We start from the raw sequence: 72,089 nt of genomic DNA, 5'->3' as shown, positions 1-72,089 counted from the left end.
CCACATTTTGCGTGTTTTTCACAGATGGTATCTCCTAAGGCGCCCCTTTATTCGCAGTTTTATCTCCACGAAATTCGTCAGGACTTCCTTCGTAGGTGGACTCTATCTCCTAGAGATAAAATATCCATGGATGATTCATGTCAAGACTGTATAAAGAGTTTATGTAATGTGGCCCACATGTATATGATCTTACGGCATGTGATCTGCTCGACTTCCTTTCTTTAGTTTCTCGAACTCTGCTTGACTAATTTTCTTTACACTTTTCTGCTGTTAGAAAGGGGTGTTATTTCGAAACAGTATAAGAGTCGTTGGAATCAACATCCTCTAAGTAAGGGTCCCATAAGTACAAACTATAGATACAGTTTATACACATTTGCGTGTTTTTCATACCCGGTACCCCCTAAGGCACCCCTTATTTTGCAGGACTTCCTTTGTAGGTGGACTCTATTTCCACGAGATAAAATTACAGCATAAGTTGGTATATATATATATATATATATATATATATATATATATATATATATATATATATATATATATATATACGGCACAAAAAGAGCGCTCTAACACTTAAAATTAAACGTAAACGTTAATGAAACAAAAATTAGCTTATATGAAACGAAAATTACTTTGTGAATTGCCTCTGCCACCTATATAAAACATGTCAAAGAAGAATAAATGTCAGAATTCGTTAGGAGGGTACGTAATATCCAAACTTTACTTGTAAGATATGATATCATTACGGCATGTGTGATACCGAACTTCTTTTTCTAGCCGAGAAAATCTCAAAATCGGCTGTACGAATTTTCTTTAAACGTTTCCTCATGTTGGAAACGATACTGGGTTAGATATAGTTGAAGATGCGTTGAAATCAAATACCTTTTAGAAGGTGTTTAAATATTACAAATATTTAACGAATCGGTCCACATTGTGCGTGAGTTTTCATACCCAATAACCATAGGAACCCGCTAATTTCGCTGATTCTTGTCGACGAAATTCGTCAGGACGTCCTTCTTAGGTCGCCTCTATCCATCAGAAATAAAGTCGTAAGGAAGGGTCCCTTTAAAAACTCTTCAAAGAGTAAACGTAATGTCCCAACTGTATATATAAAATATAATCTTCTTACGGCAGCCAGTGTAGCCAAATCCGTTATACAGCCAATCGTTTCTCGGAATCGGCTCGACTAGTTTTCTTTAACATTTTTCCGCTCTTTTAGCACTGTTGTTTATATTTGACTTAATTTATGTCTTATTTAGTTATTTGTCAGCTTTAAAATTTTTTTATTTTTTAATGTCATTATATATCAAAATAATGTTGTTTCGTTTACTAGGAACTAGTATTTTGTCCAGAAAATAGTTTGACCTTGACTCTTCATTTTTGTAAACATAAAGCTGACCTGGTTCTCGACCTTAATTCAAAATTAGTAACAGTCACGCTAACAAGTTCTTTTTTTATTTATTTTTATTGTGGGAATAATAAACAACTTTTATTCTCGGAGTAATAAGGATCCAGAGGCTACGTAATATTATACATATAAACATGATCACGTGATCATCTATTTTGCAATTAGACATTTCCAAAATTGCGCATTACTTAGATTTAAAAGTGATGCTTAGAGTTCAGTCTCACAGTCTGGACTTTAAAACGCTTGATGTCAAGTCGTTTCCTTTCTGTTGTAGCCAGTTTGTGAATTATATGTGAATTTTTCTTCAGATTATTTGAATTCTAAAAGATTAATTCGTTTCTCTGGAAATATTTGTTGTGCTCATACAGAATTCTTGAAATAAAACATTTTGTAAAAATATTTTTGGGATTTCAAAAACCGGAGGATTATTTCTTGTGTTTCTACAAGGAAATGTAGACAACAACATTGAACAGAATACAGCATACGTCATCGCCTTCCATCTTGGATTTTTCGTCGGGACTCGACTTGAAATCATTAGAACATTTTATTATTAGGACTTCTAAACTTTTATTCGTGGATTATTCTTGGAGTTTGTTTTTTGGCTTTGATTCTTAAAACCGTAAGTTCTTATTCTTTTATTTTTACAGCATTTTCCCAGGGAAATAAATTATTTGTTCAATTTTTCAAAGCTTGTTGTTTTCACTTTATCTTGCGATGCTGTTTATTCGAGCCTATATGTGTAACATAAGAATTGGGGGCTCATCCGGGATTTTGAATTTTGGCTAAGATATTTTAGAAAACTTCGTTGTCTTTTTTATTTGAATTCCTTATGTTTTTGAAGTCTTGTGTGGAATTGACAAACATTTTCTACAACGTGAACAAAAGTGGAAATTCTTTTTTTCAAATCCTACCCAGGAACAATAACATCTTTAAATAAAGATGAATTGATTCAACTTTCCAGAAAATACGATATTTCTGAGGTAAAGGCTTCCTTAACGAAACAAGAAATAAGAAATATTTTGGTTCAGCATTTGGCAGAAAAGAATTTTTTGGATAAAAATGCTTTGGTTTCAATCAGTAAGTCTGTATCAGACTCTGACATAAAAGTGAAGGAACTAGAATTAAAGTACAATATGGAATTGGAGTTGAGGAAGCTGGAGCTTCAGAAAGAAGAAAGAGAAAAACAAACGCAAGTAGAAGCGGGAAAAAGAGAAAGAAAGACAAATGCAGTTACAAGAAAGAACAAATGCAGTTACAATATAAGAGAGACCGAAAACATGGAAGCATTGTGCACAGCCAACCCGATCTATGAACTTACGATTGGCAATGTACAAGGATCTAGGTTCCCGACCTGTCAGACTTCCGATTCCCGATCATCCAAGCAGTGCAAACTAGGGCTCAGGTAAAGGAAGATAACAAACCTTTACACAAATTAAAATTACCGGAAGCCATTACAGATATCTCCCACGAAGAATTTCAGAATGAGCAGAAATACGACGCGTCTCTACGTGCAAACGCGAAGAAAACATTATCGGGTGCCGTGAGGAAGAGTAAGAACGGGGGTTCCTCTAAATTCCTTACTCGAAAAGGTTTAATGTATAGGCAATACTCTATACTTGATATGAAGTTCTTGCAACTAGTGATCCCCCATAAATCCAGGTCGCATGTACTCGAGGTCGCGCAGGAGTCGAGTATGGCGGGTCCTTTAGGTATGAAGAAAACAACAGAGATGGTATTAAGAGAATTGTATTGGCCTGGTGTCAATAGCGACGTAGCGCGGATCTGTCGCTCGTGCGAAGTTTGCCAGAAAACTGTATCTAAGGGCAGGGTAACTAGAGTACCGTTAGGTCAAATGCCATTGATAGATACTCCGTTTAAAAGAGTGGCCTTTGACATTGTGGGACCTATATTTCCACATACAGATCGGAAAAACCGACACATCTTGACGCTGATAGATTGCGCTACCAGATACCCCGAAGGCATAGCTTTGCCATGGATTGAAACCTAACGTGTATCCCAAGCGCTCGAGGACATGTTCAGCAGGGTCGGAGTGCCCGAAGAGGTTCTTACGGATTGTGGAGCGCAATTCACCTCAGATCTCATGGCAGAAATTAGAAGGTTGTTGTCCCTTAAACAGTTGCGCACGACACCCTACCACCCTATGTGCAATGGGTTGGTCGAGAAATTCAACGGGACGTTGAAGCAAATGTTGCGACGGAACAAACTTAAAGACTAATAATGTTTCCTACCTTAAATAAACTCAGCATGTTTTTGTTTCTTCTATGTTTCCTAATTTCATGGTGTTTGTGTTCGTAATCTTATCATTATATATGTTTCTTTTTTTATCTTGTAGGTGTTGTCTAATGTTGTAAAGCGCTTAGTAAAGATTAGGCGCTATACAAAGTCCTCATTTTTATTATTAGTATGCGTGCGGAAAGACCTAAGGATTGTGATAGGTATCTGAACGCAATTCTCTTCGCGTATCGTGAGGTTCCTAGTGAAACCTTAGGCTTCTCCGCGTTAGAACTATTGTACTGTAGGACACTTCGTGACGCAAGACAAACTCGCGAAATCTAGTTGTAGGAACGTGAAGTACTACAACCGAGGAACGCGAAGTAAAACGTTTGATGTAGGCAATCAAGTGTTCGTGCTTCTCCCAACGAATAAAAATAAGCTGCTATTCCAATGGATAGGACCATACGAAGTCAAACAGGTGAAAGGCGAAATGGACTATATCATTGACGTGAAGGGTACGTCCAAGATATTTCACGTCAATATGCTTAAACTCTATCTAGAAAGACCTAGACAAACAATGGATAAAGGGGTCTTGAATGTAGTATGCGTAGCGGTGATAAAGGATAAGTCGTGTGACGAATCGGAATCGTCTCCAGGACAGAAATGCCCCTTGAATACCCCATTGACGTAGGGAAAAAAGGTCTTGACCAGATCAATGTATGCCCGGATTTATCAGTGGGTCAGCGTACACAAATATTGGAGGTTTTGTCCCAATACCCTGACGTGTTTACTTACAAACCGGGCTGTACTGGATTGATTCAACACGAGATCAAGTTGAATACCTCTGAGCCGATCAGGATTAAAGAATATCCAATACCCTTTAATACGCGAGAGACAGTCAACGAAGAAGTGGGAAAAATGTTAGACAAGGAAGTGATCGAACCTTCCAGTTCCCCGTATTCGTCCCCTGTTGTGTTAGTCAGAAAGAAAGACGGGAAGAACCGTTTTTGCATTGATTTTCGGCAATAGAACAAAATCACCGTGTTCGACGCAGAACCAATGCCAGAGATGGAAAGTTTGTTTTCGAACTTGGCAGGTCATAAATACATTCCCAAATTAGACTTTACCAACGGATATTGGCAGATACCAATCGCTGTAATGCCCGGGAGTTAACGGCATTCGCGATTTCGAAAAGTCTTTATCAATTTAAAGTTATGCCTTTCGGTTTAGTCAACGCCGGTGCGTCATGCGTTCGTCTCATGTGCAAACTATTAAACGGTATGGAAAACGTCGACAGTTTGTAGATGATATCTTTGTTTATACACATACATGGGATGAACATGTTAAGGTATTACGGGATCTGTTCGAAAGACTTCACAATGCAAATCTTACAGCTAAGCCCACCCAAATAAAGTACAGGGTATTTTAGCCTAGAGTGTTTGGAACATCTCGTGAGTGGATTAGGTCAGTTGAAACCTCACCCAGAGAAAATAGGAGCAATCAAAGATACACCTAGACCAGAAACTAAAAAACAAGTACGATCTTTCCTAGGTTTGATTGGGTTTTACAGGAAATTTGTCCCCAATTATGTGGCTATTGCCAGCCCATTAACAGCCTTGACTAGGAAAGAGCAACCGAATAAAGTTCCCTGAGTTATGTGCCAGGAAAAAAGCATTTAATGCTTTAAAACAGAAACTGGCAAGTACACCAATGTTAAAGTTGCCAGAATTGAACAAAACGTTTGTGCTGAGGACTGATGCGTCCGATACGGGTCTTGGGGCTGTTTGCTACAGGAGCAAGAGGGGATGAAATTGCCCATTGCTTATGCAAGTAGGAAATTGCTCCCTAGGGAGAAAAACTACTTCGTAATTGAGAAGGAGTGCCTAGCCTTAGTATAAGGGATAGGAAAATTCCATACGTACCTTTTCGGGAGGGAGTTTACTTTCCAAACGGACCATCAGCCGCTCTTATACTTGAACAAAGCAAAGGTCGCCAATGCAAGATTGGTGCGTTGGGCGTTGTCTTTGCAACCGCATAGTTTCCTGATCGAGGCAATTCTAGGATCGGAAAATGTGGGTGCTGATTTTTTAAGTAGGGTGTAGTTATCAGATCATTTTCGTTCACTATTCAAATTGGAAGTTTTAACAATTTTTTATGTTCACATTCCGTGATTTGTTCTAAAGGTGTTACCACTTTTTAGGATGGATGTTCTGTCACGGAATTAAATTCTTTTATTTATTGAATACATGTACTCCGGTTTCGTTTTTTGTTACAACGATACCCGAGGATGATTTATGTATATTGTGTCGTATTTCGAAATATTGAGTTCGGTTCATCCCATGCCGCATGTGCGAAGTGCTCTCGATGGGACGAACCAATGCATATAATGCACAGACTATGTTTGTGTATAAATACTTCACCGTACGTAATATTCTTTACAATACGGAATAGTCTTGTCAGCAGTCAGTCTGCTTCAAAAACGTGGCCAGAGTGTCTGTGTCTGGAGTGACCAGTGTGTCTCTGTCTGGAGAGACCGGAGTGTCTGTGTCTCTGTCTGTGACCAGAGTGTCTGTGTCTGGAGTGACCGGAGTGTTTGTGTCTGGAGTGACCGGAGTGCTTGTGTCTGGAGTGACCGGAGTGTTTGTGCCTGGAGTGACCGGAGTGTCTACTGTCCGGGGTGTCCGGAGTATCTAACGTCCGGGTGTCCGGAGGGTCTAATGTTCGGAGTGTTCCGAGTGTTTCGCAGTGTTCCGAGTGTCCAGAGTCTGCAGCAGCTGTGTAGCTGAACTGTAGCAGCCGTGGAGCTGAAACAAAGGGTGCTGATGACGGAGTGTGTCTCCGTACATGTAATTTGTTAGCCGTGGGCTAATTTTGGATTTCGTAAAACCAAGTGTATCTATCGGGACTGTAAAGATAAGTTGTATATCTGTCCCTCCTTTTTATCACCATAATTTCGCTACCTGAGTGAATGCATTTTACTACTTGAGTAAAATTTTACATCGTTTACTACCTAAGTAAACTATATCCATCGTTTCATTGCCAAATCGTTGTGAACCATTCACCCCTTGTCTTTGTATTTGCTAAATTATTTTTTTTGTTGTATTTCTCATCAAGTCTGTGCGTTCTTATGTTAATTAAATCCAATATTCGGATTATATATACACGCACATATTCATAATTAATTGCTCATGAAAGTCATTCATTATTAAACCTTGTAGCTATATCATCGTCAAAAGTGTTCTGTTGTGAATCCGAAAAGTCCACCCGATTATCTTGTTACACCATGATGCGCCCTTATTTCGCTGTTTTCTCTCGACGAAATGTCAGGACGTCCTTGGTTAGTGGACTTTATACCCTAGGATTAAAATATCAAAGATGGATCCATGTAAAAACCTAATAAAGAGGGGACGTAATGACTCAAATGGAAACGTAAGATATAATCTTACAGCATCTGTAGAGTTCTGATTGCTTTATCTAGTCGCGATGTTCTAGAAATAGGCTGGAAAATAGTTCTTTTTCTTCTAATTTTCTTACTGTTAGAACGGATCACTACTTTCGTACTGTTCAGCAGGCGTTGAAATCAAAATCCTCTAATCAGAAGTTCAGTTAGTACAAACTCTTTGATTCAGTCTATTAATCTGTGCCTGTTTTTCATACCTGGTACCCGTCGGGCGCACCTTATATTGCGGTTGCTATCGACGAAATTCGTCAGGACTTCGTTCGAGAGTTGACTATCCCCATGAGATAAAATATAAAAGAAGGTTCCATGTCAATACGGTATAAATATCTAATGTTTTCACGGCACGTGTCTTAATTGACTTTCATCCAGCAGTAGATTTCTCGAAATCGCCTCGACGAATTTTTTATATAAAAAAAGACTTTTAGAACGTGTACCTAGTTAGATAATATGAAGGAAACGTTGAAATCAAAATCCTCTTAGCAGGTGTTCAATTAGTACAAACTATCGGGGGTGGGGATGGGGTAATACCAGATTCCCATAGGGCGTCCCTTATTATGCTGTTTCTTCTCGACGAAATTCGTCAGGACATTTTTCGTAGACGGATCTCTATCCCCTAGAGATAAAATGTCAAAGAAGGGTCTGTGTTATAATCTTACGGTATGTGTCGTACGACACCTCCGTCATCTAGCTGATTTCTCAAAATCGGCTCAACGAAATTTCTCAAGACTTCTTTCGTTACTACACTGATCTTCTAGAGATAACATCTCAAGAAGGGTCCTTGTCAAGTCTCTTTAAAGATGATACTTAACGACCAAACTGTATAAGTAAGATATCATCTTCTTGCGTCATGTGCTTTACCTGCCCTCCACTCCCCTTATAACCCCAATTTCTGGAAATCGGTTACAAGTATGCTAAGTTCCCCAGTTCCAAGGACTTCAAGAAAATATTCAAGTCAACTGAAGGCTTCTTAAACTCGTAAATACTCCACATAATTCTCCTCTAAGGACATGACGACCACACACGAGAAATCTCCAAGTTCAAACTTGTATGGTTTTTAGTGGTTTCCCTTTTACTTGAGTCATTAGTAAGCTTTTCGAACCCGAATACTAATACTTATCGCTATGCAACACAAGACACGACCCAAATGCCTAAAACAACTCATTAATCCTATATCAAATTACAAAACACATTACAAAACACGTATTCCTATCAATATCCTAAACGATTCCTACATATAGTCCGTGATCTGTCTATATTTAGCTTCATATAGCACTCTCCAATACGGTTAGAATTACACCACTGCATGCCCTAAAAAGCTTTCATCTGCATTAGCTAAGTGGTAACCAATTACACACTGAATTGGGAATAATGAATAAATAAATTTTAAAAAACCTGTGTAAATAAGGAATAAGTATTAAAATGTATGTGAAAATATTTGAATTGGGAATAAGTAACTGGTTACTTGTACCTTATTCAATCGGTAACTGGTTACTTATTCCTTATTGAATCGGGAATAAGGAATAAGGAATAAGTAACCAACCTGATTTCGCTTCATCAGCAAATACAAAGACAAGGGGTGAATGGTTCACAACGATTTGGCAATGAAACGATGGATAGAGTTTACTCAGGTAGTAAACGATGTAAAATTTTACTCAAGTAGTAAAATGCATTCACTCAGGTAGCGAGATTATGGTGATTAAAAAGAGGGACAGATATACAACTTTTCTTTACAGTCCCGAAAGATAAACTGGGTTTTACGAACCCGAAAATTAGCCCACGGCTAACAAATTACATATACGGAGACACACTCCGTCATCAGTACACTTTGTTTCAGCTCCACGGCTGCTACAGTTCAGCTTCACAGCTGCTACAGACTCTGGAAACTCGGAACACATCGAGACACTCGGAACACTCCGAAGATTAGACCCTCCAAACATTAGACACTCCGGAAAACTCGGACATTAGACACTCCGGAAACCCCGGACAGTAGATACTCCAGACACCCCTGACAGTAGACACTTAGGACACCCCGGACGGTAGACACTCTGGTCACTCCAGACACAAACACTTCGGTCACTCCAGACACAGACATTCTAGTCACTCCAGATACAGACACTCCGGTCACAGACAGACACAGACACTGCAGTCACTCCAGACACAGACACTCCGGTCACTCCAGACACAGACACTCTGGTCACTCCAGACACAGACACTCTGGTCACAGAGAGAGACACAGACACTCCGGTCACAGACACAGACAGCTGAAAACATATCCAATACCGTGTACTATACAGGACACGGACATAATAACGCAATGACGTTATACACGGTAAGTTATATAGATTACATTATTAGCACAATAATTACAAAATGACAGGTTCAAAAATAAACCAAATCTTGCTCAATAAGAATCCTACTATATTAAACAGTTTTTTGAAAAAAAAATGTAGCTTGTCATTGCTAATATAAATCCCTTGCTAAGTAGAAAACGAGAATAGAAATATGTGCATTATACTGCGTAAACCAAAGCTTCATAGCAAAGATTGAAAGCTAAACGTGGTAATACAGTATTTATAGCTCATAAACTAGAAATTAATAAACTTACGTACCTCGACAGCTGAAGATGTGCACGTTTTTGAAGCAGAATGAATGATGACAAGATTATTTGGTTAATGTTAAGAAACTTACGTACGGTAAGGTATTTATACACAAACATAGTCTGTGCATTATATGCATTGGTTCGTCCCATCGAGAGCACTTCGCACGTGCGGTATGGGATGAACCGAACTTACTATTTTGATATACGACACAATATACATAAATCATCCTCTGGTATCGTTGTAACAAAAAACGAAACCGGAGTACATGTATTCAATAAATAAAAGAATTTAATTCCGTGACAGAACCTCCCCCGCTAAAAAAGTGGTAACACTTTTAGAAAAATCACGGAATGTGAACATAAACAATTGTTAAAACTTCCAATTTGAATAGTGAACGAAAATGATCTGATAACTACACCCTACTTTAAAACTCAGTACCCACATTTTCCGATCCTCGAATCGCCTCGATCCGAAAACTATGCGGTTGCAAAGACTACGCCCAACGCACCAATCTTGCATTGCGACCTTTGCTTTGTTCAAGTATAAGAGCGGCTGATGGTCCGTTTGTAAGGTAAGCTCCCCCCCCCCCGAAAAGGTACGTATGGAATTTTCCTATCCCCTATACTAAGGATAGGCACTCCTCAATTACGAAGTAGTTTCGCTCCCTAGGGAGCAATTTCCTACTTGCATAAGCAATGGGCATTTTCATTCCCTCTTGCTCCTGTATCAAAACAGCCCCAAAACCCGTATCGGACGCATAAGTGCTCAGCACAGAAGTTTTGTTTAGTTCTGGCAACTTTAAGATTGGTGCACTTACAGTTTCTGTTTTAAAGCATTAAATGATTTTTCATGACACACACCCCAGGGAACTTTATTTGGTTGCCCTTTCCTAGTCAAGTCTGTTAATGGGCTGGCAATAGCCGCAAAATTGGGGACACATTTCCTGTAAAACCCACTCAAACCTAGCAAAGATCGTACTTGTTTTTTTAGTTTCTATTCTTGGTGCATCTTTGATTGCTCCTATTTTCTCTGGGTGAGGTTTCAACTGACCTAATCCACTCACAAGATGTTCCAAACACTCTAGGCTAAAATACCCTATACTACATTTGGGTGGGCTTAGCTGTAATATTTGCAGTGTGAAGTCTATCGAACAGATCCCATAATACCTTAACATGTTCATCCCATGTATGTGTATAAACAAAGATATCATCTACAAAACTGTCGACGTTTTCCATACCAATTAATATCTTGCGCATGAGACGAACAAATGACGAAACGGCGTTGACTAAACCGAAAGGCAAACTTTAAATTGATAAAGACCTTTCGGATTCGCGAATGCCGTTAACTCCCGGGCATTACAGCGATTGGTATCTGCCAGTATCCTTTGGTAAGGTCTAATTTGGGAATGTATTTATGACCTGCCAAGTTCGAAAATAAACTTTCCATCTCTGGCATTGGTTCTGCGTCGAACACGGTGATTTTGTTCTATTGTCGAAAATCAATGCAAAAACGGTTCTTCCCGTCTTTCTTTCTGACTAACACGACAGGGGACGAGTACGGGGAACTGTAAGGTTCGATCACTTCCTTGTCTAACATTTTCCCCACTTCTTCGTTGATTGTCTCCCGCGCATTAAAGGGTCTTGGATATCATTTAGTCCTGATCGGCTCTGAGGTATTCAACTTGATCTCGTGTTGAATCAATCCAGTACAGCCCGGTTTGTAAGTAAACACGTCAGGGTATTGGGACAAAACCTCCAACATCTGTGTACGCTGACCCACTGATACATCCGGGGATACATTGATCTGGTCAATACCTTCTTTTCCTACGTCAATGGGGTATTTAAGGGGCATTTCTGTCCTGGTGACGATTCCGATTCGTCACACGACTTATCCTTTATTACCGCTACGCATTCTACATTCAAGACCCCTTTATCTATTGTTTGTCTAGGTCTTTCTAGGTAGAGTTTAAGCATATTGACGTGAAATATCTTGGACTTACCCTACGTCAATGATATAGTCCATTTCGCCTTTCACCTGTTTGACTTTGTATGGCCATTTCCATTGGAATAGCAGCTTAATTTTATTCGTTAGCAGAAGCACGAACACTTGATTGCCTACATCAAACGTTTTACTCCGCGTTCCTCGGTTGTAGTACTTTGCGTACCTACGACCAAACTTCGCGAGTTTGTCTTGGGTCATTCGACATGTACTCTCTAATCGTTCGCGCAGGTCTACTGCGTAATGGTAAGTAGTCTTGACTTCTTCGTCCGCGACTTCGTCTGACCACAGTTCGCGTAAAATGCGCATAGGACCACGAACATTCCTACTGTACAATAGTTGAAACGCGGAGAAGCCTCAGCTTTTATGAGGAACCTCACAATACGCGAACAGAATTGCGTTCAGATACCTATCCCAATCCTTAGGTCTTTCCGCACACATGCTAATAATAAAAATGAGGACTTTGTATAGCGCCTAATCTTTACTAAGCGCTTTACAACATTAGACAACAACTACAAGACAAAAACATGTATAATGATAGATTACGAACACAAACACCATGAAATTAGAAAACATAAAAGAAATAAAAAGCATGCTGATTTTATTTAAGGTAGGAAACATTATTAGGTCTTTAAGTTTGTTCCGTCGCAACATTTGCTTCAGCGTCCCGTTTAATTTCTCCACCAACCCATTACACATAGGGTGGTAGGGTGTCGTGCGCAACTGTTTAAGGGACAACAACCTTCTAATTTCTGCCATGAGATCTGAGGTGAATTGCGCTCCACAATCCGTAAGAACCTCTTCGGGCACTCCGACCCTGCTGAACATGTCCTCGAGCGCTTCGGATACACGTTCGGTTTCAATCCATGGCAAAGCTATGGCTTCGGGGTATCTGGTAGTGCAATCTACCGGTTTATCTGATCTGTATGTAGAAATATAGGTCCCACAATGTCAACGGCCACTCTTCTAAACGGATTATCTATCAATGGCATTTGACCTAACGGTACTCTAGTTATCCTGCCCTTAGGGACAATTTTCTGGCAAACTTTGCACAAGCGACAGAATCGCGCTACGTGGCTAATGACACCAGGCCAATAAAATTCTCTTAATACCCTCTCTGTTGTTTTCTTCATGCCTAAATGACCCGCCATACTCGACTCCTGCGCGACCTCGAGTACATGCGACCTGGATTTATGGGGGACCACTAGTTGCAAGAACTTCCTATCAAGTTTAGAGTATTCCCTATACATTAAACCTTTTCGAGTAAGGAATTTAGAGGAACCCCTATTCTTACACTTACTCACGCCTAACTGCAACTGTAACTGCATTTGTTCTTTCTTGTAACTGCATTTGTCTTTCTTTCTCTTTTTCCCGCTTGTAATTGCGTTTGTTTTTCTCTTTCTTCTTTCTGAAGCTCCAGCTTCCTCATCTCAAATTCCATATTGTACTTTAATTTTAATTCCTTCACTTTTATGTCAGAGTCTGATACAGACATACTGATTGAAACCAAAGCATTTTTATCCAAAAAATTCTTTTCTGCCAAATGCTGGACGAAAATATTTCTTATTTCTTGTTTCGTTAAGGAAGCCTTTACCTCAGAATTGTCGTATTTTCTGGAAAGTTGAATCAATTCATCTTTTTTAAAGATCTTATTGTTCCTGGGTAGGATTTAAAAAAAAGATTTCCACTTTTGTTGACGTTGTAGAAACTGCTTGTCAATATCACATAAGACTTCGAAAACATAGGGAATTCAAATTAAAAAGACAACAAAGTTTTCTAAAATATCTTAGCCAAAATTCAAGGTACCGGATGCACGTCGTCTGCACGAAATTCGTCAGGACTGTCTTCGTAGGTGGACTCTATCTCCTAGAGATAAAATATCCATGGAGGATTCATGTCAAGACTTAAAAAGAGGGGACTAATGGCTCACATGTATATAATCTTACGGCTTGGGATCTTTTCGACTTCCTTTATTTAGTCTCAAGTTTCTCGAAATCGGCTCGACCAATTTTCTTTAAATTTTCTCTGCTGTTAGAAAGTTATCTTATTTCAAAACAATATCAGCGGCATCGAAATCAAGATTCTCTAAGTAAGGTTTACATGAGTGCAAACTATCGATACCGTTATTAACATTTTCGTGTTTTTCATGGCCGGTAGCCCCTAAGGCGTCCATTATTTTGCTGTTTCATCTGCACGAAATTCGTCAGGACTTTCTTCGCAGGTGGACTCTATGTCCTAGAGATAAAATATCCATGGAGGATTCATGTCAAGACTTATAAAGAGGGGACTAATGGCTCACATTTAGTCTCGAGTTTCTCGAAATCGGCTCGACGAATTTTCTTCAAATTTTCTCTGCTGTTAGAAATGGGTCATATTTCAAAACTTCATAAGTGGCATCGAAATCAAAATTATCTAAGTAAGGTTTCCATGAGTACAAACTATTGATACCGTTTATTAACATTTGCGTGTTTTTCATGGCCGGTAACCCCTAAGGATCCCCTTAATTTGCTGTTTTCGCCACTACTTCACAGCTGCACTCTTTATCCTGCTTCCATTTCCGCAAGGTATCTGTAGTATTTTACACCTTGAAAATATACAACTCACTCACCTAAACAGGGAACTATTTTACCTGCGCATCCTCAGGCCAGTGAAATTATCCTTTTAGGCCACATTTCACCTATAACCTTCCACAATGTCTACCATTATAACAACAACACAAGACGTCTCCAGACAACGGAACCGTCCGTTTTGAATTACTCTGTTGCACAATTTACATGTCATCCGTCACGAATAATGCACATGCACACACATAATCGTTACATATGATTAGGTTTTAATACGGCCTACTCATCTCCAAGGACATTTATGGTACTCTGACCTGCACTCACTTTAAAATTAAAACATCCATCCTGGAATCTCATCAACAATGCAGTCTGTGATGTTTTGCCCTAGCAATTGGCTAATTAGTCGGGATGAGGACACCGACTTCCCAAAATCAACCATGTGATCAAAATTCTATTAGTAGAGGTTCAGTTAGCGCAAAAGTTTGATACAATCTATGAACATCTTAGTGGGGTATTTTGTATACCCGGTACACATCGTTGTTTCCTATCGACGTTATTCGTCACGACTTCCTTCGTGGGTGGACTCTGTCGCACAGATATAAAATATCAAGGAAGGTCCATTGTCAGAACTCTCTAACGAGGAGACGTAGAGGCCCGCCCAACTGTATACGTAAGGTATAATATTCTGATCGCATGTGGTGTCCTCGACTTCTTTTATTTAACCACGAATTCGTTGAAATCTTCTCCACTAATTTTCTTCTAAGGTTTCCTACTGCTGTGATTGGTTACTCTTTACCGACTGTCAGACAGGGGTTGAAATCATAATTCTCAAGTATCGCAAAGTTTGTTTCCAATCGGTTCATAGATTATAACGGTTTTAATAACTGCTTTTATTCGTAAAGACCCTCTTTATATCTATATATCTATATATGTATGTATGTATGTATGTATGTATGTGTATATATATATATATATATATATATATATATATATATATATATATATATATATATATATATATATATATATATATATATATATATATATATATATATCTATCTATATATATATCTATATATATATATATCTATATCTATATATATATATATATATATATATATATATATATATATATATATATATATATATATATATATATATATATATATATATATATCTATCTATATATAGATACATATATATATATCTATATCTATATATATATATATATATATATATATATATATATATATATATATACATATATATCTGTGTGTGTATGTGTGTGTGTGAGTGTGTGTGTGTGTGTTAAAGTGTGTGTCAAAGACGGGTCCATGTCAAAGAGGGGACGTAAAATAAAACATTCTAACGGCATGTGCTGTACCGGCCACATTTCTCTAGCCGAGAATTTCTTGACAGCGGCGCGACAAATTATTTTTATGTTTTCCAACTGATGGAACAGATCCCGAGATAGATACTGTCCAAGAGGCATTGAAATCAAAATCCCCTAAGCAGTCGTCACATTACTACAAATTATTGATATATTAGATCAAGGTTGTCAAACACACGACCCGCAATCCGTATCCTGTGCCCCGCAAAATGATTGGTGTCACAAGGTGTCATGAGAGAGAGCCCTTGGGCCATCAAAAATCCCCTAATGCGGCCATCAGGGTGGTTAGAGTTTGAAATCCCTGTATTAGATGTACATTGAGCGTGTTTTTCAAACCAGGTACTCACAGGGTGCCCCTTAATTCGCTGATTCCTCTCGAACAAATTCGTCGTTGGTCGACGCTGACCCATAGACATTAAGTGTCAAAGAAGTGTCTATGTAAAAAAAATGGTCAAAAAAATCTTCTTACTGCATGCATTGTATCCAACCCGTTGGTCTAGCGGACAATTTCGTGAAATCGGTTCAATAAATAGTCATCAGACTTTTCCTACAGTTGGAACACATACATGAAATAAATAGTTTATAAGGAGAAGTTCAGTTAGCAAACATATATTGATACAATTGTTGCGTGTTTCTTATACTTGCACCCGCAAGACGATCCTAATTTCACCAATTCCACTTCATGAAATTTATTAGGACTTCCTTGGTAGGTAGACTTCCTCCCTTAGAGATAAGTATAAATAAGGATCCATGTCAAATATTGTAAATAAGGGACGTAATGTCTCAACTGTATACATCGAATACAATCTTCCAACGGTATGTGTTGTATGCGATAAAATTCTCAACAAACTTTTCCTACTGTGGGAACTGATTCCAAACTAGATGAAATCAAAGTCCTCTAAGTCATTTTATAATAGATCAAGTTATAGCTCAATTTGATCCACATTTTGCGTGTTTTTCACAGATGGTACCTCCTAAGGCGCCCCTTCATTCGCAGTTTTATCTCCATGAAATTCGTCAGGACTTCTTTCGTAGGTGGACTCTATCTAAAAGAGATAAAATATCCATGGAGGGTTCTTGTCAAGACTGTATAAAGAGTGGATGTAATATGGCCCACATGTATATAATCTTACGGCATCTGATGTGCTGGACTTAATTTCTTTAGTTTCTCGAAATCTGCTTGACTAATTTTTTTTACACTTTTTCTGCTGTTAGAAAGGGGTCTTATTTCGAAACAGTATAAGAGGCGTTGAAATCAACATCCTGTAAGTAAGGGTCCCATAAGTACAAAATATAGATACAATTTATACACATTTGCGTGTTTTCATACCCGGTACCCCCTAAGGCGCCCCTTATTTTCCAGGACTTCCTTTGTAGGTGGACTCTATTTCCTAGAGATAAAATATCAGTGAAGGGTCCATGTCAGAACTCTATAATGGGGGTACCTAATTTCTCTATCTATATCTATATATCTCTATCTATCTATATATATATATATATATATATATATATATATATATATATATATATATATATATATATATATATATATATATATATATATATATATATATATATATAACAAAGCGCTCTAACACTTAAAATTAAATGTAAACGTTAATTAAACGAAAATTGCTTCGTGGATTGCCTCTACCACCTATATGTAACATGTCAAAGAAGGGTAAATGTCAGAATTCTTTAGGAGGGTACGTAATATCTACACTTTACATGTAAGATATGATATCCTTACGGCATGTGTGATACCGAACTTCTTTTTCTGTTCGAATTTTCTTTAAACTTTTCCTCATGTTGGAAACGATATCGGATTAGATATAGCTGAAGATGCCTTGAAATCAAATACCGTTTAGAAGGTGTTGAAATATTTAATATGTAATATTTAAACAATCGGTCCACATTGTGCGTGAGATTTCATACCCAATAACCATAGGAACCCGCTAATTTCGCTGATTCTTGTCGACGAAATTCGTCAGGACGTCCTTCTTAGGTCGCCTCTTTCCAACAGAGATAAAATCGTAAGGAAGGGTCCCTTTAAAAACTCTTCAAAGAGTGAAGGTAATGTCAAAACTGTATACGTGAAATATAATCTTCTTACGCCAGGCAGTGTACCCAAATCCGTTATACAGCCAAACGTTTCTCGGAATCGGCTCGACTAGTTTTCTTTAACATTTTCCCACTGTTGGAGCACCGTTGTTTATATTTGACTTAATTTATATCTTATTTAATTATTTGTCAGCTTTAAAATCTTTTAATTTTTTAATGTCATTATATGTCAAAATAATATTCTTTCCTTTACTAGGAAATAGTATTTTTTCCAGAAAATAGTTTGACCTTGACTCTTCATTTTCGTAAACATAAAGCTGACCTGGTTGTCGGTCTTAGTTTAAAATTAGTAACAGTCACGCGAACAAGTTATTTTTTTATTTATTTTTATTGTGGGAATAATAAGGTTGAGATCGTGGCTGTTTTGGATATATGACCCGCGACTTGTAAATAGCTTTTAGTGAAGTAAACAACTTTTATTCTCGGAGTAATAAGGATACAGGGGCTACGTGATATTTTATATATAAACATGATCACGTGATCCTCTATTTTGCAATTAGACATTTCCAAAATTGCGCATTACTTAGATTTAATAGTGATGCTTAGAGATCGATCTCACAGTCTGGGCATAAAAACGCTTGATGTCAAGTCGTTTCCTTCTGTTGTAGCCAGTTTTTGAATTATATGTTAATTTTTCTTCAGATTATTTGGATTCTAAAAGATTAATTCGTTTCTCTGAAAATAGATGTTGTGCTCATACATAATTCTTGAAATAAGACATTTCGTAAAAATATTTTTGGGATTTCTTGCGTTTCTACAAGGAGCTATAGACAACAACATTGAACAGGATACAGCATACGTCATCGCCTTCCATCTTGGATTCTTCATCGGGACTCGAACTTGAAATCATTAGAACATTTTATTATTAGGACTTCTAAACTTTTATTCGTGGATTATTCTTGGAGTTTGTTTTTTGGCTTTGATTCTTAAAACCGTAAATTCTTATTCTTTTATTTTTACAGCATATTCCCGATCATCCAAGCAGTGCAAACTAGGGCTCAGGAAAGGAAGATAACAAACCTTTACGCAAATTAAAATTACTGGAAGCCATTACAGATATCTCCCACGAAGAATTTCAGAATGAGCAAAAATGTGACGCGTCTCTACGTGCAAACGCGAAGAAAGCATTATCGGGTACCGTGAGTAAGAGTAAGAACGGGGGTTCTTCTAAATTCCTTACTCGGAAAGGTTTAATGTATAGAGAATACTCTACACTTGATAGGAAGTTCTTGCAACTAGTGATCCCCCATAAATCCAGGTCGCATGTACTCGAGGTCGCGCAGGAGTCGAGTATGGCGGGTCCTTTAGGCATGAAGAAAACAACAGAGATGGTATTAAGAGAATTGTATTGGCCTGGTGTCAATAGCGACGTAGCGCGGTTCTGTCGCTTGTGCGAAGTTTGCCAGAAAACTGTCTCTAAGGGCAGGATAACTAGAGTACCGTTAGGTCAAATGCCATTGATAGATACTCCGTTTAAAAGAGTGGCCTTTGACAATGTGGGACCTATATTTCCACATACAGATCGGTAAAACCGATTGATCTTGACGCTGGTAGATTGCGCTAACAGATACCCCGAAGCCATAGCTTTGCCATGGATTGAAACCGAACGTGTATCCGAAGCGCTCGAGGACATGTTCAGCAGGGTCGGAGTGCCCGAAGAGGTTCTTACGGATTGTGGAGCGCAATTCACCTCAGATCTCATGGCAGAAATTAGAAGGTTGTTGTCCCTTAAACAGTTGCGCACGACACCCTACCACCCTATGTGCAATGGGTTGGTCGAGAAATTCAACGCGACGTTGAAGCAAATGTTGCGACGGAACAAACTTAAAGACCTAATAATGTTTCCTACCTTAAATAAACTCAGCATGTTTTTTTTCTTCTATGTTTTCTAATTTCATGGTGTTTGTGTTCGTAATCGTATCATTATATATGTTTTTTTTATTTTGTAGGTGTTGTCTAATGTTGTAAAACGCTTAGTAAAGATTAGGCGCTATACAAAGTCCTTATTTTTATTATTAGTATGTGTGCGGAAAGACCTAAGGATTGGGATAGGTATCTGAACGCAATTCTGTTCGCGTATCGTGAGGTTCCTCATGAAAGGTTAGGCTTCTCCGCGTTTCAACTATTGTACTGTAGGACAGTTCGTGGTCCTATGCGCATTTTACGCGAACTGTGGTCAGACGAAGTCGCGGACGAAGAAGTCAAGACTACTTACCAATACGCAGTAGATCTGCGCGAACGATTAGAGCGTACATGTCGAATGACGCAAGGCAAACTCGCGAAATCTAGTTGTAGGTACGTGAAGTACTACAACAGAGGAACGCGAAGTAAAACGTTTGATGTTCGTGCTTCTCCCAACGAATACAAATTAGCTGCTATTCCAATGGAAAGGGCCATACGAAGTCAAACAGGTGAAAGGCGAAATGGGCTATATCATTGACGTGGAGGGTAAGTCCAAGATATTTCACGTCAATATGCTTAAACTCTATCTAGAAAGACCTAGACAAACAATGGATAAAGGGGTCTTGAATGTAGTATGCGTAGCGGTGATAAAGGATAAGTCGTGTGACGAATCGGAATCGTCTCCAGGACAGAAATGCCCCTTGAATACCCCAATTACGTAGGGAAAGAAGGTATTGACCAGATCAACGTATGCCCGGGTTTATCAGTGGGTCAGCGTGCACAAATATTGTAGGTTTTGTCCCAATACCCTGACGTGTTTACTTACAAACCGGGCTGTACTGGATTGATTCAACACGAGATCAAGTTGAATACCTCAGAGCCGATCAGGATTAAATGATATCCAATACCCTTTAATGTGCGAGAGACAATCAACGAAGAAGTGGGGAAAATGTTAGACAAGGAAGTGATCGAACCTTCCAGTTCCCCGTACTCGTCCCCTGTTGTGTTAGTCAGAAAGAAAGACGGGAAGAACCGTTTTTGCATTGATTTTCGGCAATTGAACAAAATCACCGTGTTCGACGCAGAACCAATGCCAGATATGGAAAGTTTATTTTCGAACTTGGCAGGTCATAAATGCATCCCCAAATTAGACTTTACCAAGGGATATTGGCAGATACCAATCGCTATAATGCCCGGGAGTTAACGGCATTCGCGAATCCGAAAAGTCTTTATCAATTTAAAGTTATGCCTTTCGCTTTAGTCAACGCCGGTGCGTCATGCGTTCGTCTCATGCGCAAACTATTAAACGGTATGGAAAACGTCGACAGTTTGTAAATGATATCTTTGTTTATATACATACATGGGATGAACATGTTAAAGTATTACGGGATCTGTTCGATAGACTTCACACTGCAAATATTACAGCTAAGCCCACCCAAATGTAGTATAGGGTATTTTAGCCTAGAGTGTTTGGAACATCTCGTGAGTGGATTAGGTCAGTTGAAACCTCACCCAGATAAAATAGGAGCAATCAAAGATGCACCTAGACCAGAAAATAAAAAACAAGTACGATCTTTCTTTGGTTTGATTGGGTTTTATAGGAAATGTGTCCCCAATTTTGCGGCTATTGCCAGCCCATTAACAGCCTTGACTAGGAAAGGGCAACTGAATAAATTCCTTGGGGTGTGTGCCAGGAAAAAAGCATTTAATGCTTTAAAACAGAAACTGTAAGTGCACCAATGTTAAAGTTGCCAGAATTGAACAAAACGTTTGTGCTGAGGACTGATGCGTCCGATACGGGTTTTGGGGCTGTTTTGATACAGGAGCAAGAGGGAATGAAATTGCCCATTGCTTATACAAGTAGGAAATTGCTCCCTAGGAGCGAAACTACTTAGTAATTAAAAAGGAGTGCCTAGCCTTAGTATAGGGGATAGGAAAATTATATACGTACCTTTTCGGGAGGGAGTTTACTTTCCAAACGGACCATCAGCCGCTCTTATACTTGAACAAAGCAAAGGTCGCAATGCAAGATTGGTGCGTTGGGCGTTGTCTTTGCAACCGCATAGTTTCCGGATCGAGGCGATTCGAGGATCGGAAAATGTGGGTGCTGAGTTTTAAAGTAGGGTGTAGTTATCAGATCATTTTCGTTCACTATTCAAATTGGAAGTTTTAACAATTGTTTATGTTCACATTCCGTGATTTTTCTAAAAGTGTTACCACTTTTTTTGGGGGGGAGGTTCTGTCACGGAATTAAATTCTTTTATTTATTGAATACATGTACTCCGGTTTCGTTTTTTGTTACAACGATACCAGAGGATGATTTATGTATATTGTGTCGTGTTTCGAAATAGTAAGTTCGGTTTATCCCATGCCGCACGTGCGAAGTGCTCTCGATGGGACGAACCAATGCATATAATGCACAGACTATGTTTGTGTATAAATACTTTACCGTACGTAAGTTTCTTAACAATACCAAATAGTCTTGTCAGCAGTCAGTCTGCTTCAAAAACGTGCACATATCCAGCTGTCGAGGTATGTAAGTTTATTAATTTCTAGTTTATAAGCTATAAGTACTGTATTACCACGTTTATCTTTTAATCTTTGCTATATAGCTTTGGTTTACGCAGCATAATACACATATTTCTATTCTCGTTTTCTACTTAGCAAGGGATTTATATTAGCAATGACAAGCTACATTTTTAAAAAAGACTGTTTAATATAGTAGGATTCTTATCGAGCAAGATTAGGTTTATTTTTGAACCTGTCATTTTGTAATTATTGTGCTGATAATGTAATCTATATAATTTACCGTGTATAACGTCATTGTGTTATTATGCCCGTGTCCTGTATGATACACGGTATTGGATATATTTTCAGCTGTCTGTCTGTGACCGGAGTGTCTGTGTCTCTCTCTGTCACCAGAGTGTCTGTGTCTGGAGTGACTAGAGTGTCTGTGTCTCTGTATGTTACTGGAGTGTATGTGTCTGGAGTGACCGGAGTGTTTGTGTCTGGAGTGACCAGAGTGTCTACTGTCCGGTGTGTTCGGAGTGTCTACTGTCCGGGGTGTCCGGAGTGATCTACTGTCCGAGGTGTCCGGAGTGTTTACTGTCCGGGGTGTCCGAAGTGTCTACAGTGCGGGGTGTCCGGAGGGTCTACTGTCCGGGGTGTCTGGAGTGTCTAACGTTCGGGTGTCCGGAGGGTCTAATGTTCAGAGTGTTCCGAGTGTTTCGCAGTCTTCTGAGTGTCCAGAGTCTGTAGCAGCTGTGAAGCTGAACTGTAGCAGCCGTGGAGCTGAAAAAACGTGTACTGATGACGGAGTGTGTCTCCGTATATGTAATTTATTAGCCGTGGGCTAATTTTAGGGTTCGTAAAACCCAGTGTATCTTTCAGGACTGATAAGTTGTATATCTGTCCCTCTTTCTTGTCACCATAATTTCGCTACCTGAGTGAATGCATTTTACTACTTGAGTAAAATTTTACATCTTTTACTACCTGAGTAAACTATATCCAACGTTTCATTACCAAATCGTTGTGAAATATTCACCCCTTGTCTCTGTATTTGCAAAATTATTTTTTTTTTTTGTATTTTTCATCAAGTCTGTGCGTTCTTATGTTAATTCAATCCAATATTCGGATTGTATATACACACACATATTCATAATCAATTGCTCATGCAAGTCATCCATTTTTAAACCTTGTAGTTATATCTTCGCCAAAAGTGTTCTGTTGTGAATCCGAAAAGTCCACCCGGTTAGCTTGTTACACCATGATGCGCCCTTATTTCGCTGTTTTCTCTCGACGAAATGTCAGGACGTCCTTGGTTAGTGGACTTTATACCCTAGGATTAAAATATCAAAGATGGATCCATGTAAAAACCTAATAAAGAGGGGACGAATTGGCTCAAATGGAAACGTAAGATATAATCTTACAGCATCTGTAGAGTTCTGATTGCTTTATCTAGCCGCAATGTTCTAGAAATAGGCTGAAAAGTTTTTTTTTTCTCAAATTTTCCTACTGTTAGAACGGATCACTACTTTCGTACTGTTCAACAGGCGTTGAAATCAAAATCCTGTAATCAGAAGTTCAGTTAGTACAAACTCTTTCATTCAGTCTATTAATATGTGCGTGTTTTTCGTACCTGGTACCCGTCGAACGCACCTTATATCGCAGTTTGCTATCGACGAAATTCGTCAGGACTTCGTTCGAGAGTTGACTATCCCCAAGAGAGAAAATATAAAAGAAGGTTCCATGTCGAAACGGTTTAAAGATATAATGTTTTCACGGCACGTGTCTTAATCGACTTTCATCTAGCAGTAGATTTCTCGAAATCGCCTCGACGAATTTTTTTTATTAAAAAAATTTTTTAGAACGTGTATCTAGTCAGATAATTGGCAGTAAACTAAAACATCTGACGCAAATGTTTTTGTGTGTGGGACATGTTATTGTCCATATTTTGTTTCGGATAAATTGTGACCCACGTGTGAACCAAAATACATTTAACCCGCTAAGAGAGTAAACATTGCGTTCGCTGATGCGTGAAAATAGTATCGTTTAAACTTGCAATTTCAATAAATCATTGTTTATCTCACAAAGTAGCCTAAAGGCTTCGGTGACTCCAGGTAGATCGCTTAGTTCCCAAGGATTATATGACAATCTTATAGGTCACAAACTCATAGACCCATTTTTCTACTGATAAATGTTAAGCCCTTGTCACCAGTAGTAATCCCAGGCATTGTGTTATTGAGAATTGTAAGGACAATATTTATTTTGAACTGGTATATAGCAAGAACTTAAACAAATGAAACGTAACTACTCAAGTTTTAAGAGCAAATGGACAATATATTTAGTCAACCATTTACTTTTGGTGCCTCGGGGTGAGAATAGACGTTACTGGATGGATAGTCGTCAAACAATGAGACATAGTGTGTCGATGACGTTAAAATACTAGATTTTAATATTTTGCCTTTTAAATTATTACTACCACTTGGTTTTGAGAAATCGCACCTGTTAACTAACTTTACGCAAATATTTAAGCCACTATTCGGGACACAGTTAATCTAGTTCACAATAAAACTGTCCCAAACCGTTTTATTGTCTGACTCACAAACGACTGCTTTAATATATACTACTTGATGAAGAAAGTGCATATTTGATGCAGAAATTGATATCAAACACCCAAGAGTATATGATCATAAACAGCTTCTCCTGTCGTGATAATCACAGCCTGAACTTGCGCGTGGAAGCGAATACATGGATATTTATCCCATTTCACGTGGTAACAGAGGAACTTGGATGAAGAAGGATGATATTTAGCTATTGGTTAGAAACAGCAAGCTGGAAACATCACAAACAAATTAAAAAATAGGAACGCCCCCAAGACCCTCACGTGGAAAATATGTACACAAAATACACGTTTGTGTTTGAAATATAGACCTTGTGATTAAATATAAATTTGAAAATAACCGACAGACGCTTTGCGCAAGAGTTTATATATGTGCTTTTGTGAACCTTTTTCTATTTATTACGTTAATGCCACAGTTTTATAGGACAATATTTTATCATTTGCAAAATAAAAAAGGAAGAAAAGTCAGTTGGTTCGCGGATGTTTAAGGTGTATGCCTGTTTTGTCCTTATCTCTAGCAGACGTAACTAATGTGAAAAGAATCCGTTTAGAGTTGTAATGCTTTCCTTATCTAGGTGATTTCTAAGATAGTGATATGACTAATTTTATGTTAGGACGAAAACGCGTATTCTTACTCAAATGAATTTCACTTGGACAGTAAATGGAAGAGTATGCTTGTAACACATTTGTTATCTTGCTACTATTCATAATATATTCTATATACATCATATATTGCAGAATGAATCCATATCGGCTGAGTTATTTCACGTATATTTCAAATGGTGATGCTAGTGTAACAAATTATATGATTTCCTCAATCGGTCTATTTAAATAATGTTTTGATTGTATGAATGAATATGTGAATTTCCCGATCATATATGAGTTCACTTTTCCAATTTGTCAACATTATAGCTCCTGTATACTCTTAGTAATGTATACCGATCAAATCATTACCATATTCAGCTAAAAGGAAAATTAGAAGAACGACTGAATGAATGAATTCTAAAGTGAGACAGTCTAATTTCCTAATTAAGCATACTCGTTGTTTCTGTATCTGCTTGCACTGATGAAGCTGTCCAATTTGTCTCTGATATGTACCGAAAGCCATCGTGTTTTATGTTAGAGCAGTATTATAAAGCACAATATTTTCAGGATGGTTTCTATTTTCTGTAGACACACGGAATTATTATATGCTCATTTTCTCCCCCATTAACTTTACATTGTCAGAATCGTGCAGTATTACCCGATATTGAACCCGCGCGACAATACACATATAGCATTCATATGCATAAAGGAACTGCTTTCTATTGTAAACAAACAATGGATGCATACGCCAGCACTTCTGATTTGTGTATAAATCATGTACACTCGCGTAAGGGGCTCTTTACGTTGTGGTTGTTTAAATTTGTTTCTGAATGAACTAAAACAGATGTTTCGTGGACTGCCACATACCAGCTGCTTTGGCACATTCCGCGTTGATACAATGTTTCGGATTTAGGCTAGCTACAGTATACAACAGACGCAAGAATTGGTCCTTACAAATAACATACAAGTGACAAGTCATATACTCTCTTCTTTAGCTGGTGATAAGAATGGCAAAATAAAATTTACTTACAGTTTTGTATCCTGAATTTCCTCAAAATGTATTTTCTTAATTCTGCAAATCCAAATTACATGAGCCATGTCATAGGTTCTCAATCTTGATTACGTATTTCGAAATTGTACTGTAATTTCGATGATAATTGCAATTACATCCTCCTTACTGCACTCAAAATGAAAAAAACATTAAATTCCATAGCGTCCTTTTGATAATTGCAAATGAAAGACTTCAAATATTTTCCACATTATGATTTCAAACATTCAATGACAGAAACAGAAACACATTTGCAGATGTCAACAGGCTTCTCCTTAGCGTCCTCAATCTCATGTATTTCATGTGGAATTGTCGCATACAAATCCAGTCCATAATCACGAAATTTCCTAGAATCGAGAATAATACCAAAGTCTATTCACTCGAGATCAAATCGAAAAGTTCTTGCAATGCACATTCATGCACAATATGACTCCAAATTTCAATTTTAACTAGACGCACCATTTTCTTTCCAAAGTTATGTCGAGCGTGCGGCTAAGTTCAAATTTATCTGGGCGGAGTTATGTGCGCAGTAATAATGATAATTTGTGCAATGATGAATATGAGCTTGTGTATTTAGCTTGGAATACGGCATACATTCATTTACGTTGTTTCTTGTAGAATAAAAAATGAGCATATAATAAAAAGGTTAATGCATTTGTATGTGAAAATATGAACTCGTTTTGTCAGAAGGTCGTACATTATTCCATCCAAATAGCTCGTTCATATTTTCCCATACAAATGCAGGAACCTATAAATATTGCACAAGTGATAGTTTCGTCATGAGTGGTCCATAATTTAATTACACAGAAATTTCCGCATAATGATATCCTTGATAATCAATGAACATGTTATGAGACAACAGTCATATAGAAGACAAATATCATTTCATTTTACAGATATTAGAAATATATTAGTACCAGTGATTTTAGCCGAGCCCATATATGTGACGACATCTTTAATCCCTTGGATAAAACCTATTTTATTGGGTTGTTGTTTAAAAGGGACCAATTATATTTTTAACTATAATATTAACATCATTGAAAACGATACATTTATAACACCATGTTTTGTCTACCCATATGTAGTACGAGAGATATCAGACAGTATTCTTATCTCATCTTGCTTCATATTATATAGTATGACTGAATGGTGTTTGCTCTTATTTTCATATATAAGTATTATACTGTGTTCAGTGTGTGATATGACGTTAGGCATGGTCCTTTTCTGATTTTTCAAAAATAGCATTTATACGATCAAGTATGAGAAAGTCAAGAAACCGTTTTGAGCATATTAGGGTTCATGTCACTGCAATCAAATCAAAACATGCTGCAGTAACATTACTGTCACAGCTTCTACTTCTAACCAAGTTACTGAGTTTAACTTTCTCTGACTTTTGCCACACAACAATTTAGGAGGGTACCGACATAATGCAATGAATTGCAAACGAATAATTTCTGTGTTATACACAACATTAGAAGGAGGAAGAATCAACTTCAGTCGAACAACAACATAAGACGATGACGCAAGAAACGAAAACGATGACTCTCAGCAGTCAATAATGTGTAATTAGTGTAACAGTGGATCTCTTACATCAGTTTCGGACCGAACATAAAGAAATAAGAGCGTTATATCGAACCTACCTGTGAAAACCAAAGAACAAGAGACATATACTTTCTACAATATCTATAACATCAAAAGCAACAACAGCAAGAACAGCAGCAAGGACAATGATGCCAAGATTGTTTGACTCGTACTAAGACATTCAAAGAAATCACTTCGAGCTATTAATAGAAAATCTTTTGACGTTGTTAAACTGGCAATTTCATGACAACCAAAATTGCTCATAAAATTGATGTTATCCTTGTATTGCCCAATCAAACCAAACAAAGAAAGTACGTGTGCGTCTGAAGAAAATCTAACATTATTTTAATACAAATAGTATGCTTGCATATAAACTCTTTTCGAGGGAAGTGATTTATAACCGAAACATGCTATTGACTTCCAAAGGAGGCCCTATTGTCATCCGCAATGTTCCGTTCCCACGGTGAAACATCTTTTCATGACTAGTTTTAATTTTCCATTTGGGTTATAATGGTACAGTAACCTGTAATAATGTTTTTCCAAACTATTTTCATAACATGTAATCCATAAGGCGTCTATGCCGCTCTTTTTAGCTACTCCTGGAGTGCTCTCTCTCTCTCTCTCTCTCTCTCTCTCTCTCTCTCTCTCTCTCTCTCTCTGAATGCAACAAGAAGAAAAGTCCTGAAATATCAGAGTGAATTTTTGAGGCCAGTTTTCATGATATCAACAAAATTTACTATCTTCTCACAAACCACACTAGCGGCACAAAACCATAAAATATCGTACACACCCTAATCGGTATAAGACACTAATAAAATCGCTATTGTACGCCCCTGAAACCCTCCTCACTGATTGCTAGAACAACAAATGTTTATCAGGGAAATGTATGAAGCATCAGCCAGACGAAACTTGACCTAGTAGTCGTATGTCACGTATCTAGGCTAACTTATTTAGCCCATAACGCTTTCTTGTTAAGTATAATTAAACTAAATTGAACGAATCGCCCGAGGTGATTACGTCTGATACACGTGTGCATCAGAACGGTACATCAGTACCCGGACCCAATATTTGTATGACATTGTTATTAGCTGAGTATGAAAGAAAGCGAAACATGATGTCATCAGACACGTGGCAAAGCACACAAATAGCGATCGGAAACTTCAGTATAAATACAAGCACCTTAACCTTATCTAGCAAAATACTACCGAACGCTGATGATGGCATTATGTCGTATCTCGTTCCATATATTGGCGTTGTTCCTGCTATTAGTAGCACATGAACAAACGGCCGCTGTAGCCACTTGTCCACATGAAGATGCATCTCTTAAATTATGGTCAGATCCGACAACGTGGTCTTCAGGAAAGGTAATGTTGTCTTTTCTATTTTTCTTTTTGTTATTTGATTGCATTTTTAACATCGTTTAATCCAAATGCCTTTAAACGGTGTAAATAAAGTCTTAAAACATCAAAATATGTGTTTTATTGGACAATTAATTATCAGAAACATTTTATTCCTATGATCATTTACAATTCCAAACATGTCTGCGTTCACAGTATTACATTTAATCGACTATGGTGGTTGTATTGTTGTTTCAATTTGGTTATATATGCAGCGAGCATAGGTGTTATCTAACAAAATGCGGTAGCTATCGACCCCGAAGTTGAGGCAGATTTAGAATCCATTTTGTTTGGTTTGGTTGGTTATTGGTTTACATATTTTAAATATGAAGAAGAGAATTTATAATTTTTGTGCAAAGAGCAGGGATACCACTACCACCACCACCACTAGTATGTCTTCAACACCATTATTCTTCAATGACCGTACCACTTTTATTGGCTACAAACAGTTATGTTCGCTATAATGCATACATACATTCAATAAAGGCAGTTTGGTAAGGAGATTTCAGATAGGTATTCAAACGTAATAAGTGGCGAACCCGTTTACATCTATAAGAGATGGCAAGATTGATAAAATCGACGGGAAATGGAAAACAAAAATAAAACAAAATCAGAAACCTTACTCACAAGAGGCTTCAGATATTAAGAAATAGATGTGAACATCATTGCAACATCTGAACATAGATGGTATACGTTATTACGAAAAGAACACGATATTATGAATGAGATGATGATGACGACGACGACGATGAGAATAATGATGATGGTTGTAGCAATGTGTGAAAACTATCAGAAATCTACCTGAAAACAAGATCAATAGAAACAAGTTTTTTTTTCACATTTTCACATTTACCAGTCTGCAATTAATTTTAAAATAAGACAGATAGATTGAAGGATCTGACTAACTATTCGCAAACCGAATGATTATTAACATTTACGTACTTTGCCAATTTCTTTATACCATATAACAATTGTATTCAAGTTATTTTTATGTGCTAACTTTGTAGTAAGATACCTGACTCGATATAACGTTTGATAGCGGGATCCTATTTTGTAGTCTGAAGTCACATCTGTGTATAAATCTGTATTAGACGTATGAAATATTTCGGTTGTGTCTTTTCTCGCATGCTAAGGGAAATCTGTAACACTTAGGGTGGCTGCCCTACATTATTAATACTAGGCGTTAGTTTTCATTGCAGCTAAAGGTAATTATTAGGTGTTGCCAGGAGATATTTTCTTAGCGTATTGCAAAATGGAAATTGTATATGCTTAGCACCCATCAGAGCTGCCGAGCAAGTGAGACTAAGCCTGTTATTTAATCACTTGATATTGTGACCTCGCCATTGTGAAATATTTCAATGTTCATGCAGACTTTCCTTTCTGAAGAGATCGTGACTATTTAGTCTTGAACACTAATAACAAGAGAGGTAAGTAGTAATACCCTTCGAACAAGTGGACTTCTATGTTAAATTTGGGTGGGGTTGTACCCTACGGACAATGGGAATTTAACATTCTTGCCACCGTGACGTCATCATTCCTATTGTCCCTATACAAACCCACTATTTTTGATGCCAGACAGTCCCAACATTTTTGACCCTAGACAGTCCCAATCCATTGTCCCTATACATCCAATGTTAAAATTCCTCATGTTAAATTCCCATTGTAGGTAGGGTACAACCACGTAAATTTAACATAGAAGTCCCTTTGTCCGTAGGGTATCACCTATTACTACTTATGTAGAAAATAAAGAAACAAGAATGCCATGAGCAAATGAAATTTACAAAACGGATCGATATATTTCTATCCTTCGTGAGCCTGGGGTATATCAAGCGAACATCGGACATATTGTGATAATTTTCCATTGTTGACCGGTGTAATCATCTCATCAATGTATAATATCGTTTTTAATTATCTAGGTATTGTGGATCTGCTACTGATGTCATCCAATATATATATATATATCTGTCTCCTATAGCATATATGCTTTCCAACATATTATTATTATTATTATTATTATTATTATTATTATTATTATTATTATTATCATTATTATTATTATTATTATTATTATTATTATTATTATTATTATTATTCAGCCAGCTGTTGGCGCCAATGTGACAATCGACACGGGCATACTCCTAGATGAATCAACCCTTACCCTGACAGGCATTGTAGTGATCTCTAGTGGGAAGCTCGTATTCAGTCCTAACGTGGATATCACGCTAACAGTAAACTTTATAGAGATATCAGGAGAGGTCATCATTGGAAGTGAATCTTGTCTTCATCAAGGAAACGTTCATGTAACACTTGCCGGTAAGAACTGAATTTCCCAACATGTCATCGATTCATTTAATTGTTCTGCGTGTTATTCATATCTAAGATATTACTGCATATTACGTCTAAATAATAAATACTAGATTAGATGCAAAAGAGTTGAAGAAGCATGGCGAAATAAATTGATGAGATAGACAAAATAGAATAGTGTGATCTAATCTTTGACGCAAACGTATAGAAACTTTCAAATGCTAATTATGTACGTAATAGGTTCAAGCGTCAAAGTCTCATCGTATATTACTTTTACGACTAACAGACTAATGGCTGTTTATGAAAATAAGTTAATGGCAATATATCTACCATAGTTTTTGTATGATAGGTTGCATTTCACGTAACTGCGTATTAGTGTGATGTTAGAAGAGATGTTGGGGGAGAATAAACAGGAAATAATGCAAGTGCAAGAGATGAGTAGATGAACTTATATCGGACAGGATATAGAGGACCGATAACAACAATGACGAATAACAATGACGAATATCGATTCATTTACCCATTTACCCATTTTTCTGTGTTTTTTGACAGGAAAGCGCGGTGATTTCCCAGAAATCGGAAAGTCAATTTTAGTGAAGAGCGGTGGTACACTGGAGGTTCATGGCAAGAGAAAGTTGTCCTGGACTAAACTGGATGGAACTCTACAGAAGCTCTCCAAATCAAACGGAATTCTTTATGATCATAGCGTATGTGTACAATTGAAAATATCCAGTAGATGTTTCTTCAATGTCTTGTAGCATTCTTGTCCATTCGCGATTTAAGCGTTCTTCCGAATGGCAACCTTGTAACCAAACTGTCTTCAACACCGTCTGAGAGAGGGTGATCTTATTTGGTTTTTCATTACTGCAAAATTAGTATATTATGATTCTATTCCGTATACAGCCCTGATATGAAGTAGATTAGATTAGTCTGACCTTGTTATGGGTAATTTGGAAACGCAATTTTATTCTACACCCTGTTTAACCAATTGAGGTCGGACGATCATATTTGGTCTTTTGTTTCGCAAAGATTGTGCATGACAAAGACCTTTTCTCAATGATAGATACAAGCCAGTGTTGGGGTCAAAGTCAAACCACTAATAGACCTATATCTGCTATTGGCTCTACCAGAATATTGTTTTTATCGTAACTTATCTTTGGGTGCATGTACAGATGCATTTCTGGTCAGTTTTGATAGAATAATCGGAAAACGGGAAAGAAATTATTCTTCCCAGTGCCGAATATAACTGACATCAGAGTCTTATTTACCTATATTCTTTCACAATCAAAGCGTTTAGTATCATGCTAATTATTAGAATTATTTATTGTCTTCCTCCAAGGAATATTCCTAACTGGTAAATTAGTTTTTTCTGAAGTGCATTTAACGTGCATATGTTTATTCCTTGACTGATGCTCAACAATCTATAAATCAAAGTAGAATATAAATATATTTAACAGTTTACTTATTTAGCCATCTCTACGTTTCCATCCATCTAGCTTGATCTTTACGATTAATTTTGTTATGTGTTTGTATTTCATCCCATCTATTTTTCACTGATTCGACAAAGAAATCTAGCTGTTCTGCTAAGCTTATTTGTCTTATCTCAGTTTTGTTATCTCAGTCCGGTCGTCTCGGTCATGGTGTTCATGCAATAGGAAATTCTTTTACAATGAAGATACCTTTGCTGTTTTCTGTTGTGCCTTACGGAGTTGTTATAAAATCTAACAACATCAACACCTACAACAACCGAAAACAACGAATACATATCATAACGAAATTCACTAATAAAGCAATTGAAGGTATCTGCAACTCTAATAACACAAAACCAAACCATTTTGAGACACGCACACACACATACACACACGACGTTGAGCTTTTTGATATAGTTCGAGGCACACAGGCTATACACATCGCTGGCTACAGAAATCCATACTCTCTGCAAAGCCGGCACAAAATCATCAATGTATTATGTCATGCTGGTTTTCTCAACTTTGTCCAACAACAACACTCCACACCAGATGACTCAGACACAGTAAAGCAATTTCGAATGACAACATCTGCACCTACCAACCAGACTGATAATTCATCAGGTCCCACGCTATTCCACAAGTAGATTTCCTTGTAGTATGTCATTGCAATAGCGATTGCTACATCTTTGCTATTTCCATGAAAGAAAATATAAATTTCCCAGAAAGTCATGAATTTGAAATCTCCTCAGCTACTACACACTTGATTAAAACTGTATCCAGTAGGCCTCTTGTAATGCAAAGTATGGTGCCATTTTCTGCCATAGTACGTGTTCCAAATTGGCACTGTTGAAAGTTACATATTATCCATTTAAAATATTAATTATGTATAGTTATTCTAGTATGGCATACATCGATTCAATGTATTAATACAGTAATAATCTCAAATGTTTTTATGTTTCTATTTTCTCATGCGTAGAATATATGTACTTTTTGTCGACAGGTCTTCTAATTGATCTCATTAACATATTCATATTAATGTGCGGTATTGATATAGCTATAGCACGTTTCTCCAAACCGCTTGTTGTGTAATACTTCCAACACATAACAATTATGACTTTTTTCTTGATTTTGTTGCTGTTACGAGGAACGGCATATACAACTAGACTACACTTAGAAAATTATTCATATTTTCATAAATAGTATAAAACTTGATGACCTTTACATAACGTGAGAGGCTATACTATTAGCTCATTGATAATATGCGTGTTGCATTTGCTAGCTATATTGCAAGCATGCCGGGTACCATTAATTTAATTGAAAAAAGATGAGTGAGGAACACTATCTATGTCGGTGTTTGAACTAAGACAAGAAAATCCAGTCACGGGGTTACATTAGTTATCTCTCCGCGTGGCATAGCCTCGTGGGAGACAGAAATATAACCCTTTGACTGGGATTTCCTTGTCTCTGTTCAAACACCAACATAAATTCTATAAATATATATTAATCCATCCTTACATTCTCATTCAGGTGGATGGACCCAACGATCCTGACAGTTGGATGGACGCCCTTGTAGCATACGTCTTCGAAATCAATACCCTAAATCAGCCTGTGAAAAAGAAATTTGAAGTGTTTGGGTTTTACTCTTGGAATGAACTTAAAAAGCGGGATACTTTACGAAAAATGATTACAGGTACGCTTGAGCAATATCTGTCGACGTCAAGCTTTGCAAACAATTTTTTTCTTCTAATTTTAGGTTATAAAGAATTTAAATTAAATATGTAAAATCAAAAGGAGTATCCTTATTTGATTAAGTATAGAATTGTGCTTATTCATTTCATCCTTGGGTACATGAAATCCTTGTTTTAATACAGAATAGATAGAGCCTCCGATTATCTTGAGTGAAACTAAATCTGAACGATGACGTTATTATTATATGTGTGTGTTTCTCTTTTCACAGAATTAGCAAACAACGAGGTGCTTTTGTTCTCGCTGAGAAAGAATTTGATCTTGACCAATGATTTAACCGAAATCTACAACGCATTTGAAACTTTAGTTTTTGGAAGTGTGACAGGCACAAGCAAGCTGAGGACAGTCAGCAACAACATGAATGCATACGCAGCCTTGGTGTATAAAAGTAAAATTTCACATTTTAAAATAAACGTAATTTGTAATAAATCGAGCCATCCTCCATGCAGAAATGAAATGTTTGTAGCCAAATTCAATTTCATTAGTGAATTATTATTAGTTTCACGACTCCCAGGCATTCTTAAATTTGATACAAATCCCAATACTACAAAAAATTCCAAACAAGTCCTTTGAATTTGCATTCATATAACGTGTTCAGGAACATTTCCAAATACCAAACAGCAACTTAAATTATGAATTGGAAAAATACGCGCACTTTTTTATAATTCATTGCTCCTAAGGAATGAGCAAAGTTTATCAGTGATTGTTTTACTTAATACAATAGAGAAATAGTATTAAATGGTTTATATGTGTCATTTATCTTCTCTATACATGATCCTAATAATATTATCTCCTTGCAAATGACCATTTTGATTCATTCTGCTTTGCTGTTTGCATGTCTGTGTATGTATGTATGTATGTATGTATGTATTTGTGTGTGTGTGTGTGTGTGTGTGTGTGCAAGCGTGCGTGCGTGCGTGCATGTATGTATGCGTGCCAGACCATAAACATTTTATACTATTGCAGCTTCCACTGGTGTAGTGGTGAAAGAGACAATCACTCCTCCATCCAGCTCAGGAAGTCTTGCCTCCGCTGAATTGACTCTTTGGGACAAAGGGCTGAAGTTTCTTGTGGAGAGCTTGACTGACACTGACGAATCCTGGAAAGCCAAACAGAATTTTTTCATCTTTACTACTTTTGCCGCCTATCCCATAATAACTCTCATCGATTATGTGACCACATGGAATATTGGTAATAATCAATTTGTTTGTTAGGACATGCATACATGGACTCAAAACCACTCTAAAATTTAAATACACCAGACATCAACAGCAAGCTCCTTAGCAGCATAGAGCTGTAATAAACCATTAGTTATCAATAGTTTTACCTAGCTCAGCTCAGTAAGTATTAGGACGTAGAAATAATCATAGAGGTTCGAATAGAAGGACATCATGCTTAGTTCAAAGGTAAGATGTGCCATAAGATTTAAGGTAAATGGATGCTAAGTGAATATAAAGAAAGAATTTGTAGAATTCCTCTTTGCATATTGATATGATGGCATACACAATCTATTAGCCTGTCTGGAGGAATAATAATAATAATAATAATGAATGAGCGTGTACTTTAGATCTCATCCCATCTTATTAAAGGGGACAAGGTCGTTATTTCCTCCACTGATTATGATTGGAACCAGGCGGAAGAGGGGACAATAATAGAATGTTCTTCATGTAGCAACAAGCAAGTCAGGATAGACTGTAAGTAAACCTTTACGCTTTTGATAATTATAAACAATATCATCGTGCACTGTACATAATTGTAAATAGTTGCAATAGAAATCTAACTAGCAATTGACAAGGTAGAGATAAACGTTGTTTTGTGTTGTGTTTTTTTGTGTTCTATAATACACCTTTAAAGGTAATAAACGTACGAAAATACATTGGACACGATGTTTATCTCTGACTGAAGTATTACTCACACCTTTATAGACGGTGTTAGTGTCTATCACTGTTTAAAAATATTATTTAAGGAAAACAACTGCGCGCCAATGCCGAACAGCTTTAATAAGAAAAAAGTGATACACTTTCAGTGCATGTCAACACTTTCGTCTTCATAGTTTTGCATTTTGTAGTAAGCAGGGTGGATACTAGGTCTGTACAAAAATAGGAGACAGTGGTGGTGCTCGTGCGGAATCTTCTACATACATTATTAAATGGTTGATTTCTTCGCATTACCAGTACCACCCCGTTACACTCACTGGGGCCGGGTAGAAGATGGAGTAGTAGACATGAGAGCAGAGGTGGCGCTGTTGAGCAGAAACATTATTTTTGAGGGCAAAATGGAGGCTAGTTGTTACGTCAATGATGCCAATAGTCCAGGAAAGTGCAGCAACTTCAACTATGACACGTTTGGGGGACACATCAAGGTACAAGCCGAATTTATATCATATACAATTTCAGCATATGTACATAATACTTGTCAATAAATGTGATACATTCAGCTTATTGCCAGGAATTAACGCTAGATTCATTTTGACCATAAAATGTGGCCTTGTACATATTTACCATAAACATATATGTCATTAACAATATATTCTTCCTTGACATTACGTCATTAATGCATCCATAATCATGCATTTTCCTCGTAGAAGGTGGAATTCTGCTGCTATATATAGTTTAGACATATACATGCATGTACTTTGGTTTCATTTCAGTTTTTATACGGTTTTAAGAATGGGAGAGTAGAAGGAACTGAACTGTATCACATGGGACAACAGACCGATTTGGGTATGCGTGCTTAAAGCCGTGTTTGTTCACAATAAATACATGATTAAGGAAAATATTATCATTATCTCTCTGATCAATCTATCATACTGCTTTTGTAATAGCATGTTTTAAGGAAATAAGAAATTATTCTTAACTTTACACCGGCTATGATTATATCCGTACATTTAACGAAGTTTTCAAGAATGCGTTTCTTGTCTTTTTTCCCAATAGCCATATAGGATTACTTGTGATGTCTATGGCTTTTGTCGAAAATTTAAAACAAAAAGACAAAATACAAATAATAGCAATGCATTAAAGTTCAGAAAATCATACATGAATCTTCTGCATGTAATTTCCACAAGATATGTCAGAGAGGATTCCTTAAAACATCATCATTAAATTTACCAATTGCATTTGTAATATTCTGAGTTGCGCTTTTCTTTATTCTGTCTTTCTTCTAGCTTTAGTTAACTCGATGCTTTTATTGATTATACTAGTGATGAGACGTTTGTTTTGTATGAGCATTGAGACGGTCAAGCCATAAAATTACTGACATAAATTGGATCAAGACATGTGACTGATATACATTTAAATATTTTAATTCGCGTTCCTTCCAGGTTCATATCCCGTTCACTTCCATATGTGCAAAGACACGAGAAATTACACCAACAGACCTTACGTCAAGGAGAACAGTATACACCATACCTTTGCTAGATGTGTAACTATCCATGGAACTCACGGTGTATTGGTAAGAGATCTCATTTTGTCAAATAAAAGTGAAACTTCTTTATATGTCATATTTATTACTTCCAAAATATTAGATGGGTATTTCCCTCACACCGTAATCGTTTAGACTCTACAATTTCTAGACGTCACAATTCTCATGCTAACCCCTTGAATACCAAAACTTGCGAATATGTTATTTACAAGACCTTTTGGGATAACAGGAACATTATTTTAGCTATTATCTGTAATTACTTAGAATCATATTGTTTCTCAGCTTTGTTTAAATGGTCGTCGAAATCATGCTTCTTAGCAACAATGTCACTTTAAAATTGAAAATTAGACTGAATAACTGGATCAAAATTTCAACAACGCAAATTTTAAAGTCATGTCCAATCGTTTGATTTCGGAAATTGTAAGTTACGCCTAAAAATCAGTTAGATATATTGCTCAGTTCTAGCTGTTCTTGTGACTTAGATCTGACTTTCCGCCTAAGCAGATTCAAATGTCACTAAATTTAGTCTTAAAGTTTAGTCTGTTTGTGGAGTTCAGAATGTTTGGTTCATTTGAGATCAAACTTATATTTCTTCTGATCAAACTTACATTTCTTCTGATTAAACTTAAATTTATTCTGATCAGACTTAAATGTCTTCTGATCAGACTTATATTTCGTCAAAATAAGTCTTAAATTTTGTCCAGACTCAAAATTTAGTAAATGTCTAAAATTTAAGCCAGTTTTAAACTTCGGCGTAAATGCGTAAATATTTGTTTAAACCTCTATTTATGTTCTGTAGGTGAAATCTGTGACAGGTTCAGGATTCTAAAATTCAGGTTTAGACTCGGTTATGTGTTGATTGATCTTATCCAGTCCAGGACTTGTATTGGTAAAAGCATCATGTTTGTACAGAACGCTCATTGCATGTAGAAATGAACCCGTTTCAGTCTAAAACAAAATTCCACTCGTAAAAGACTGTTCCGTTGTTTTTAGCGGACCCGCCCTCCATGCAAATGACAGAAAACTTTCCAACACAAACCTTCACTTTTTGAGTATATGGTGACAGTATCAGGACATTTGTATTGTATATATATCACGATACCAATTTTATACGCGAATATTAAGTAGTTAGGTCTCATTGATGGAAATAAAAACTAATTTGTGCATTTGAATTTTTGAAAGATAGTCAGATTACTGTGCAACTTGCAAAGTCTCCATTTTGATTATGCAAACAATAACCTAGATTTTAGTTTTTATGCGAACTGATCCATCGGTAGTACTTTGGAATTATTAAATAAATTATCACATCGCAAATAGTTCATCTTATAGCTATCTATTAATTAATAAAGGAACTGAGTAGGCAGATCAAACCTTTGCTTCCAGAGACGATCACATTAAAATGTGTACTATATACAGTATAAATAAAATTTATTTACAACTAAATGGCTAAAAGCAAAACTCCTGTTTTAACTATAATTTGTGGCGTTTCCCTTGGGTCTTCTGGATATTCAATGATTTGGTACCCTGGTAACAAACCCGACTCCTGCGAAACATCTCATATTGCTAATTAATTTGTGTCACACAAACGGAAATGGTTCCGTTGAAACAAATCGAACAACTGCTGGGTTTTTGCATTGATAGCATGCCTGAATTGAATTGCGCGTCAGTTCGTGTGATATGATGTAAAGTTTGTTATCTTAAAATAGAACTGAATTAGGAGTTGATTTATAGACGATCGATAATATAAAGCGAAATGGACCGAATGTTACCTTATGTGTTGGTGATTTCAAAGTATTCAAAGCGTCAAAAACTTCGTTAAAGAAGAGAACATTTATACCCATTGAACAAAAGATCAAATGACCCATTATCATACATACTATCAAATGGCAGAGATGAAATCCCAGCAAATTGCCGGTAAATTCTCACATTTTCATGGGGGAAAAATCCATTGTGAATTCCGCTTCACACGGCATGATTTCTAACGTCCCTAAAATGTTCGTTATATTAGTTTTATGTACCATGGCCGCTCTTTATGACATCTACATTGGTATTTTAACTTTTGTTATATAAACGTATTTATTCATAATATGCTATACATCTTATTTCAATCGCTAAAGCCTCTCAAAATAAAATGCTTCCTCTGTGAAGAAATATTTTGGTTAATTTACACGCTGGGCATTTTCCTCCTGTCGTTAATGTCATTTTTAAAATGATCTCTATCAAGTCATGTCACGTTATTCTGCTGCTGACCCTGTCTGTATATAAATATTAATGAGTTATATTAATTATATTATAGGTCAAGGACAATGTTTGCTATCGTTCTCTTGGGCACTCTTACTTTCTGGAGGACGGTGGGGAAAAGTATAATACATTGGATGGGAATTTGGCTCTTGGAACCTTGAAGGCAAAGCTCATCCCATCTGATAGGTAAGTTTATTAGGCTATATTATAATAAACTTGTTATGTCGTAATGAATAACACAAAGTGCATCCTCAGAGTTAAACGTGTAGCTTTAGTTTGGAATCTTCTACTGTGTTACTGAAAAAGGTAGCTTTTGTTTTTAATTTTAAATACATACGCATTGTGAACAAATGTACCAAAATGTTTCAAACATTAATAAAAAAAATTGTGCTAAGTTATCTTATATTCATAAAACTATTGCAACAATTCAGTGAGTTTGTGGTTATCTTTTGCAAATTTTGCATTTGAATTATACAATGATTTGTTAGGATTCTTTTTTCTTTAATTATTTTTCTTTCAGACAAGACATTGAAAATAAAGATACATTTTCTTACATAAATGAACAAATTTCAATTTCTGATCTTTTTGTAGTGACCCTACATCCTACTGGATGACCAATCCTCTGAATTACCTAAAAAACAATGCTGGTGCTGGTGGCGAGGTATGTTGTTTTGTCCACGTGTTTAGCACGAATTTCATTCTTTTGAATACAGTTTGTAAAATCAGGAGCAACTCATTTTATGAAAAGAAAGTTCATCCTACAACGCACACAACTGATTAGTTAACTTACAAAATGGTTAAAATCATACAAACGTAGCTTTACAAAAATGTTCAAGTTGCTTCCTGCAAGAAGGCCGGTTTTTATTCCTAACCTAAACCAAGATGATTCGATTCTTTTGGGTGTTTTAAGTCTTATTGGTCTAATGAATTTTGTGAATACACGTTTTATTTCACCACAATTTTGATAAGCATGATTTTCATCAATTCAGGGGAAAGGAATTTGGTACATTTATCCAGAGTCACCTCTAGGTCCATCGGCTACGGAAAACTTTATGGCACCAGGGGAAGCTCGCCGCACAGCTATTTCCTTATTCGAAAACAACGTAGTACACGGATATGAATCTGTAAGTACTTTACAAAAACAAAACCTGGATTGTATTATGTTATTTAATAACGAATTCATTTAGTTTAATACCTGAAAAAGACATAAGCATTGAAACATTCAGAATTGCATGCACTTACTCTTTGACAAATACAATGATGGGAGCACCATATTTGTATGTTTTAATTAAAGTAATTAGTTTTTTGGAAAATATGGACGGGAATTGATATAATCGGTAAAGAAGGAAACTGATAAGAATGCATTTTCGGTAACATATGCTTTCTTTATCAGAATCCATTACTCATGAGTCGAGTATGTGACATTTGTTGACAACCCTGGAGAATGTTACATTACTTTGGTAAAGGATTTATCACATGCAGAAGGTAGCACTGTTTAGTGAATTTACTGCTGCTCCGTGTGTTTTGACACATTATAATTTAGTTTTGAACTGTATTCTAACAGTACAAGCATGCTAAATGTTTTATATCTATTTAGGGTTTATTCATCGACAACAAATTAACACCTGATGGACAAATAGACTGCTGCAATGACTATCATCCACTGGAAGATCCAACCAACAGCAGATCGCCAGCTAAGAAAGTGAAATTGATTGGTTTAACAGGTAAAGGGGTCAATGACATACAAACGTAAATTCTAAATAGGGAAAGTAGAATAGAGGAAGTGAAACATATATAAATGAGCTGAAATGTTTGTAGTATTACATATATATATATATATATATATATATATATATATATATATATATATATATATATATATATATATATATATATATATATATATAAGAAACTGACCACGAACAGTAGAAAACTAGTATCTAGCTGGCCTATGCGCTTTCGACTCTTAATGAGTCTTTTTCAAAGGCAAATACAAAACATGGACAAAATAATCAAATAAAACAGACAAACCGTTGTCTTTGTAAACTTTACATGACTATGACTTGTTGCGGATGCTGAAATATATTTTATATTGACCTAGAAACCGATGAGCCATAGCGTCATCTGTTATGTAAATTATACCCCGGATATTTCATTGATATCGTTTTAACTATAGATTATTGGGTGACTAATAAGGAAATTTAGAGAATTATGGAAAAGCGAACATGCCGGCTGGATAAAGGTAACTTTAGTTGTGAATGGCTGTCTTTTTCTAGTCTTCTTGGTTTAACTTGGTTTAAATGTTCTAAGGCGGGGTATCCAGTTAGATTCCTTTTCTTTCCTGGTTTCGGAACTCCATTTGGGGTTGTGAGCCATGAAAAAGGAAAGAAAAGGATCCTGTATGTGTTCAAAGTCTTTCAGAATACTAATTATGTGGATGGTATTTTCTTTTCAAAACAATGTTTACACTTACCTATGTCAATGCAGCCTTCATTTCATTTGCTTTTGGATGAAATATACTTGCTGAGATTGCTCCACCTATTACGCTAACGATATCAGAGATAATTGTATTAAAACATATTTTGAGTATTTTCGGAACCTGTGATACGATAGAAATATGAAACCCTTACAAAGAAAGATAATTTGTGTGACTAAACAAATTCAGAAGAATTATTTTACTTGTATCATGCATGACTGGGCAATGACGTGAAAGATGTTTACGGTTGTCTTTTTCTAGCTTACAACAACTGGAACCAGAATGCATGGATTCGTGGTGGCTGGTTTGAAATGTCTAATTCATCGTAAGTGTTCGTCTTCCATTTTGTGTTGCGAAATCATGTGTATATATTATCGTTCCTATATTTTCGCATGTAACAAATATGCCCTTATAATAACTTTTCCCATCTTGATTGTGGGTGCCTTCGAAAGTTGCTCCTGCAAAAACTAAATAAAAGAGTAACCTGCATGCCAGGAGAAATAGATAGATATTGCCTTACATCTCAGGCATGGAAATTAATCTTTGATAAAGAAATCTGACCAGGCGCTCACCGTTATCGATCACAGCCATCTCACATATGTCTGCTTGGATTCGTATCTCGGGTTCGGCCAATGTGTGTATGTGAGAAAGCTTGCCAGTAGCTTCTCGATGGTTCTTTCAGGGGGTTTCCCGGGTTCTTCCTCCCTTATTAATATTGGGCGCCATGTATAGCCTATCTTGCGCTGAAAAATGGCGTTAAACCTTACAACAGCAAAAACCAACAAAAACAAGAATAACAACGAGAACTCCACTCATTTGCACTGAACCACACGTGCAATGTTTTCAGATAGATTTAAATTGCTTATAAAATGGACAAAATGTAATTTACTGTGGCATATTATGTCAACCCAATCCTACCGCTTTCTCAAGTCACTTATACTTATATTTTCAGACTATGAATGTAAGGTGAAGCTACGAACAAAAGCGTTGGGTGTGAGTGCGTTCGACCGAAGATTTAGTTTAATCTTCTAAACTTCGATTCTGGAGGAAGTTGGCATATAACAAGAAGAACATATTATGTTCCTACGTTAATACCGGAAATAGTTCATCCTTTATACCAAACAAATAGCCTCACGATAACATATCATTATTTTGGTACCACACGATGGAATAAATCCGGCATTAACGTAGGAAAATAAATCTCTATCTCTCTCTCTCTCGTTCATCGTGTTCGTGTAAATCGTTTTACCTTTAATGTATATTTATTTCTTCCTGTTTGTGGTATATCAAGACGAAAAAGAGATTTTATCATTTCACAAATATATCTCTCTGAACATTTTATTTCCAGGCTTCTGGGCGGTCTTAGAGGTTTGACATATGCCAGGTGAGACACATACTTTTCTAAAGCTCTTCATTTCTAATTACATTTTTTTGAGAAGCATACAATTATTCGATAATTCACAGGTGATTTATGTGCATGGTTAATAATGACAGAAAGTGTGAGTTCTAAACTGTGAAATGAAAAGCAAATAATTTCCATGACGTATAGCTACATTACAGCATGTGTGACATAAAGACAAAACATTAAGATATTCTTAGGGTTAAAGTCCAGCTGTTTTGAATCACAATGAATAGGGCAACGACCCAGAAAAAAAAGAAGAAATACGGTATGCTGCAATGCTTGTTATTTACTGGAGACTTTGCAAACACCAAATTAATTTTCGTCATATCCTAGACATATCATAAACAACAGGTTATCGATTATATCATGTCAGGAACCATTCACTACGGAAATATTAAAACATCACAATCGCTTCTTGTTTTGGTTTAGATCAAGTCCGAAAGAACAGTTCATAAAAGACAGTGTTTTCATCGGCGAATCCGGCAATATTGGTGAACCAGCTATATTTACTTTCAATGGAAAGACAGTCAAATACCACCGATCAGTACCAACGGATAGGGCTTTGTAAGTGCTTTTAGTTTGTTTGCATCATATTTTTGCTCTGAATAATTGTCAGGAGAAATAATATTTAAGTTCTAAATTGTTAATCACGTATAACTCTCAAAAATCGACATTGATGCAAACGTCGCGCTGTGCGGCACGTTTCGTTGTGAAATCCTTGTACTGTATTGCTGCGTCGATCATTGTGCTATTCAATTATTCAAACTGGTTATACAATGCTCCCCTCTCGTGTTTAGACATACATTATCAGTTATGGCATTGTATTCTGACGATTGTTTCATGGTGCGGCTGAGTATTATTATATAAGAATAGAAAAGTAAGCTTATTAACAGTGTGAAATTGCATTTTCAAAAGTTGTCAATAGAAATGCTGTTAAATTAAGAGAAATTATTCATCTTGAAATAATATACAAAATTCAAGCAACTTGCTGAGATTCATGGCTTCGATACGCTATAACAGGGACAGTACTATAGTATTGTCTTTACAATGAGGGTCCATTGGTTTTTGTGATTATATATGGAAAGATGGAACATGCCAACTACTATGTATCTTAACATAATCAGGTAAATACAATTTGTTATAAATCTATTTACTTTCATGAACCTCGATATTTTGGCAAGAAACATTGCATGGATATTCAAATTTAAATTCACATAAGGTAACCCAATAGGTGACAAGATATGTCAATGAGCAGAAAAGTAAAGGAGATCATTCTACTCCAGATTGTACCACAGCAATCACGAATATTCTTTATATTCCGTATACTCTTTAATTTATATTGCTACGATTGAATTGTCCTTCATTTCCTAGCATATATTATCGATGATAATATTGCTTAATGTGCGATTTCTAATCTAAACCTAAACCAAAGCTATCATGCAGTGTTTTCATAAGTTCATATATAATGCTACACAAAAAACAGCGACACAGCTCCGGTGGCATAGTGGTTAGAGCATCTGCCTTGGATGCGTAAGGTCGTGGGTTCAAACCCCGGCCGAGTCATACCAAAGACTTATAAAATTATACTCACAGCTGCTTCGTTAGGAGTTCAGCATTAAGAGGTCAGTGTTAGGACATTTCGGCTGGTGTCATGATAATGTGACTGGGTGTGGTATCATGCTACATGTTTGCGGCATAACGCCCCAGTTCTAGACATCACTATAAACTGCAACACTGCAGACATCGTATCGATATGACTGAATTTTTTGAAAGCTACCTTAAACATCCCAAACACACACACACACACACACACACATACACCCGCGCACACACACTACAAAATCAGCGGCACATAAAAGAAAGTAGGAAAATCAGGTGTAGACTACAGTGATTGAGTATTAATTAGTTTTGTTATTTTGAAACTTACTTCTCTTGCAGGACCAGTCCAAGGCAAGGATTTATCTACTCTGACGGACCAGTATTTGCGGAAAACATCTGGTTTAAGGGATACAAGAAAACACCTTACTACAACATGGGAGCTATAGGATTTCTGAGGCTAAATAGGTTTAGCAGTTCTACTGTTAATTCCATGAAGGCTGCCAAATTTGCATTTGTTGATGGGGTAAGTATTGTACATGACCGCCTCATTTAGTGCGAGTGACCGTTTCCTGTGTAATTGATATAACAGTTAATAATAACTACTAGTCGTCCGCTATCAATACATCGGTTTGATGAGAAGGTTTTGAGGGGACCATTAACGTATAGAAAGTCAGTTATTCGGTTTCAGAAGTTTTGGACTGGATTAAACAGTGGATTAAAAACTAAGTCAGTCAAATTAATTATTAATCGAATCGGGACGAGATGAAATATCGGGACTAAGCTCTGCAGATCTAATTGCTAATATAAGGAGCCCTGTGTGACTTTAAAATATTTTAAGTTTTGTATATGGTTCATTTATTTTAGGATTTAGATATGCTTGGTCCCCTATGACTCCTTAAGACATTTTGCAAGAGCACGTGTGGGAGAAAAAGGATAAGTTGAAACCCAAGCAACATCTCTTTTTCTCTATTTCAGTCTTGAAATCGGAAATAGATCCAGCACATGAGAAACGTGCACCCACCTAATATCTGTTTGATAAGGTTTACGCAACAATAAGTAGAACTGTATTTGCTTTTGTATTTCTTCCAACTCAGGATTCTACAGGAAACTGGATCATAAATGGAGACCAGGAGGATGTTGGATTCGGAAATGAAGACGGCGACAAGGCTGCAACATTCCAAGATACGGACGGCTCTGTTTCTGGCGCTGCTAATAATCAGATTGTAAAACCATTTGATTACTATGTTACAAACCAATGCAGGAAGAGAGTAAACTGGGAAATGGCGATATGTCCACATGATTATGGAAAGGTAACGAATAAAACCATCGCAAAGTAAATTTTTGAACAAATGCATATTATGGTATAATACAATAATATTAATTAAATCAGATATCGTTTTATTTATTCAATACTGTCCTGCGAGGTATATTATATCCAGTTGATATTTCTGCCAAGAGAGAATCATTCGTTGCATATTTGAATTTTGCGACTCTATGTCCAATAATGTTTTATTTATTTGTATGTTATCAATTGGTAATGTATATAATAAACAATACATCATCACAAGTATAGTCTGTCATGGGTCTTGATGCTAACAAATGATAATGGAGCGAAATGCATGACATGGCGATTATTTTGTCAAATAGAAAGCAAGATAATGGATTTGTTTTCAGAATACAAATGTATTTCTTATAACTTTTTTAAATCGTAACCTCCTAACAATTATAACCTCGAGTGAAAAGGTTTGACGCTACTCATAGACCTTCAAAAGTGCACCATTTTCATTCCTTAAAACAAAACTAAATATGAAACTTTCATATGACGTCAATGTTTGGTAGAAATGTTGTGGCTTGTATATTATACATGCATCTATTTAGAACGTCTGTATCATCTCAAGCGGTTCCCCAGTCAAAGAGGTCACATTCTGATTTTAGATCCGTCCGAGGGTACCAGACAGAATTGAGGCTATAACAGATCCCATCATGACGCGGGTAGATACGGGGGCTGAGGAGCAGTTAACAGGAGTTGATTCAGCTGATTTTATGGTAATCTTGGGTGGATCCAAGAGATATATTCTTCACTGGAGCAGCCGAATTCCGAACCCTCTCAAAATATACAGTGATGGAATTGAAAAGTAAGATGCACATATACAATCAAACATGCGCACCCATATATGGCTGGTAGTAGGGGCTCCACTGATGACTTTGCGACACTCTCTCTATTTTACCCTGTTCTCCACTCCTTGTTGGGTCTTCGCAAAATCCATGCCTATCCACTCTTTGATGTTAAGACATCGATATTATCATCAGCGTTGCGCAGGATGGTGAGTGTTCTAATTCTAACGCTGATGCTGCCCTCGTTGTCTTCCTAGGCATCGGACATTATCCTTTCCAGATACACTTTATGTTGAAGAGAGTGGGTAAGAGGATGCACGCCTATTTCACTTTTACTTTGGTTGCTAGTTTCGAGAACTGCGCTAGTCGCCTTAAAATACATGTTTTCTATGGTGTTGATTCCTTTTGCGTCTATGTTGTATATCCTCCTGCTGGCCCACAAGGCCGCATGACATACCTTGTCGAAAGCTTCTTGACGTTAATGAGGACATGATAGAGGTTCTGGTGATGTTTCAGATATTTTTCGCAGAGGATTCTGAGGATAAAGGTCTGTTTTATAGTGCTACGTCCTGCTTTGAAACCAGCCTGTTTTCCAGCAATTATATGTTCTGCTTTTGGCTTGGTCTATTGAGGAATGTCTTAAGCATAACCATCTTTTGGTGGCTAATTAGGCTGATTGTTAGGTAGTTCTGGAAAAGATACAGAGGTAAACCATAGATGAATACATGACCTTATTCTGGTCAATACTAAAATGATACATTATTCTGCTAATACAATATTATATAACACTAAAGGGAAAACAAATACAGGCTTTTACAAAATGAGTTGCACATTAGAATTACAGTTTTAATAATTTAGAAAGAGAACATGTAAACTAAACATTAGACAATAAATTAGCACGGTAAATGTAAACAAATAAATGAAATAAAAGAAATGAAAAGCACTCGATGCACGATATTTCATTTAAATACCCCAAAATAACGATATATAAATAAATTGTTACAAATATGAACTGAAACTCTTATTCAGTTCTGAATGGGTGGAGTATGACCTCGTTCCTGCCTGGTTGAGCACAAATATGACATATATATTATTATTTCAGACGCTTTAGTAGAAAGAGGATTTAATATCACGTTAAAATCATAATATAATTTTATTTCAGAGATAAGTGGGTAACATTTGGAGTTTGTCTTCCTCGAGGAGTATCATTTGACCTTTACTCCTACTTTCCACACTGGGCCCCGACTTTGAGTAGTTGGATAGCAGCACGCAGTATTGCCGATTTGGAAAGCACAATTAATGATGGCAAGAAATATTACTACGATAGGACAAATGGGTATGTAGCCTATATTTGTTGTACTGTCTATAACAATAACGCAGTTTACAAAATAAAGGAAAGCTCTGCTCACATTAGTTTTGCTCAATATATGTAACATGTTGGACACGATAAAGCTAAAGCTATTTGGTTCATGCTGACAACAGCTATAATTGATAATTGTAAAGATGATTAAAACTATTAATCGTCCTACGTCGTGGAAGCTAACCCCCTCTGTTGCAAACAATTATATTTTCCCTCCGTTCATCCCTCGGTTCATTTATCCGTCTACTCACACTTCTTGTAATCAGCGTAGCCTTGCAACCATTATACATAGCACGTTGCAATTTGTTGGTAAAATTGATTATTACAAGTAGACCTGCCTTCTAAAGCTATTATAGATTTTGTCAAGGCTCGAAATAGTTATAACCCTTTTGCGACCAATATTAAAAATGCACCACAGAAAAGCTTTATGACCTGTATAACTCGGGAACCATTTAATGTTCTTGTTATTCTGTCTTTTTTTTATATTAACGTTCATACAAACCTCGATGTGCCATTAGCAGGGCTTGTCTCGTCAACTTCATTGTAAACTGAGTTATCGTTCTTGAAAATTACATTTATATCATAACACATGAATTCTTTAAAACCTGCATAGCTTTGCAACCTTTCAAATATGTTTGTGTCATTTATCAGGTGAATCGACTATTACATCTAAATGTGCATTTTGTCTTCTGAGATCCAGTTGATAAAGTTATTTTATCAATATAAAATACCTACTATACCAGCTCCGTCTAATAATCATAGCGTAGGACCCCTTCTTCAAAATTCGGATACAATTTATTGAATATGCTGTACCAAGGCCTAGACATTGCATTTGTGAAAGAGGAATGTCTCTTGAAATTAACTTTTTATCTTCACGTGGGATATTGCTTGTAGCTACTTTAGCTCAAGAACCATTCAACATGTTCTTACGTAATTGTGCATGAGAATCTCTCCGTCTACCTTTTTTATGTGCTGCAAACGTTTAGTATCCTTGAAAACAGTCCGATGTGCTGACCTTGGGTTTTGAAAAATATATAAACTAATATCACCACAATTGCTGGACTTATAGCATCAGAGTGATGAGACACAAGGGTAGTCTACCTCTTTTTGGAGTTCTACTTGAATTACAAAGCACATCTTTACGCATTAAATTTAACAAGCAGTGCTATACTGATGAGATTCTTAAATAAGCTTATTTCAAAGGTTCCATAATAACAGACGAGATTTGACCTCTGAATGCATGTCCTCCTAACTTTGATTTACGCAGTATAACTTAGCTAAGAAATTATGGCTTTTGGGCAAAAACTATTCTGTACCGTTATTTTGATAAAACTTTGAAAGTGTTGAATTTCTAACATTTCGCATTATTATTCACCTCTCGTCTTCTAAGTCAGGTCCCTTCGTACTACAACAATTGCTGCTAGATCCGGTTGCATACGACTTGGCATAAATATCAACGCTAAACTCCGAGAAATACTTTCTTTTTCTTGTCATGAAAATTTCTTCATCCAGTTTTAGACATCCATTGGGACGGCAAAATGGAACATTTGTGGTTATTTCGGCTTGATATTTTAAGGGATGGTCTTTCACTTGTTTGATATCATACGTTTTTCGATATATTCTCCCACTGTCTCATGGGAAAGCATACCATGTGATCTCATGCAAAATATGAAAACGTATGACTGGTCTTTTGTCTAAGGTATACTAAGGGTAAACATTAAAAGGATGCAACATTATTAACTTTGTTTCCTACCCTATTATATGCGCACTTGAATATATGTCTTACTCAATTAACAGTGTTCTCTACTTCAAATTCATCAACCAATATGATCGCCAACCGGGAGAAACCACTGCCTGCCCACAGGACCGTTGTCCCATGGTAAAGATAACTATGAGTGGAACCAACATCAATCACACTGATGCCGATTGTAGGGCCCGCCTGAACATTCAGAAACGCACGGTAATGTATCCACTACAACAAAGATCTGAAGGAAAACCATTTTATGTCAAATGCCCATAAAAGTGAATTTTATTTTTATTTTGTGGCACAATCAGTCAGTGTTTGCTATTCTAAGCTGTTTCAACCGGTAGTGGGCTTTTAAGTTGTGCCTGTTGAAAGGTAAACTCCTCATGTACAAGAATAGATTTGACAGGTGATATTTCAATACCTTTCAACTTGCAAAAGTACATCCCAAAATATTTGTGAGCTTAATATTTTGCCTAAATCTGAACGGATTTTGCTTAAAGTTTTAACAAGCTAGACAGAAGAAATATTGTATATAAATAAATATTTCTTCTCTCTTGCTAGTGAAGTTTTAAGCAAACTTCGTTTAGGTTAAGGTAAATGTTAAAGAACATGTATAAATAAATCGTTCTTCTTTCTTGCTAGTGCAGTTTTAAGCAGAATTCGTTTAGATTAAGGAACATGTATAAATAAATCGTATCACAACATTGTTAACTATTGTATTGAAATCATCGTCTCAATCGCCCATCTGGCCAATTTTTTGTTTGTTTGTTGGGAAACATTACAGATCATTAATATATTGCAAGGTATTTCTCTGTGAACAATTTGAATAAAATAAAGAGGTTCAAAATGTGGCTTGATACATTATTTATCACATTATAAGTATCTTTTCACTACATTTAACAACATAGTAATTGTATTCGATAATTCGATATTCTGTTATCGTGACTGAGGAAATAGCGTCAGTATACCAACCAAACTTTTTCGTTATGTATTTTATATTAGTAATATTTGTTTCGTTTTAGTTGACTTCGGGTCACTGAGGAGAATTGCGTTTATAATGTTCTGATTTATTCCCATCAAACAAAGTTGTTTTAAGATCAATTTATTTCCTTTAGTTACCATTTTGCATTATCATTTGTTTACTTTTGCTAATAGTAACTTTTGAGTTGCTGACGTCTATAAGAAGCCATTAAGCACTCAGACATAAAATGTGAACATGACAGCATATTGATGATAAAGTTTAAACACTGTTATTAGAGATAAATACAACTTTAAGTTTCTCTTAAATTTTCATATTATAACTTACAAATTAAACTATTTCTTAAGTTGTACTAGACATTCTGCTTTTGCTTCTTTATGTTACGTAGTTTTAGACCATTGAGAGGGAACCCGTGGTTGAGCACTCTAAAGAGCTCTCCTTTACCAGTGGTGGTTTTGAGTCTCAGGCTCGGCTAACGTGTGAATGTGAGAAAGCTGGCCAGTAGCATTCAGTAGGTCGGTGGATTTTACAGAGACTTTCTTGGGTTCGTCCTTTACTGGCCGCTATGCGTATAGCCTATCAGGTGCTGAAAAATGGCTTCAAACTCAAAACAAAACCAACGACAAGACTAATATTAAATGCCGCTCAATAGGAATAGAATATGAATAATTGTTCACTTCTCCACTTGTTAGTAACTGCGCGATTCTATTAAGACTTAAATATCGCAATTCATTCCGACGTCACATATGCCGCAATACTCTCGTATACCAATGGTAATCTACCTCAAAAAAGTTAACATGTTCATTATCAAGGCAGAGCACAGAATCAGTATCCAAGTAAACGACCTATTTATAGCCCATTCTCTACGATCAGAGTCTACAATCATTAACGTGAATTTCGAAATTTGATATGTTCTTTATCAGTGATCATTAAAATCGATACTCATGGATTAAAGTTAAGCAAATAGTACAGACGTACATAACAATTCACATCAATTTCGTACATTTTACTTTATTCATCCATTTTTCATCCCTAGGAAGGAATTAGGTTTTAATGCTCCACTTTCACAAACTGAGTATCCAAATGACAAGAGCAAACCCAGTTTCATTGCAGTTCAAGTTTAAGCAGAAAGGAAGAAAGTGTGGTTTGCTTACTTCACCATTTTTAAAATCTTCACGAATTGTTGACAAATAAAAATAAAAATATTCAACGTGTATGACTTTCTTTGTCTAGGTTACCTTGGCTACTGACAGGCAATCTCTTTCTACAGTTACTAAGATCGCTCCACAGGTAAGCCTTTTTCCTACATGAAGTTTCTATTTATCTATAGTCAGAAGAGCGAGACAGCAGAGACGAATTAATATTTGCGTAGAAGTTAAATATAGAATTATTTCCACTTTTACACAAAGACAATTTCAAAGAATCTGTGATGATATTGAAAATGTGCAATAGCGTTTGAGTGCGTTAGAATATGTTATCTTTTACACTGCGTTGTAATGTGACGCTGATTAATAATAATACAATACATCATATTAACAAGCATAAACTAGTAATTTAAGCTGAATTACTGATTATGAATTCATATTGTTTAGGGTGTTGGTGCCAAGTCAACACGTCCATTTGCAGACAGAGGAACAATAGATGGAGCCTGGGGTGATTTTGGACCCTGGAGTAGCTGCTCGGTTACATGTGGAGGTTGGTATTGATAGCATAAAAAACGAGAGAGAAAGCCATAAAATCTTGGCACTACATCATCTAGTACAACAATCTGCAATGTAGAGAAATCCCGTTATGTTTTCCTATAGGCTTAGAAAAGATAATGAACTGTAATATTGCATCAGATTACTTCATTATAACTAACATTTCCAAAAAATGAAAAATGAAGTCTGAACTCTTCTAAGAGGACACACCCAAGACGTGAACACTTTTATCGGAAATGTTTACATAATTTTAATTTTAAATAAATTTCTACTTTAAACTACTGAAGTGCAACGTTTCCAAAATTAACATAAATAAAGTGTTGATTATCCTAATCAATATTTGTCTCTATAACTGTCAGCCTCCCACTATTTTCCATTAAACGATTTTGTTTTACTTTATGAACTAATTTTTTTTAAAATTTACATTTCCTACAGTGTATGCTTCAAATAAATATATATTGCTGCTATGAATTAGCTCTTTTAGAGAAAAAACGCATTCATTCTGCAGGTGGTATACAAACGAGGTACCGATACTGTAACAACCCGATACCCCACGGCGGGGCTTACTGTTTGGGTTCTGCCGAAGAACAGCAGAGTTGTAACACACATTCCTGTGGTAAGTGGTAAAATAAAAGGTAGCTTCATTTGCCTTGTACATACTACTAATAAATTGTAATCCCAATTATTAAAGGCCTGTTATTATTATTATTATTATTATCATTATTATTATTATTAATTATTATTATTATTATTATTATTATTATTATTATTATTATTATTTTTATTAAACATTTACTATTTAGTAAAGATGCATGCAAACTGTGAGCACATTTTGTTTTCTTTCACTAACTAGAAAACAAAACGTTCGCACAGAATTATATTAGAGAACAGAATATATCAGCCATCCTTAATTATCCAAAAAGGAATATTAAACAATTCGAAGAAAACAAACAATTCGTCTTTCAGAATGAGAATCATAAATATAACTAAACATTTGAACTGCTGGAATATGCATGTTTAATGTTTGATCCGTTTTCTTGCAAAGCGGATTAAAAATGTTTGTTACATTTCAGCTGTTGATGGCGTATTTAGTGCTTGGTCTTAATTCTCGTCCTGTGTCTCAGTTAATGCATGCAAAGGCAAGAAAACAAGAACTAGAACCTGCAGCTACCCAGCTAATGGTGGGGGAGACTATTGTCAGTTTGCTATAGAAGAGGTTGCACCGTGTGATGCATGTGCTAGTGGCTAAAAGTTTTGGTTGATATATATATATATATATATATATATATATATATATATATATATATATATATATATATATATATATATATATATATATATCACACATGATATCTCATTTGAAAACAAAGCTTGTGCTGAAATATTATATTTACACTTTATACTGTATTTACATTATATATTGTATTCAAGATATTTTATTCCATCTGTCATGTACATTCCATTCAATCACAAGTTCTGTAAACCATTCACAGCAAATATATCCTGTGCAGGATTTCCGTTTATCTATATATATAATCTTTAATAAACTATTATGTTAAATACTGAGTGTGTATGTTCTAAATATGGCAGATTGTTTCGATCATCTCATGATCTAGAATTAAAAGCTGCCAAGTAACTCACAATTCCTTCTGACATCTTTGCTTAAGCAAATGCTCTTAATACAACAACATCGTACAGTGTAAGGTTTAAGGTTACAAATGGTCTTTCAATAATTAAAGGACATTTCATAATACTAAATTATTCCGAAAGCATCACACGCTTACGTTTAGACAAACTATAGTGCATTCCTACTAAGGAGGTTAAATAATTCTCGAACCAATGTGATGATAGTATTTCTCCATATGCAGATTCACTCCATGCTATCTAGGGTTTTCTTGTAGAATCGAGGAATAGCGCATATGTGTAAGTATGCATGCAGGAACAGCACACAGGATAAGAATAAAAGTAAATTACAAGCTCTTTATAATATGCACCAAAGACGAATACATAATCCAACTTGTTAATACTTGTCAAAACATTGATGCTTTAAATGAATTACAGTAGGCAATCATGTATAAATATTTTGAACAATAACTTTTATCTACAGCTGCTAGAACTGATACAGAGTATAAGGTTTTTAATTAATAAATCTCAAACTTTACTTTGACTAAATCAGTTATCAGTTTTAACTATGCTTTTCACGTCGAGTATGTTTCAGGCAATGCAAACCACCATTACAAGTGACTGCAGATGACTACAATTAACAGAATTAATTTCAGCTTGGCAGATCAAAATATAAAAAAGTTATAACGTTTCACATTGTACACGTAACACAAGTTTTTAAAGAAAAAATAGTATAGTTCAAATATCGCATGATGACAGAAACATGATTAGAAAGTCATAGTACTTTATTCTGGGAACATTCTTATCTGCTTGGTTTACATTAATAATGAACGAAAAACAGAAACATGGCTTCTGCAAATTATCTTTCAACTATAAGCAATACGAATACTACCAATATGGGACTAGTGGTAAACCAATGGATGACGCTAATAAAAGATGTTGCTAAAAAGCAAATTGACATTTAAATATGTATGATATTAGTGGATAAAATTTAAAACGATATTACGACGCCGACGGAAGAAGTAATCAATAAAATAATAGCTAATGAACACGGTAATACTGAAAGAACGAACAAAACCTCTGCCGTGCAAATCAGATGCCGAAAGGAAATAAACAATGTGCATGCATAGGAATGGCACCGAATGAGATTTGGAACTTTATATACTAAATGCAAGGATTGAAAACATTAACAAAAAGAGCGGGTGGAGATAAAACATTTGAAAAAATTACAGACATTAGAGAAGGGATCAAGCGTGATTTGGATAATTTTGGGACTTAAAGAAGAATACTTTAAAAACCACAATCAGGGCATGAACGGTTAAATACAGATTTATTTAAATAATGTAATCCAATAAGAGGACTGTTTCATTAGAGGGTTAATAAATGACTTAATTTTGATTTAGTTATGTATTCCAACAACGAGATTAGTGCTTACAGTAATACTCTGTCAGACATGAATAAAAGGAAAAGATTTGAAAGGGACAACAACAAAAAAATACGATGACACCAAAAGCTAACTGAATGCGAAGGACAGTATTATTAGAACTATGAAAACAACTTACAATGCACTATTAAAGATTTTAGGACGATAGTTAAATTTATAAAGCCATAACTTCGGCCACATTATGTAGCGCGACATCGGCATAGATTGATCAATATAAACTATATGGGAAAAACCATTTTTGTCAACAAATGGTTAATATTCTCGTTCTAGTGTAAGGTAGTTTTAGCGAACTAGACAAAATGATGAGGAAACGATAAATAACTTCAGTTGTTTAAGCTTAGAACAGACACAGATGCATTCAAGCTGAAAAGGATGAAAAGGCCTTGCACATTAATCAGCATGTAGAGGTTGCTGCCAGATCACAACAACAAACAGAAAATTTTAAGTTTCGGTCAAATTTCCACGACCCATTGAACCCAGTAATAAAATAACACATTGATGTGTTTTCCAAGTTCCGGAACAGCATTATTCTACATGATATTTTACGTATGTGCATAGCAATATATTTAAAGAAATTAAAACAGGTAATACATGATTTTGGAATGATGGGCATTGGCTAGTATTTGTTGCTGTATAAATGTCTGTCATTGAACAAGAGGGGTAGGATTAGATTGAGATGGGTTATATATCATGTTACTTTAGCCACGTGTGTCAGATGCATATGAGTTGCAAATGAAAGGGGCGGTGGCTGAGATGATTGCTCATTAAATCCAGAGGTCAAAATATCAAAACATAATGTAGATTGCACTTGCAATTGGTTTACGTACATTTTTATAACATAGTGCAAGACTTCACACTTGTATGTTAGCATTTGCTAAGGGATCATTAGTAGGTTAAGCAATTAAAGTAAGAAATTCTAAACATGAAACAATCATAGAGGGCAATAGTACGATTTGAAGGGTCACTTTATGATTGATAAAATGAGTAATGTGTGTAAAGAGTTCGAATTACAGTGAAATGATGGCAGTTTGTGCCACATTGTGTGCAGTCGAGGCATCAGTGTATACCTATGGGGTTTTGGGACTTCAAGTTTGGGTCTCATACCCAGTAACTTGTTCCTTCGCATTGTGAGTGGAAAAGTATAATGTGCACACACACACACACACACACACACACACACACACACACACACACACACACTTCCTATTCCTGATACAAGGGTTAACGGTCAAGATACTGGATAGTTTCATGTATACAGATTACCTAGGCTGGACAATTTTCAGAGAAAGCTTGCATCTTTGTTCAATCTCGTCAAATTCTCCATTTTCAAGAATTTAGCTTTCAAATACTTAACAATTTGATAATAAACTTCGTTTATCAACTCGTCTGGAAAAAAAAACAACAACGAGGCCGAAGGATTGATTGCGAGTGGTTCCCTGATAGTTTTCTCCATAATATCAAACATCAGCCCTGACTGTCGCACCTGCTTTCTGTCCCCTCCTACCACCATAACTTTATGGGTCTATATCATGCGCTGCATGCCTAAACATAATACACATACATGTGCTGTAGGAGGATCACGATGGTACAAGTTTGGGCCAATAATCGATTTTCAAATGTGTGAAATCACGTTCTTTAAGAATGAAAGAGATGTAACCATCTGTGAAGACTGAGTTAATCCATGTTCGAACGTGGCCAGAATACAAAAACAAATTCAGATATTTATGATAATATATTTTGGACCATAATTCTTTAGACACCTTTCAGCTAATATATTATCCACTTTCTCAGCCAATATTTCAGCTACCCGTTCATGTAATATTTCATTCTTTCTCTCAAGTATATTTTCGTTAGTCCGTACATTTATATTCGGCCCGTATTTGCTATATTTTCTTTACTGAATCTCTATACGTCAGAAGATTAGTATAGACAACTAACTAGTTCATCAATAATTAGCATGTCATACATCTTTTATTTTGTATTGATTTCTGTGCAGTTGTACTGAAGTCATGTAACTAATTTTTTTAAAACTCGATTGTTTCCTTTTGGTGATGTGGTTAAGTTATTTGTATTGTGTTCACTAGATACTGTGATTGCATGAAATATGTGTTAGAGTTCCATACTTCGATATGACAATTTAGCAAGACTCGTAAAAAGGTATATGTTCACCAAGTTTTATGATCTCAGATATACGCAGTGCAAGGAATATATGAGGTTATCACCTAAAGTAAAGTATTAACCAGAAGAGGTCGTCAAATGGGAAATATATGTCACAATGACCTTCATTTTGCTGTTAGGGTGTTCCAAATAATGTTAGAAACATTTATTTTGCTTCATTATTCTAACATGAACAGAAATTGAAACTTCAACGGTACCCAGATGTAACCAAAGTTAGTAGAACATGAAATATGCGTCACAGTGACTTACTTTAGTAACGAGGATGAAGTACATGTCAAGATGTATTTTCTAACAAACGTTCATAAAAGTAGCTATAACAGCATGTATACCTGGTCCCAAAAACCTGACCAAACACGAAAACCTAAGAAAGAATGTAGAAATAAGGATAGATGGAACTCAACCCCCTTCCAAATATTACCATGGACAGAGGAAGCAGGAAGGATTGACATGCAGTTATGATATATATATAAATCACTCATGCGACAGAAACGTCATCCTGTTGTTTTTGCTAACCTTTACTTTCCTATCTCAGTCAAATCGTTTCAGTCTTGGTGTCCACGCACTAGGGACTACTATGTCAAGGGACGCAATAATTGTTGTCTTCTGCTTGGCCTTATGGAGTTCTTTTCCGATCAAACAAACGGTAACACTTCAGGAAATTTACTACAATAGATTTTGGAGGAAAGAAACTAAATACTTTGCATTTTGGGATTTACAGATAAGGATAAAGAACACTTAAGCATAAAGTGGGGGAAAATATCATTAAAGCAATATTGAGAACGGAAATATAATATATAGAGTTTAATGAGACAGATGGAGACGAGGAGAGGGGAGGTCATAAGAAACACAAAAAATAAAAAACGAAAGATCTACGCTAACCCTGTTTCCATATAGATATATTACAGCTATCTATAAATGATTTATGAACAAAAGCCCAAGTGATTTTTTGGACTGTCGTTAATTTCATATAACATCCGTATATTAAACATCAAACTACCTCAATGCTATCAACCGTTTCATGTTCTTTCTTGCCCACGGGTACATATTGTGTACTTCAGATGAAACGGTCACGCCACAGCCGTCATTTTCATAGTTGTACTAATGCACCGCACGTAAAATTTTGTGCGTGGACTATATTGCAAAAGTGAAGAGTTCCCTCACATTAAATAAATATATTAGGTGAGATAAATAATCGACGTTGAGGTTCGCACCAAGACAATGAAATTCCAGTCGAGGGGTTATATTAAATGTCTGGAATGTTCTTATATCGGTATCTCGGTTCAAACCCAAGAATAGAATATATATATATATATATATATATATATATATATATATATATATATATATATATATATATATATATATATATATATATATATATATATATATATATACATATACATATATATATATGAAATTATGGAGATGAATGGGTTTAATCTCAAAACAAATATAAAAAATGTGTCCTCCGCACAGGTGCGCTATCCCCCCCATCACACAAAAAAACCATGCTCCTTATTAGCATGCAAAAAAAATTGGGAAACTAGATACCTGCATAGGTAAGATACTTGCTGAAGGGATAACATGGTAAACCCGTATCAAAGAGGTCGTTGAATTATGTAATCGTGATATGAACCTCAATAGGAAAAACAAAAATTCGCTTTTAATTCTATACAGATAAATAATCAGAGCTGAAGTTGATTGCAAATATCAAGTCTACGGCTCAGTTAGCATCGCAGATTTCCAAACAGCTTGACACAAAGGGCTTCGGGCATGTATTAGATTAATTAAACGTTCTTCCACGAAGAAAAGCCTTGCAATAACGAAGGAATTCATGCTGCGACTGAGGCGTAAGAAAAGATGTGCAAATGGTTCGCATACCCTATAACACATGGAGTAAACAACCATAAATTACACGTTGTTAAAGAAATGCAAAGAAACACGAACGATCAAAACCTAGCGAAAAGATCATGGCCGACCTAAAAGAACCGGATATACCATACATTAACCCAGCCAAAATAAAATACTTCCGAGAGCCACCATAAATCTGCCCCACACCCAACGTAGACTTTAATCTCGGGCAATTAGAATATTCTAAACACGACCAATAGTGTACAGATCATCCTTATTTACACTAACCATAAGTAAAGAGATTTCAGAAAGATTTCATAGATGGATCCTAAGTCATAACCCATATAAGGCATCAACGGAAGTGGTCAACAGACAATTTAAGGCAGTGTTTGGAAGGAGACAATCGGACATTCTCATCATTTACACAATCACATTTATCTCGCTAATATCAGCAATAAACATATAAATACGTAATAAATCAAGTGGTAATTATGCACGACGATTACAGAATCCAACAATCTGAATCTTATCCTTCAAATCATTAAATTCTCGACAAAGTATGAACACCCACACAAGAAACATGCTAAATCAAATACAATAAGAAAACAAGATAGTAGACATGGTATGCAGCTCATCCCAGGTCAATACCCCGGTATGAAGAGGCGAAAAAGAACCGGAAGGAACCTATCACAAAATATTGCCTACAAAGTCGCTGAAATATACTGTATTGTTCGGCAAATAATTTAACTCGAAGTGGCAAGACTAGTGTTACACGTCCGAAAATGATAGAAACGTTTCCCTTTATAAAATATAAAGCAAAGTAATTAGACCAATATACTATATACGTCATAAATGCATTGGTATCTACTAAAAATTGCAAAAAACCAGTGTCAGAATAATTGGGAGATTATAGGCCGATTTCTCCTAAACTAGGTTATATGTGCTTAAAGTTTACAGATGTAATAAACAAAATTGGTTTATATCCTTTGAGTAAACCATAACTGCTGTAAGAAATATTACACAATGAAAACAATAGCAAAAAAGAATAGATTTCTAATAATATACTAAAACACAATACCAGGCGAGGAGGCAACAAAATAATATTTAGGGAATGGTTGCCCAAAGACATGACATTACTTGACAAGAATCTTAAATTCATAAAATTGGAAATCCAAATAAAATTTTCAAGAAATATCTCTTTAAAGAAGTATGCATGAGCACAAAATATTTCCAGAGAAACGAATTAATCTTTCAGAATCCGAAAATTTAAAATAAAACTCAAACATTACAAAAAGAAATACTGGTCACAACAAAAGAAAACAACTCGACATCACGTGTTTAAAAGCCCAAAAACTCTGAGATCTCTCTCTCTAAACATACTATTAATACTAAGTATTTCGGAATTTAGGAAATGCCTAATTGTGAAATAGAGGATCACGTGATCATGTTTACATATATAAAAATCACGTAGCCCATGTATGTCCTTGATAAGAACAAATCATTGTACTCCGAGAATAAAAGTGGTTCTTTCCGGGGTTTTCCCTGGTTCTTCCTCCACCATTAATACTGGCCGCCATGTATAGCCTATCGTGGGCTGAAAAATGGCGTTAAACCGTACAACAACAACATCTATCTATCTAACTATCTGTATATTTATAGATATATCTATGTATGTATCTATCTATCTATGCATGTATCTATCTATCTATCTATCTATCTATCTATCTATCTATCCGTATGTATATATATATATATATATATATATATATATATATATATATATATATATATATATATATATATATATATATATATATATATATATATATATATATATATATATATATATATATATATATATATATATATATATATATATATATATACATATATATTGTTATGTATAGTTAATTTAATTTTTGTCTCCTTTACTTTTCAATTTTTTTTCATTCCATGACATGTTATTGTAATATAACATTGCTAGACTTGACCTTGTCCAAAATTTAGTTGAGTTCTGTTTGGCCGGATTGTCTTTTTCTTTGATTTATTTCGTTCATGTAAAGAAGTAATAATATTGTCTTTATTCTCTTTGTATGAGCTGATTGACCGAATTATTATTCAAGTAAACAAGAAGTGGCAAACATGTTGATCTGTGTCAGGATTTTGGAGATCCTCAAAGTGGATTCAAAAGTGTATTATGTTTTAAATAAACAAGGCTCATTAAATCATGCTAGAAAGTTATTTTCCATTAGATAATGATTGTGTTTAGAAAATGCTAATTTGTGACCTGAGTTCAAACACAGAAATATGTTATCTTATGACTGTCATAATTCTACCAATTGTGCTTTAACATCTAGTAATGTAAATCGTATTGTCTTGTAACCAGTTTGGGCTGAAGTTTATTTTCTTCAAATTATTGAATTTAATTGATAATTGTCTCTGGAATTGCGAAAGTACTCTGACAAAAGTCTTGTATAAAGACATTCATTGGAAATTTTAATGAATTTAAACTTGGAATAGTATTTCTTTGATTTAACAAGAGACTTTAAACACTTCAGTACGATGCAGGCCATAACAGAACGTCATCGATTTCAACATTAAATCTCTACGGGACTTCACGCAAGTTTTATTCAAGATGTTTTTATTACTAGGACTTTTGTCTCTAATTATTGTATTATTTGTGAATTTAATTCGCAAAATTGTAAGTTCTTTTTTCTCATTTTTCACTTTTTATTCTAGGGAAATAAATGTTTTGTTAAAGTTTGCAAAGTGTGTTGTATTCACGCGTTTCTTTTATTTATTTTAAGAGCATATACTTATGTTTAAATTTATATTAACAACTTTTGCATTATTAGTAACATTATTAAATCACAAAACCACCTCTATGTAAATTGTATGTCTATAAAGCTAAATAATTACATAGCTGATATTTGTCAACAAGAAAGAGAGTTTTGATACTTGTTTATTTTTACCTACGTTATCACCAATAAAAGCTATTTGCGACGGCAGATACGCCATTTTCATCTTCAACACATTTCGCTTAAGGAGTCGGGTATTCCTTGAAATTGTCACAAAGTTGCAATGCAAGTTGAAAATGACACCAGTAATGTACTCATCACGCTAACGAAACAAACGTTACTTTTTGATTGAACTTTGATCGTCAGTTGCTCATGTATTTCTTTGTATCGGAATGTATTGCCGTGTGAATAATTGGTATTGATCAGCAACGCGCATACATACATAAACCACGTAAGTTAGATATATCATGGTTATCTTCGAACTTGAAGGACAATCAAGAATGCAGGTGAATAGATACATCAAATTACGTTTCCAATTTCCAAACTGTCTCCAATTGTATCTATCAATATGTCGCATAGTACATTTAACACACACTCTCGCACACAAGAAGCAGGTACTAGCTTGATTATGAGACATTTCTATTTGTTCTTAATATATTAAAGTTTGAACTTTCCTGTGTGGGTTGTTATATATCAAAATGCAGTGTGGTGTAGTCAATAATAACATACACCCATTTGTACTTTTGTTTTTTTGTGTCCAAAAGTGATATGACCAATGATATAGTCAATGTGCTCTCTGTTGAATACATCTGGATATCTTGGTTTGTAGAAAGATTGATATGCTTTTTTATGTATTTCCTGTACATAGTTATTCTACTTGAGCAGGGCCACATTTTTCACAGCATTGTCTAACAAATTACAAGGCTTGTAATTGTTCATCATGCTCAAGAGAACAGTAGTCACCAATTCCCAATTTCAGGAATAAGCAACTGATCTAAGGATCATAGGTGATTTGTATAACATTCCTCGCCAGCTTTTGGCCCAGGATTTAAACACCTACATGTAAAAATATACTTTACAAAGGCTAAACTACACTGCATCATATTGGTCATTGGTCTAATTATTATTTTTTATGTTAATTAATGATTCCTAGTTTATCATCCCAAATAATGTCGTACCATATTTGAACTTTACACAAGTGTTGTCCTCTGCGACGCTGAGGTGTTTCGAAGGAATATCCTATGACTACACCTGATCGTCATGCACAAGACAATATTAACGCCTATGTATATAAAAACTGATTGCCGTTAGTTTTACGGAGCACAAGCACTCTTAGGCCATTTAGGTCCATAGAAAAGGCTACACGTATCATAACAACATTTGATGAAAGGTTCCTTATCGACCAGCGATAGAAAAAACCAACAGTTAAAAACAAAATGATGAGATGGTGAGGTTGATATATAAAGCTTCCCGATCAACGATGAATGTAAATGGTGTGTGTTAATGAAGTTTTAGATGAAAAAGTAATGATTATGAACGACGGTATATGCATTACATTAAAATACTCAAGGTGATATCATAAATGTCATAAATTATAATAAATGTTTACTTCTTCCAGGAATGTTAAAATACAAGCGATGTATATTGTATCACAAAATTCCTTCATGTCGTGCACCTTGTAGTAGTGAGCTAAACAATCTATCGTAAAGTGCTTAACAGCGCAAGATTCATTGCAATAAATGCACTTTGGTGGGTCTTCGCCTTTTAGCATGTAGGAGTGGGTTATATAAGTATGACCAATTATTATTATTGCAATGACTACCTCGTCCACACGGACGGTTCTGTAGGACGGAGCCCATTCTCATAAGGTTGGCTTGATCGCATGACGTTTGTTATTGATTGCATCATTCAAAAAAGTGTTGATACTAGGTTTAAAATCAGTGTATGGTTATAGGAAAAAGGCCGTTCTAGCACCGCGATCTGCTTTTTCATTACCTTAATACCATTATGGCTGAGTGACCAACATTATTATATATTGTGAGTGGTACACAGCTCAGTCTTTTCTATGAAAACATTGGTTTCTAATGGGTTTTATAATCTTTTATTGTGTAGAGACTGAAGTAATGATGGTGAACTGGAGAAAATTATTTGCTTTCGATATATTGCAGGTATATTGCTTTGATTTGGGCTGAAGAAATCGATGTACCATTTGGCAAGCAAACTTGCATTGTCTTTTCCACTAACGAAGGCTTCAGTAGCCATATACACCTCCTTTGATCGGTCAGTGTACATTGTTGTGTAGTTATTGAATTCAGTGAGGAGATCGTAATTAGAGGTATGACAGATGGGAGGGTCAGTCTCATATTATTTCTCCATCGTGAAGTGTGAAAAGTACCTTTGGTTGCTTACGTTGCCAGGGAGGTTTTTAGGAGATGGATGTTTTATGAATGTCAGAAAAATCCATTTTTATTCTGCCACGGTTGGATGGTATTCTAATGCCAAACGAAGGTATGGCATTTTTTTTATTTTCGTATAATATTTTGTATTTTGGTTTTGAACAGCCGAAAAAGCAGAGTTAAGAGAGTTCGATCATAATTTGAGACCATATTGTGCGGAAAGCATTTCTATATGACGTGATAAAGGTGGCTCGCTAGCTATGGCGAGAAGGCTTTTAAACGGGGATGTTCGAAATGCTCCAAGAGCGAGTCTTATTCCTTGATGATGAATTCGGTCAATCATCGTCAAGTATGACTTTCTAGCTGGGCCATAAACAACGCCACCAGAGTCCATTTTGGAGAGAAGAAACGTTCAATCAATTGAAGATGACTCTTTGATCAGAAACCAGTTCAGTGTGAGCTACTACTTTAAGCTAATCTAGAGATTTAAAGCATTTAGCTTTCAAGTTCTTTATTTGTGGCATGCAAGTCAGTTTCTTGTCGAAGATAAAACCTAGAAACTTTGTTTCCTCAACAACTGGTATAGGTGTTTCCTCAAGCGTGAGCATATGCTCGTCATTGTATCTTTGTAACTTTCATAAATGCATGCGTAATATTTTTGACTTTGAGAATTTGAAACCGTTGGCATTGACCATATTTGTGATCTTGTTTATATTTTGTTCTAGCTGTCTTTCAATTGTATGCATGTTCTTTGTTCAATAGCATATTATGAACACTTAGTCATGCTATGAATCTTCATGTTGAAATGCGTTACAGATGAACTACTGCTCAGGAGCACACCCATCTTTTACACACACATATCAGAGAGGAAGGAACCCACTGGTAACTTGAATTTAATGTTTGAGAAAACGTTTGATATAACAGAGGACCTTTTAGATCCAGATCGTACAGGTTATTCAGTATCCCGTACTTCTATATCGTGTCATTGGTCTTTTCTAAATCAAAGAAATGTATCTTGTTGATTAACGCGTCACGAATAAATGTTTCCAGTCTAGTAAAATGATCATTGGTGCTACGGCGATATACAAACCCACTTTGAAAGGAGATATTACACTGTTAATTTCCAAGTACCAAACAAGCCAAGAAATACGCATATGTTCCTTTGATGTACACCTACGGCTCGACAGTGCAACGGGGAGATTGTTGGTAGGATCTGTGATATCTTTACCTGGTTTGGGAATTTGTATTACTGTTGCTTCTTTCCAAATGTTTTGTACATAACCAGTAATCCAAAAAGCATTGAAGATTTCCGTAACAGCTGTTAGTGATGGTTCTGGTAGGTGTTTCAAAAACTAAATGTTTGAAACAGTGGCAATGCATTTCGTCAGCGCAGCGGATATATCACGGGCCTTGTTCAAGGCATCCGTTTGCTCCAATAATGAAAACGGTTGATTATAGCTTTCTTAGTTATTAGATGTGAATTTCAACCATGCTTTTTATTTTTGACTGTTTAGTCTTCGGAAGGCTTCTGAATAATTAGACGATGAGGACGCCTTAGTGAAACTATCTGCAATTATATTTGCGATGTCAAGTTTGGAGTTGAAATTGTTACTGTTTAATTTAATATTTCAGAAAGAATTGTTCTTTTCCATTCCGTTCATTGTGTGGATTGTGTCCCTTACTTTCTTTATAGATGAACGAGAATTTAAATTAGAAACGTACTTTTTCAACGACAATCTTTTGTTTACGCCGACAGTGCGGCGAGCCTTAGCGCGGAGAATATGTTGCTGCTTTAAATTATCGGGCGTCGGATGATCATTAAATTTTCTCAGTGCTTCTCGGTGGTGTCTGATGGATGCTTCACATGTTTTAGTAATGCTTTTAGGTTCTTTAAATGTTTGGTGAGGACTTTGGGAATACATTCTTCTGCACTCTCGATCAAAACAGATGTAAAATGTTTAATAGGTTCATTCACGTTGAAAACATTGCCCCTATTAAGCATAGTTTTACAAAGGGTTTAAAACTTGGCTCAGTCAACTCTCTCTAAATTCCATTGTAGAAACGCTTCATCGATTGTATAGTTATTATTCTTAAGAGAGATTAGAAAGTGGTCACTACTGTGAAGGTCATCAGTGGTTATCATATCATAGTCCAAATGCAGCGAAGGAGAACATATTGTCAAATCGATACAAGTGTATGTACTCGTTCCTAGATGTAAATACATCGGGGATTAGGGGTTATATAGACAGAAATCGTGTCCGGAAATGGGGTCTTTGACTGTTTTGTATATGTCACTTGTGTGATTTGATCCACATAAAATGTTATGGGCATTAAAATCCCCGAGGAGAACAAGTGACACCGGCTGTTGTTGAACAAGTTTGTCTAATTCGTTTGGTGGTAGGTTGATGTTTGATGGTATATAAATGGAACAAAAGGCAATCACTTGATGTCGAGTGACGCATACTGCAATGGCTTGCACATTTGTGTTTAAGAAGATGACGCTATGAGGACGGAAACTCCTCATGAGGTCTAGTCAACATATTTTTGACTAGGTATTAAAAAGATAAGTGTGATGTTGTCCGTATCATTTTGAAACGTTTCCTGCATATATAAAACTCCAGGAACATGTTCATTTATAAGAAGAAAAATATAATTGTAGTTGGTTTGTAGTCCTTGACAATTCCATTGGGTTAAAATGTTTGGTTGCATGTCTGGAGCCACCTTGATTACATGGAGCAGATTCCACTGCATCCATGTCAGCGATGTTGCCAAAGCTGTTGTACAGCTGTATGGGGTTATCGAACCAATTATGCTGCCTATTTGCTTGTAGTCACCTTGTACTGGATAGGGCATGTTAGAATGGTACTTTACCCTCTCTTCGAGCATCTGTCTTCATAGTTTGGTATGTGTATCTCAACATTGATTTTTAAAAATCCAGCTGTGACAACTTTAGGTATTATTCGTTTGTTGAAGGTGAGTATAATGGTACTGGTCACTTGCAAATTATTGTTTCGTTTAATACGAATTCTACAGACGGTAATGACACCTTCAGTTTTCATCCCTTTGTTGATTTTTGTGTCGCTGACTCCAGCCAAGTCAAGACAAGGAAAGACGCTTATTGATGTATTTAATGATGAGCAGACGAAGCAGGTTACTGGAACATCGTAAAATGTCTTAATTTGGTGGATATTCTCAGTATGCGCTTCCGATCACACTCTACAAGAAAGCCACCTGACGCTAGATTTTTCCAAACTTCTGAATTTGCTGACTAATTCAAGTACAGTCATTTCGACTATAAATGGTAATAGTGGGGCAAGTTTTGCTTTCTTATTTGGATTGTATGACCATGAAGCGTGGGAAAGGTTCCACGCCACATAGTTCATCCTTCGAGTTTGGAATGGTTTTGGTTCTCTTGAGTTGATTTCTGTTCTTTGGATTTTCCATTGTTTTGTCTTTCGGTTGTTTCATCACCTGATTCCAACATGAGAGCACTTTTAAGTACAAGGGATACACAGGTGGTATAATCAATAGGTAACATTACCTCCCGATTGACTCTTTAATCAACCGCCTTCCAGGAAGTTGTCTGAGAGTAGAAGAAAAAGAAACACAAAAGGGTAGACTGTAGTAGCAACGGTGGTATCATGAGAGATACAAGGACCAGCCGATTTATCGAGACCGGGCCATCCCGACCACCCGTCTAGAAGTTGTGGACAAAGTAGTGTATTGCATTGGAACCCCTCTGCTAAGCTACAAGGATCCTTACCTCCCCCGACACGGGACGCAACCCATGGAAAACAGGATGCCTCTACTTTGACACCTCTTACGACACGCAGCTAGGACACGTCGGGTCAATTCTACCAACCTGGACTCGCAAGGGGATGGACTAAATGTACACGTTATATTGGGGTTCACCTCTACAGAGTCATATATAACTATCTCAGCTGCTGCAGCGGCGCTTCTTCTAGAAGATGACAACTTTCATGTTTCTTTTTCCGATTTATTACCGTGTTCGCAAGAATCTTGCTGGCAGTACAACTTTCATCATCTGCTTTATCGGAATACGTCTCAGAAACAAACAGAAGAGTTAGACTTTTAAACAACATTAACAACACGAACAATTCATTAACGACAAGAAGCGATATAAAGAAAGCAACACGACAAGAAAAACTAATCAAATAAAATTAAAAGCCCTTATTATAATGTCTTTGTTATTCTAACCATACTTGGCAAATAAATCATGAAAGAATATATATATATTTGTTAGTATATTGTCATGGAAAATAAATAATAGTGACATTTTAAATCACATCGTAAAGATTTATTTTATTGTCGTCTTTCAATATTTAAATTTCTTTACTGGAATATGCTTTCTTCAATGTGTTTTGCTTGTGGTACCTTTTTTCTGGAATGGGGTTTGCGTATAACGATGCTTCTGAACCCACTTTCTCTCTTCCTCTTTTTCATATGACACTGTGAAGACACATATTATTGATAACAAGTATGTTTAGTTCTATTTGTCGTTACTTCTTTATTCCAACCTCCTTTCCTTCACGTTGCGTGCACCCCTGAGCATTATGTCCACTTTCCCGACATACTCTGCGAGTATCTTGATCTTTATCTCGGATCCGAATTCTTGTTCACTGTGTGATAATATCTGACGGGAAGTTCAGTTTGAAACTGAATGAGTGCATTCTTTATGGGTAGAGCCGATTTGTTAAATATGTTTACTGTGATACCGACGCAAGTTCAAAACAGTTTCTCATTGTTTTGGGTTAAACTAGCTCTGCGTCAGGAAAGACAACTTATTAAAGGACAGAGAACATAAAATCTAAGAAAACGTCTGGTTCCCACAGGTTTTAATTAATAGGGGCCATTTACAGCAGCAAGATATAAGAATACAAAGTTATGCAAAACTAAGAGTCGCGAGGGTTATTGTGTCATTCACATAGTGCACCAGCATGTTTGGACCTAATTCTAAGTTGTGAACAAAGGACGGAAACATAGCGCGGCGAGAGATCAACGCCATCTTCAAGGTTTGATCAAGAAATTATATCCCAAAAGTACTATGCGAGGAAGAGCTGAAGGAAAGATGTTAAGATAATTGTTTATGGGGATAATGAACAAGAACCATAATAATATGAAAGAAATAAAGTAAGAAAGAAAGAAAGAAAGAAAGAAAGAAAGAAAGAAAGAAAGAAAGAAAGAAAGAAAGAAAGAAAGAAAGAATGATGATGATGGAGAGAGCGAGAATTAGAGAGTATATTCTAGTCAAATAAATTTGGATCAGCATGGAACAATCACATCTTTCCAAAACGTAATGAGGCACCAAGGTATGAAGACGTTAAATATCACCGCATACGCTAAGTCTTGGCAGAAGTTCACACCGACGATACCGAACAAACCATGCATTATTCTGATGCAACTAAGATCGAGAAGTTCAAGAGAATCACGACATAATGTCGTTACATTGCGCCTCAAGATTGTTTTAACACTGAAACTACATACTATGCGACTTTCACATAGTTGAGGACGACTGCAAACTCATTCTTCAAACACCTTGACTTTCGAGAAGAAATGTTGAAATGTTGCCAATTCGATATGGACATTTTACGATGTTGTTATGGAACAAATAACTGTCATTTCTAAATCACGGATGGGTTGATCACTTGAAGTAAGATTCCACCTTAGCCAAAGCGTATTGCGTAGTCACAGAATAAAGTTTATGCCTGATAACGAACTAGCGATTATACCACCTCAGTTTTATTTGTTGGCTGTGGCCATTCTGCAAATTATTTCCGCTTGCAACATTTACTGAATGAAGTACAAGACTAGT

The 72,089-nt window shown here is 36.0% G+C and overlaps 2 protein-coding genes across 2 annotated transcripts; both read left to right on the top strand.

Annotated features, from left to right (window-relative positions):
• The first annotated feature begins 19,065 nt into the window (after window positions 1-19,065).
• Window positions 19,066-48,269, top strand: LOC149781954 (cell surface hyaluronidase-like). The gene is made up of 15 exons (XM_089935046.1): window positions 19,066-19,104; window positions 31,505-31,721; window positions 32,265-32,419; window positions 34,709-34,871; window positions 35,894-36,118; window positions 37,102-37,289; window positions 37,578-37,650; window positions 38,247-38,377; window positions 40,644-40,774; window positions 41,180-41,249; window positions 42,186-42,312; window positions 43,326-43,389; window positions 46,405-46,588; window positions 47,160-47,375; window positions 48,001-48,269. The coding sequence occupies exons 1-15, from the start codon at window positions 19,066-19,068 to the stop codon at window positions 48,202-48,204; spliced, it is 2,187 nt and encodes a 728-aa protein (XP_089791172.1). The 3' UTR covers window positions 48,205-48,269.
• Window positions 48,270-48,669: 400 nt separating this feature from the next.
• Window positions 48,670-55,206, top strand: LOC149781953 (uncharacterized). The gene is made up of 7 exons (XM_089935045.1): window positions 48,670-48,863; window positions 49,343-49,516; window positions 51,338-51,500; window positions 53,500-53,556; window positions 53,859-53,961; window positions 54,475-54,582; window positions 55,040-55,206. The coding sequence occupies exons 1-7, from the start codon at window positions 48,670-48,672 to the stop codon at window positions 55,069-55,071; spliced, it is 831 nt and encodes a 276-aa protein (XP_089791171.1). The 3' UTR covers window positions 55,072-55,206.
• The last annotated feature ends 16,883 nt before the right edge of the window (window positions 55,207-72,089 follow it).

Source organism: Sinohyriopsis cumingii, chromosome 15, assembly GCF_028554795.1.
Source record: "Sinohyriopsis cumingii isolate HCF-2022 chromosome 15, ASM2855479v2, whole genome shotgun sequence".
Taxonomy (NCBI): Eukaryota; Metazoa; Mollusca; class Bivalvia; order Unionida; family Unionidae; genus Sinohyriopsis; species Sinohyriopsis cumingii.
Note: the sequence above shows the minus strand (reverse complement) of the source record. Positions and strands in the feature narration are given on the sequence as shown.

What these genes read in the sequence shown, in the direction of transcription:
- LOC149781953 (XM_089935045.1), top strand. Translation starts at nt 48,670, where the DNA reads ATGATAGAGGTTCTGGTGATGTTTCAGATATTTTTCGCAGAGGATTCT. An exon ending in TGAACATTCAGAAACGCACG is followed by an intron (nt 51,501 to 53,499) that starts GTAATGTATCCA and finishes TTCTTTGTCTAG; the next exon opens with GTTACCTTGGCTACTGACAG. An exon ending in TTACTAAGATCGCTCCACAG is followed by an intron (nt 53,557 to 53,858) that starts GTAAGCCTTTTT and finishes CATATTGTTTAG; the next exon opens with GGTGTTGGTGCCAAGTCAAC.
- LOC149781954 (XM_089935046.1), top strand. Translation starts at nt 19,066, where the DNA reads ATGGCGGGTCCTTTAGGCATGAAGAAAACAACAGAGATG. An exon ending in TTTGAAATGTCTAATTCATC is followed by an intron (nt 43,390 to 46,404) that starts GTAAGTGTTCGT and finishes CTTCTCTTGCAG; the next exon opens with GACCAGTCCAAGGCAAGGAT. An exon ending in AATTTGCATTTGTTGATGGG is followed by an intron (nt 46,589 to 47,159) that starts GTAAGTATTGTA and finishes CTTCCAACTCAG; the next exon opens with GATTCTACAGGAAACTGGAT.